General features: G+C 37.9%; 1 protein-coding gene across 1 annotated transcript; it reads right to left on the bottom strand.

Annotated features, from left to right (window-relative positions):
- Positions 1–17,478: 17,478 nt before the first annotated feature.
- LOC145989467 (putative aminopeptidase PLBD2) lies at positions 17,479–54,592 on the bottom strand. The gene is made up of 6 exons (XM_083124815.1): positions 54,374–54,592; positions 43,173–43,419; positions 31,669–31,769; positions 30,667–30,837; positions 27,341–27,569; positions 17,479–18,361 (listed from the first exon to the last, which is right to left on the bottom strand). The coding sequence occupies exons 1-6, from the start codon at positions 54,571–54,573 to the stop codon at positions 17,573–17,575; spliced, it is 1,737 nt and encodes a 578-aa protein (XP_082980941.1). The 5' UTR covers positions 54,574–54,592; the 3' UTR covers positions 17,479–17,572.
- Between the last annotated feature and the right edge of the window lie 17,497 nt (positions 54,593–72,089).

Below are 72,089 nucleotides of genomic sequence, written 5' to 3' on the forward strand. Positions count from 1 at the left end.
CTTATGCATCCCACTGTACGTTGTGAATTTATATATATATTGTATATACAGGGTTATTCAAAAATAATGGTACAAATGTAAAGTTAATTTATTTTTAAGTGATATACAAAATCAATTCTGGTGGGAAAGATGAAAGGAAGGTTGTAAATTTACCTGGGCAATTACAAATGTTGGATATGCGCAGCCTAGGACTTCCTCTTCGTCTTGTTCCATGACATTTTCAAATCGTAAACCGCTTTGGCAACGTGCATTCCGCAGGAAAGTGAGATAAAGCCTTCTTCGGTTTCCCCCCTTTGATTGTATTATTTTTTATTGGTAAAAAACATTTGGCAGACGACAAACAAATATGAATCCCTTGATTAATGAATTATTTCTTCGATTACAGTGTCATTAATGTTTCATGTTAATTTTCATAGAGGAGAATTTTCTATGCTCCTTACATTATGGAGTAAAAGTTCCTTAATGACTGTGACACAAAACCAACCATTTAAGGCACTCTTTTACCATTTTATTTGAGGGAGATTCTTGGCAGGGATTAAAAACAAATTATTCTGCCGGAAATAAACATTTTTGTGGGGGAGGGAATCCCCGGCACCCCCCGTTAATTCGCACACTGGGCCTATTATAGAAATCGTAAAATTCAATAGACATTCTCTTCACATGACCAATTCCTATTGAATTTTAAAGCTGATATCATGTGTAAACTACAAGCTTGAGTGATGCATAGAATAATCTTTATTCTGTTATTATCTGTGAATCAGATGTTGGGAGAGTTAATTTTTGTGTACAATAAGGATCTTTGCTGTTATTGTTGTCCTTGTTTATGTGGGATATGTCCTTCTTGCATTAACACTCCAATTCTATTCAATATTCAAATTCAATATTTTTGTGCTTCGCTGAAACATGGTTCTCAGAGTCTACTTCGGACCAACTTCCTTGTCTTAAATCACATTGTAATCGTTATGTATACATGGACCATGGTCCATGTGCATTTGTTAGAATTGAAGTGTTAATGCAAGAAGGACATATCCCACATAAAAAAGGACAACAATAACAGCAAAGATCCTTATTGTACACAAAAATTAACTCTTTCAACATCTGATTCAAAGATAATAACAGAATAAAGATTATTCTATGTTTCGCACAAGCAGGGCGGCGTCAGGGGGGCGCGAGGGGGTCCTTGCGCACCCCTTCATTTTCTTCCGCACCCCTTCACCACCCCCTATCCAAGACCTATATTCTCCCGAAGACATTACCTCTTACAGTGTCATATTATGCCATGTCGTTGTCATATCGAGGGCCGAATGTTAGGTACTGAAGTGAGACTGTTGTTATTATTTACAACATTTTCTTGTGCTGTTGGCAGTTTATAAAGATCAGCGCCCCTTCTCTTTATTTCTTCAGAATTGTTTCTTCTTGTGTTTCAAGTAGTCTGTGCTTTTCGATAAATATATGTAGCTCAGTGTCAGTTGTTGTTGCACTGTCGATACACGGTTTTGTTGTCCGCGTACTTGTTTTTCCTCTTTTTTTGAAGTCGCATTGGGGATAGTGTTGCCCACGAGACGAGACTTTGGCCTGTCTCGTCTCGTGGAAATGCTGTGAAATGCTGTCTCGTCTCGAAAATATTCGTTTGTCAAAGGGACACATGATCAATCTCGTCTCGTCTCGAATTTTTAAAAGCCTTTCCCGTCTCGTCCCGTGGGCAACACTAATTGGGGAAATAAAATCATTTGCTTTCGAGTATCATCAGGTCGTTCTCGGGCAATTATTTAATGCGAGCGAGTTGTATCGTGACGGCCGTTTCCTTGTTAATTCGTTCTATTTGTTCTAGTAAATGTACAATTTCAGACTTTTTCAACGACTGGTACGAAGATGCCAATAATTCGCGAAGAAATGTTGTGGTTAGTTGTTGGGAAGAGTGCGGCAGTTAGCGTTTTGTCCTGACACCACAACATCTGGCCAGACGGAAAGGAGGCTATGTAATATTATGTATAACGAACGCAACGGAACATTTTCAGAAAAGTGAAGCAGTCCAAAAAAAGTGAATTGATAATTACATGAAAGTGACTACATAATTTTGTATTTATTGTGTTATTTTGCCTTTCTTTTACCCAACGCACACAAACTGAACATTCAACAGTTGTTGTCACCTATACAACGAATTTGACATTGATTAATAACTAAATATTGTACCTCAATTGGTTGTGCCTTGTAATCAAGGGATCCCGGGTTCAATAACCAGTGGAGGCACATAGTGGTTCGGATCCCACTTTAAACTGTAGGTCCAGTCTCGATTAGCCGGTGTGCATAAAGTGGACTTAAAACAATGGATGTCAATCTAAAAGTGTACATTTCAGTCACGGCCATTTATGTTAATTGTTATAAGAGCGTTACAGAAACATGGTAACTTCAAACTGAAGGATTTTTTTTAGATAGAGTGAGCAACACTATTAGGGGGAAAATATACTTCGACCCCTCTCCTTGCCTTGCTTGCTTCTCCATGGTAAAAATCCTCCAGTCGTCCACATATGTCATTCGCCTCCCTTGAACAAACTGTACTTTTCAAATTACCAAACGCCATTGTTGTGCTAAAATCAGGCAAAAATGAAGCAAGTCCCTAGTATTCTTCAGTTTCATTGCCATATTATCATAGATTATACAGATTATAGACTATACATAAAGTTGATAGACATTTGATTTGGGGACTAAAACATGCATGCATATTTCATGTTTTCTTTATTTTCAACGTCGCACCCCCTAAATTTCATTCCGCATCCCGTCAGCACCCTCATAATGATTAATCCTGGCGCCGCCGCTGCGCACAAACTTTGCTCATGATATCAGCTTAGGGTTGTCAGATTTGTAAAATAAAAAAACGAGACATATAGACATGGATATAGTTAAATTTGTTTTTATAACATTTTTAAACATTACAAAATCAATTGCAGTTTAAAGCATTGTTAATACCGAATTTCTAACATTTTGACAAAATATATTAATATTTGAGTGAACACTTGGCGTCCTTTAAGAGGACCCTTGTTTAGAATAATCACTGCTATAAGAACACTTTCTTTTTGGCATGACGAAATAAAAGAAAACTTTTTACATCACCTAAGCCCTGAATATTATCCACTCCACTCTGATTCCATTGTCCAAGAAAAGAAACAAGTGAGAGCTGTAGTAGATCCAGAACTGCCTTTGCCAGTCGTAAGTCGCTTCTTATTCGACAATAGACAATGAGCAGTTCTATGCCAATGTTAATATCAGGATTGAGTGGTAAATTGTAATTGGTATCCAATTAGGTTAGTTAAAAATTGTTATTAATTTGAATTCCTTTTTTCTCTAGCTAAATACGGGACAAATGGGAGTCCAGAGAACATTTTCCGGTACACCGGGACATTTCTTTAAAAAAGGGAACAATCCCGTAGAGGAAAAGGTCTAAATATGGGCCCCCCTTTTTATTTTGTCATTTTTGGAGGAAAAAAAAATAATATATCAAGCACCTGCCTTTAAAATGCATATCTATGAAATACGTATATACTTAAATGTAATAGCATGCTAAAGTATAGAAGGTCTCAATTTTTTTTTAAAAAAAAAGCAATTTCCAAAAAATGGTAAAATGATGTATTTCAAAATTGAGGTCTAAATATGGGCTACTAGTGGCAATATCACAAAAAGCAATTAAAATTTAAAAAAACAGTCATTTATCGCTAAAACATTATAAAATTCATATTTATGAATCATCTGTTGTTTTGAAAATAACGCGGAATGGGAAAAATCGAAATTAAGAAAAACATCCAAATATTTGTTGAAAATGTGAGCTCAGCATTAGATCTTATGTCATAGCCCATATTTAGACCATCACGCTATTTTTCTTCTTAAATTTATTTTCGCTCTCTGTGGTATATATTTCACAAACAAATCAGGCATTATAAAAACCCACATTTGTTTTATGTACCGCTAATATCATAACCTATACAAAGCAGATGAGAATTCAGAAAACGCTGAGTTAAAACATACCTGCAAAAAGTTTTCGGAGCTCGCAAATCTATAACAGCGTCCAAGGCCGAAACTAACCATCACTTCCTCTTGCGAAATGGCGCCGCAACCTTTGTCCTTGACATAACCAGTTCCCATAGCCCCTGCCAGGCTTCAGCACCGGGGAGCGCTGATAACGCCAAAACCCATATTTAAACCTTCGCCCATATTTAGACCTTCTCCTCTATATACAGGACGTCTTGGCAATCCTATATCAGCTTTAAAATTCAATAGGAATTGGTCATGTGAAGAGAATGGCTATTAAATTTTACGATTTCTATAGTAGGCCCAGTGTGCGAATTAAAGGGGGGATGCCGGAAATCCCCCTCCCCCAAACAAATGTTTATCAACGGCATAAGAATTTGTTTTTAATCGCTGTCAAGGATGTTTTATCCCCCTCAAAGAAAATGGAATTGAAAGTATAGGAGTATGTAATTTCTTAACTATGGAACAAACGCCATTTTAAATTCATTCGGGGACAGTTATTTAACCTTTAAAACAATTGTATATAGCTACTTCTCGTCTGACTACTTTTAAATAGCCCATTGTTTACTTGTTCGTATTGTCGTCGGGTGCCGAGGATTTAGAAAAAGCTCCCAGACTAGCGTCTTTGCTCTCTCCCCATTGTTAAATAAACTATGAAAACCTGAAGCAAAGGCAAGCAGAGTTAATTTCGTCAGCTTTTTTAGCTGGAGGTTGGAGAGAGATTCTCGCGGCACACCGTCATTGAGTTGAACGGGCAATAGAAATTTGTCAAATTTTTTTCAGTATTACTAGTTGAATATAACTGTTTTTGTGTACGAATTCGGGTTTTCTTATAATGTAAATATACTAAGTGAATGGCTTATTGCAGAAAGGGACCTGAGTCACTTTTGCACAATTCTGAGAAAAACAAGAAAAATCAAATTTTCAGCATAATGAATAGTTAATTTTGCAACCCTCAATGCTCCCCCCTGCAGTATGCTGCTAGAGACAGTGGAGATGAAAAAGTTGTGACTCCGGTACATTTCTGCAATAAAAGTGAAAACTGTGTGAAATAAGACGAGAAATTTCCTACAAACGCCCGTTTGTCGTTGCCACATACGCTAGGTTAGGTTAGGTTATGTTATATATGCCACAGGAAATTATAGATTCATCAATAAATGACAGTGTACTGCACTTTCTGGACTTTATTTTCGGTGTTTGAAGTACAATAATGTACGAGCTCATACATGCATGTGTTCCTCTATATCTGGGTCTGTTTCATTGGCGTGTGGAGTGGGCCACTGAAGAATATCTTCATAAAATCCTTTGACGTCGTCTGTTACACACGACAAGGCAGTTCAAATGTCCTTCAATTTAGTAAGCTTGATCGGCATATGTGCAACTGGGAACGTACGTGGGGTAGGAATTACAATTCTTGCACCTTTGGACAGATAGAAGGTGTGAGACGTCAAACCTTGACAGTACCCTTATGTTCAACACAGTATTCAAAGTAATGATACTTGGAAATCTGAAAATACTGCCTATTCTTGTAGGAACACATGGTAGTTTTCACAAATGCCACATTTTTTTGTAGACATGAGGCCACCACGTTGCGAAACCAATAATGTTACTGGTGTCAATAAGTTTGACAGTATTTTTACCGCCCCTAGCTGCATTACAGATTAGCGTACACAGTTCGTAAAACGTAGAGGTAAAGGTGGTATTATGAGCCATTCATATATTATGAGCCCCCCCAATATCTGTTCATGTAGTGGCCTCAACCTGGCGGCGACGATTTTAACTGCTAATTTAGTAACGCCAGAGAGTTATCGTTCAGTTGCAGCTGATAGTTTATGAGTAAACGTGTTCTTTTTGTTTTCTTGATCTGAAAAACTTTGAAAGGTAAGTGTTTTGCTTTTAATTGCAGTACTTATTCATTTAAATTCATCCTAATGCATTATTGCATTGGATAAAGCATGTTTAAAAGATTGTTTTTGTGTAGATACTATGTAATTTTGCAAGTAACAAAGATTCGTTATGCATGTTCCAATTCCAATATGGCAAGGGTTGTAAAATGAGCCCCCATCGATCTTGGTATATGAGCCCCCAAACTTTAAGGGGCTCATATTATATACACTACAGGAGTGGTTTCAACTTTGTCTTTTCAGATGTCACGAAAAGTGCTAGGTCCAAAAAACAAGACCAAAGGAAAAAAACTGGAATACTGAAGATATGGTTAAGGTGATGAAGACTGTGAGAAACAAAGATATGGGATTGAAAATGGCATCAAAAATGTTTCTTGTTCCAAGACCTACTCTTCAAAGGCTTGTTCGAGTTGACAAACCACCGGAAGAAGCCGCTTTAACAAAATTAGGGAGAAAACCTATAATGGGTGAGGAGCTGGAAACAGAGTTAGTCGAGTATTTACGTATCGTGGAAAGTAAATTCTATGGCCTTACCAGACAAGATGTTCGCAGGGTAGCTTACCAACTGTGTGAAAGAAATGGAATTAATCACCTATTCACAGAAGAGGGGTTAGCTGGTAGAGTTTGGTTCGACCACTTCATGAATCGTCATAACAGTGTTTTATCTCTTTTGAAACCTGCTGCGACATCGCTTTCAAAAGCAAATGGCTTTAACAAAAAGGCAGTCGACAATTTCTTTGATATCCTGGAAGTCGAGTACGCCAAACACAACTACCCGGCAGACAGAGTATTTAATGTCGTTCAAAGCAAAATCCTTCGAATCATTGGGTTGGGTTGAGAGAAAAAGACAAGAGGGAGTTCTAAGTTCTGCTGAACGGGGGTCTCTCGTGACAGTAGTCTGCTGCATGAGTGCAGGGGGAACTTTTGTACCTCCTATCTTCATTTTTCTTAGGAAAAATATGTCTGAGCTTCTCATGAAAGGCGCTCCACCTGGGGCAATTGGTGGATGTCACCCGTCCGGATGGATACAAGCAAACATTTTCACAGACTGACTAACGCACTTTATTGACAAAATTAAACCCTAAAAAAATTTCCCTGTGCTCCTTATTCTAGATGGCTACAACTCCCACACCAAAAACATTGACATTGTGAATCTTGCTCGAGAAAATGGCATATCCATTGTAAGTTTACCCCCATACACATCGCATAAACTGCAGCCTCTTAACTGCGCTTTGAAACATCACTACAGTGAAAACATACGCAAGTGAGAGACCAGTTGGACCCTATGATATTGCCGAACTATTGGGAAAGGCTTATTTGACTTGCCAGACCGGATCCATTGCTGTGATTGGGATTCAGGTTACAGGATTATATCCATGTAACCAGAATGTTTTTTTCTGCTGTGGATTTTGCACCTTCCTCTCAAGAGGCACTGGATTTGGAAACCCTGCAAAAAGGCAAAGGGAAAATACCTAAATCCTCCAACAATGCAGTAAGAGGACAAAACACAGGTACTGAAACTCCACAAGAAGATGGTCAAAATGCATCTGGGACGACAATTGTAGAATCAAACCGCGCTGGAACTGCAAATTTACCAGTTTTGGAGAATGTGCAAGTAACAAGATTGCAACCAGCTGCTACAGATTTGGCATGGGCAGTTCCGGTCTGTGTAAAGATAAGGAGAAGAAGATTCCCGGACACACTGTGTCTCCAAAAGATATCTGGCCTGTTCCCGATCCAAAGAGGAAAGTGACTAACAAAGGTCCTAAACCCTCCAAGGCAGCTTTGATTACATCGTCTCCGTGCAAAGATGCTCTGTTGGCTCCTGGAGAAAAAGAAAGAAGTCAGATTCAGCTGAAAGGAAAATAAAACTGAAGGATAAAAAGCAAAAAGATGATCAACAGCCTACTGAAAAAAACACAAACTAAAATAAAGCATGCAGTGAAACCGAAGCTTCATAAAGATTCAGATGAGGAATTCTGTGAATCAGATATCGATTCTGGGGAAAATGTCTTAGAAACACCAATCGGAGTGGAAAGTCCCGGTGATGAAGAAGCAGTTTGTCTGTTCTGCGAGGGTCTATTTTCGGCAGATGACCGAGAAGAACTGTAGGTGAAATGTCTCATCTGTGAAATGTGGGCACACAACGACTGCGCTGGATGCGAGAAGGATATTTACATTTGCTACTTTTGTAAATATACATTACAAAGAATCAAAATAAAACTTTTCAAATGGTTTCTTAATGACCCTTTCAATTCATTTTTAATTACCCTTACAATTGGTTTTGTAATGATCTTGTTATGAACTCTTTTATGGCATTTCCCATCATAATATCTTTTTTAAGGTTTTGTAATGAATAAAATGTTGTTTGTATGATTTAATTTGTCATACACTTTTCTAAACCAGTTACTCTATTATTTTTTTCCTAGGGGCTCATATTACCAGCACAAAACTTTTTTTCCACAAATTGACTTGTTTTGTATTTTATTTTTTTCATATCCTTAAAGTTGCTCAAATTGGTTTATATTTTAACAGTAGTTGTATGAAATGTTGTAGTTAAAGTTAGCATAAGTATCTGAACAAAAAAGTTAAAAATCAAATTTTAAAAAATACAAAACAAAATGGGGGCTCATAATACCACCTTTACCTCTATAAATACGGCTAAGTTTGTTGCAGAAAAGGACCCGAGTCAGTAACTCAGGTACCTTTCTGCATTAAAGTACACTTTTCATTGTGCATTTTCTTGGCTATAGTCTCGTGTGACTGACATCCATTCTTCACTAAAAGATGTGTCTGTAACTAGGAAAATCAAAAATACCATTAACTCCGAAACCTCAAAAATGTGACTCAGGTCCCTTTCTGCAATAAGCCATTCAAGTGTTTATAAATTACGTGTAAATGTTATCATAAGATTTAATGTCCATGGTTAGAACCACCGTTCTAAGGTACTGAGAACTGCAAGGCAATCGTTTTTCACCAACTGGTAACATAACCAAATTTTCACACAAAAAACTGGCCCCTCCCCCCTCAATGAAATCACAAATATACCACCGAGTGGGGAAGCAAAGAAGATTAATTCGCACACTGAGTAGGCCTATTGTTCAGTCTAGGAAATATGTAACCACATTATTATTAAATGTTTCCTTGATGTCTCTTGAATTCAATGGTGGTGTTGATTTTCCGTTCGATTTACGTGTGTGGAAGTATTTGATTTATGTAAGGCCCGTTATTGAGTTCTACAGGAGCCTCAAAAACCCCATCTTCGCCACTGTTTCTGCTAGTGTGCTAACTTTATTGTCGGAAAATTAACGTTGTCTAATCAAGATGTCTCGAATTCGATTTTCAATGGCGGCATGTTACAATTTTCAATAGATCCAGTACCGATTAGCCTCTTTGTGTTCAGCTCTGGCAGTTTGGAAAATGATATTATTGAAGGATTTTCTCTCACGTTGCTCGATTTTTTTGTTTGTTCGTTGGGTTATAATGGTGCAATCACTTTCATAATATATAGTCATCGCATCGGGGGAAGGCACGTGAACTTTTACCCCCCGCTAAATTCGTGATAGTATGTGCTAAGCTTCAACCAAAAATATACTTATACAAAATTTCAAGTATATTTATTATTGTTCGATAAAAAAAATAACATAAAAAATTAATACACGAAGTTTCATCATTGAAATGCTTCTCCTTCATTTATAATATATAAATCACAAGAATGATGTTTAGCTATATAAAATTCTGGTTCTATATAAAGAAAAGTGCAATGTTCTGTAAAATTAAATGTTGACTAGTGCAGCCTACGTTTTTCAAAGTGCAGCAACAATGCAAGAAATAAAAATTCAGTATATATAGCTAATGGTGAAACATGAAATCACAGTGGAAAATATTTGGACAATAAAATAAACGTGTTCCTTTTATATTATGTTCATGTTTTTCTCTAGTTATTGCCAATAATAATAACAACGTGATACTAACTTATATATGAAAGTACAAAAATATTAAAAAATATTGGACACGCGTTTCTCCTCAAAGGAAAATGTTTAATTTGTGCTCTGTATATAGGGCCATTCCATGTGTTTTTGAGACATAGCCTTGCATTGTTCACTGCACACGCATAACTTCATTCAATATTAACACTACACATAAAAAGATTGTGCATGTGCAAATAATAATAGCCACTAAAATTTGATTGTCTGTTATTTTGATTCCCACAACAGAATATTAAATATTATTTTACTAGCGTAACACAAAAACGACATAGTTTTTTCAGTTCCATGCATATTACAAAAATTCTATGACATATTATAAAGAAATAAAAACAATCTTTACACAAATTATTTTTTACATATGTATGTTGTTTACATTGGGCTCATTATGTTTTGTTTATTTCAACTAACATATTTTTCAAAATTTACTAAAGTTGTTACTGACCCTAAACTTTCTGGATGGCAAGGGGAAATCCACTTTAGTATTATAGTATATACTACGTTTACAGTGGAACCACAAACATAAATACCTGCGCAGACCAGCGACTCCTGTTCACCGTACTCCCGCGAGGAGGGGAGGGGGATAGTGGACCATGCTTTCTTATGGCCCGAGCTGAACGGAAGAAGAGAAAGCTGCGCGGGGACTTTTAGTCCAAGGTTTTTTTCCTTGTGGTCGCTCTATATCAATACAATTTAACATTTTTTTAGGAACTTTCTGCAACATTCCCATGTAAACATTCCCATTTTTTGGATTTCTGACAACCTCTCTTCTCTTCCAACTGCTTATTATTTTTATTATTTGGTAGAAAATAGTAAGTCCTGACCTAGTTCGTTCACCTTTTGCTCTACTTTTCGAGTTTATTTGAGTTCTTGACTACTTTTTTGAATCAACTTTAGGCACAGAAGGGTAATTTGGGCTGGACCTACAGTTTAAAGTGGGATCCGAACCACTATATGCCTCCACTGAGCATCGAACCCGGGATCCATTTGATTAGAATGTGAAGACGTTACCACTGTGCCATTGGGGTTGTGCTCTCTGCTTTTCGAGTTAACTCATTCTTTTTTCGCTTATTATGTTTGAATAATATTAACTGATACACACACATCCTGTGCAAGATTGTACCTTTTCCAAAACATTTATTTTCAGCCGCATGATGTGTTATGATCATGCTCTCTACACCAAAAGGAAGATCATCTCTCCAAGTTTATTCTCAGCATACCTTTGCGGCGGAATATTCACACGGAAGTCCAAGGGAAATTCTCTATGTGTTTCAGTCAGTGCCTGCACAAGTTGCACCCTGTAAGCCTTAAGTTGCAAACGCTTATAAAGAACAACCAATAGTAGTGTAAATTGATTGTTTCTACGCAATACTTTGTAGGTATCCTCTTTTATCCTCTTTTTTTATCAATTGAATATCAGTTTTTGACATATTTTGACAATTTTTTGTCGATGTTTTAGCGTTTAGCGATGTTTTAGTACAATTTTCAATTTTTCCCACCTCATACTTGTTTACAAAGATCACGATATGGAAACATTAACGTTCCGAAATGAGAGGTGCGAACATTAGGTTTACATAGGTAACGATATACCGTGCGTTCATTTCGATCTGCAGCCGAGAGATCGGGAGAAGCGTGGCGGGCGGCGCTGACGGAGATGCCGACATTTGCGGCCTGTAATGCCCGCTTATCTTTATAGACATATGCAGACATTTATATAAATATTGCAAAACGATCACTAACCTGTGTTATAACACGCAAAAGTTCTTCTGTAATTCATCCAAGTTCTGCTCTTATATACACAAATAAATACGCTTTAGAAACGATGTTAAGAGCCACAGATAATAAAACATTTTAATCATAGTTTTGACAGTAACGTCCTGCTTAAGTTTATATCCTTGAAAGAGTTTTGTGCCGATGGGGATCGTTTGGAGGTTTTGAATGTGCAACACTGTATCAAGATTACGCTGTAGAAGAAACCGTTAAAAGTCAATAGTGTTCGTGAGCTTCCTTGCAATCCGAAATCTCCGAGCTCGAGTTTTTTGTTCCTTCGCGACTAGATGAAGACAGAGTTGTAAATATAGTGGCGAGCAATGTAAACCAAGAGCGTGTTAATTTCGTATTGTGCGCAAGAGTGTTATTCTTGGTTACTTGCAGTTACTTGTTTGTGTTATTGTAGTGTGTATGTGTGACGTGTCAGTGAGACGATTGGAATGCCAGCCGCAAGATTCACGTTAGAACAAAGATTTTTTTATGTATGAAACGTACCTACGTGAAAACAAACTCGTGTCGAGACGTGTGTAGGTAATTTGTACAGAAATTCCCATGCGTTTCAACTCCACACAGAGATACGTTTAGACATCTTGTCCTTAAATTACGAGAAACTGTATCGTTAAATTTTAAAACACCTAAGCAAAAACGACGGATTCTAACCGAAGCAAAACTCGATGATATTGGTGCAGCGTTAGAACGTTCTCCAAACAAACCTCTACGCCGTGTTTCACAAGAGGTGGGCGTGTCAAAATCATCGGCACATACAGTCACTAAGCTACTAAAATTAAAGCCATACTCTTATAACACAGGTTAGTGCTCGTTTTGCAATATTTATATAAATGTCTGCATATGTCCATAAAAATAAGCGGGCATTTCAGGCCGCAAATGTCGGCATCTCCGTCAGTGCCGCCCGCCACGCTTCTCCCGATCTCTCGGCTGCAGATCGAAATGGACGCACGGTAGAAAAAACATGAGGAAAAGCAGCAACATTTTAGATTTACAAAGCTCACCATATAGAAACATGGACGACACATGTTTTTAGAAAGTTACATTACTAGAGCGTGCGTACTTGAAAGTACGTTTTTGACACTCACTTTTCAGAGCCTTTTTTCCGCTCTTTTAGTTCGTCACTGCAATGAAACAGCCGCGAAACGTAAAAAGAAAGTGAGTGTTAGGTCGTAGTAGATTACACTGAGGGCCCATTGGCAGACGATCTCTGCCTTACAGGAAAACATCGTAAGGGGGAGACAGCCTTATAGGAAAATGTCGTAAGTCATTTCAAAAGTAGGTCAAAGGACTGTTCCAGAACGTTGGGTTTCACGTCGGGGTTTAGTGCGTCGGTCGAGTCTCGGTGTCCTCTGTCCTCCCATACCAAAATAAACATAGGTCGTCATGGAACCAATTTTTTTCATCAATCGAAAATTTTCCAAGTCCTGCGTTAAATTGCAAATATCTCGAAAATGGTAAGAGTTATCGAAAAAATATATCGAAAAGCACCCCCATCCGGTATCGTTAGATACCCCCTGTCGATTTTGGAGGTGTAGAATACGTGTACCAAGTTTTGGTGGTCCTGGGGTCAAGGGGTAAGAAGTTAACCCACCCTCCAAAACTTTGATCACTCGTAACTTTTGAACGAATAGTCGTAGAAAGGTCGGGTTTAGTGCGTTGGTCGAGTCTCGGTGTCCTCTGTCCACCCATACCAAAATAAACATAGGTCGTCATGGAACCAAAAATTTTCCGAAAATTTTTTCCAAGTCCTGCGTTAAATTGCAAATATCTCGAATTTTTGACAAACAGAGGTCGACATGACCAAAGATGATTACCTAAAACTTTACGAAGCGTACTCCGCTTACAAGCGCGTGACCGAGGGAAGCGTGGACATGTACTACACGCCCAGCGAATTCAAAACACAAAGGCCGATGTTCGTCATCAATACCACAAAAAGGAAGCAGGTGGTGGTCAACGATCGCACCAACATCAAGATCGTTTGCGAGTTCCACGACGCGCTGCCCGAGGACACCGTGTGCAGCGTCATCCTGGTCGCAGAGAAGTCCTTCGCGTACGACGTGAAGAACGAGAGGGTCACGGAGCAGTTTTAAAAAAAATCGTAAAAAAAAATTGCCGCATACTAAAAAAAAAATCAACACATTTTTTAGGTTATATAAAATATGTGAAAAACTTTAAAATACTGAAATATTAAAACAAACACGGAGTCCAATGTAAGTTAGTTCGGTGCGCAAATAAAAAAAATGATAGGTTAAGTTACATCACTGAAAAAAAAATCGTAAGATAGGTTAAGTTATATCACGATCTTACGTGATATACCTACAAGTGTGAGGTGGGAAAAATTGAAAATTGTACTAAAACATCGCTAAACGCTAAAACATCGACAAAAAATTGTCAAAATGTGTCAAAAACTGATATTCAATTGATAAAAAAAGAGGATACCTACAAAGTGTTATTTTGAAACAATAAGTAAGAAAAAAGGATAGGTTAAGTTATATCACGTAAGATCGTGATATACCTACAAGTATGAGGTGGGAAAAATTGAAAATTGTACTAAAACATCGCTAAACGCTAAAACATCGACAAAAAATTGTCAAAATATGTCAAAAACTGATATTCAATTGATAAAAAAAGAGGATAAAAGAGGATACCTACAAAGTATTGCGTAGAAACAATCACTTTACACTACTACCAATACTGTAGAGATGGAGCATTTCCACCACACGGGCCTCTCCGATGGCGCAGTGGTAGCATCCTCGCCTTGTAATAGGGGTCCCGGGTTCGATACCCGGTGGAGGCTCATAGTGGTTCGGATCCCACTTTAAACTGTATGTCCAGTCCCGATTAGCCTTACTGTGCATAAAGTGGACTTAAAACACCAATTCAATCAATCATTTCCACCACACGACTCGCTTTTTGAACCGAGTCCTGGTACTACGCTGGAAGGCTTGCCGAACACTATCCGCTGCCTTCATAATACGTACATGAGGAGTGGCCAATGCTTTTCCCTTTGCTCAGTTAACCTTTATACAGGCATTGCGCATACCAATGCTAAATGGAGTGCTTGTTTAGGTGGATCAAACCAAAACTGACGCCGAAAACTGCATTGAATTGTGATCACAGTCTTTGTTTTTGCATATTCTACAACATACTAGTTTGCACAAACAGTTCACATGCGTAAGGTGTGTAGTTCAAGTGAAACTTCTGCAGTCTAGTTGCAATCATTGCTTGTTATATTTCTGTCCGCACACTGGTTGCTTAGAACGAAAGAGAAGAAATAGATGCAATCTTTTCCGGACATCCTGTATATTCAATTCCTTACAAATATGCTTTTTTTCCTTGTATATAATATCCTCGCAGTAGTTGATTTCAGTGGCATCTTGCTCCTCAGCTACAAAATAAGATGAATATACCTTTAAGAACAGTAATACGAATTGAAGCATTCTCGATGTAGCGTTACTAACGTAACAGTGTTAGTCAGTGACGCTAGTATCTGCTGCTTTAGTATATAAATTCATGTAAAATTTATATTGCTTGGTTGGTATATATCTTTAGAACATGTATTGGCAAAATCTGTTCAGAGCTAAGAGTTTGAACATAATAACAATATCTGTTACTGACGTACCAACAAAAGTGGCCACGTTTAAAGGGAAAGTTAAGCATGATGTATCCGCAATGTCTAAATTTTCCGAACATAGCCTTTGTTTTTCAAGAAGTGATACTTATTTTTAGTCTGTGATATAAATGAAGCCTCTAAAACTATTACTAAAACAACCTGCAATAATGATGATTAGTAATACGCTCACAGTACCTCAAAGAAGACTGGGTCACATGGGAGGAAGTAGGTCAAGTAAGTATCTGAACTGAAAATCTAAGACATTATAGATGTATGACATGTTAAGTATTTCCCAGAAAATTCATTTTAGTTTTTTAAGTCTAATGTCATTCTTCCCGTGGAATTGCCCTGTAATAAACGGTCATTTTATTTTCTCTTATAGTCCATATCTTTCGAATCTACATTTATGCAATTTTGATGTAACTTAATGGTAATTTACACTGTGGAATTTGTTTCAGAATTCGAATAAACAAGCATGTGCGAATTCACACTCTTATGTGCGTTATTAAAATAGTTTTATTTACCAAAACGTTTCAGGATTTAAATGAGCTGAAATGTGTGCCTGGAAAACATAGGATTTGTATGATCTGAAGAAAGTATTTCTAGAAAAACTGAATTTGTATGAAGTGAAACGAATATTTTTATAAAACACAGGATTTGTTTGAGCTGAAACATAAATGGTTCTAGTAACACAGGATTCTTTATTAGTTGAGAAAAAGGATTTGTATGAGCTGATTCAATACTTTTTTAAATACAACATATCCATGGGCTGATATATTTGCTCAATCAAATAGTTTTCTAGAAACTCAAGATTTGTTTGAATAGAAACTAATATAGTTCTTTGGAATCAGGATTTGTATGAGCTGAAACATGGATTTATGTGAGCTGAAAAATGTTTCTAGGAACCCAGGATTTGTATGAGTTGATGAAAGATGTCTTTCTAGAGCGCAACGGATTTGTGAGATTATAAAATATATATTTCTAGAAACACTGGATTTGCATGAGGAATGCCTACGTTGTTAGGTTAGGTCTGTTAGCATAAATACACTGCAAATTTATTATTTATGCTAAGAGAACTAAACCTAGCTAGCTTAAACTAATAACGTAGGCATTTAGCCTAAAAACAAAAGCAATCTCTGCTGAAGTCAGAACGCAAGGTTGCAGAAGTGTTGTGCGATAACGATAAGGGAGACCCTTGCAACAAGGATGCCTGCTTTCTTCTCCCTTGATCTTCGATTGCTCTGGCACGACTTATCGATAAATCTTTACTGTTCATTTTAACGTTACTGGAGTAGTCAGCCATCTTAGATGTAGATTTTTTAGTGCCCTGTAGCATTTTTTCGCACTTTTGTCAATGCATTGACCTTTTACCATTACTGCTAAGTAGCCTACTTATCTATGTCTGAAAGTACGATCGAGATTGATCCAACAATTTAGAAAACATAGACAGGGTGCGAAAGCATTTAAGACTGGTGTGGGGAGAAAGATCTACAAACCCCCGCCCCACAAACATACATATAAATTGTACGATATACATATTAACAAATCTACATCAATACGCACAATAAAAGTAAAACAATAATGCAAAACATATTAAAAGTAAAAATAAATTACTAAATTAAAAATATATTATTATTATTAATCACCAAAAAATAAATAATTTTGTTAAAATATATCAGATATTAATATTATAAAGTAGCAAACTACGTCCTTTACTAACTGGTTAAAAATGTTAATAAATTATGAAATAGTTGAAGTGGTTTTATTATGTGTAAGTTTTTATTAAGTTTTTGCTATATGTTAATATAAATCAATTACATTTCATAGTTATTATTGTTTTGCATTCTCGTTTTACTTTTATTGTGCATATTGATGATGTAGATTTGTTAATGATCTCTTGAGAGAGCAAAAGCATTGAACACTCACAACTACACTAATTTGTATATGTATTCGATATTATTCTTAGTACAGTATATTTGAAATTAAAAGTAATTGTTTATCTTTTGTTTGTTGTAACAAAAACTATCCCCCTGAAAATTTTTGGTGGGGGGGATTTTTGAGGCCAAGATTGTTGGTGGTGGGGAATCTCCCCGTCCCCCATGATTTCGCACCCTGAACATAGATGTTGTGACTAACATCTTGATTACACTCACAATATTGACGACACGTGAAGTGAATAATGTCAAATTTTAATGATCAATTCAACGTTATATTCTACACATTATTAGGAACATTTCTTTATGCTTTTCGTGAAATAAAAATCAACTTCAACATTGTATAGCCTGTGGATACACATCGTTGTGGGAAATATTAGACCAGATCCAATAGAAATCGAAAGGTTCGAAATCCCAAACATCAGGTTGGCCAACATGCGAATCGGGAAAACCGGAAGTGCTCCATTGAAAAACTGGTTGATCATCATGCGTCGGACCGGCAACGCACCACAACCGTTGAGAAGTGAACATGCTGTAATTGGTGACCTTCAAATCAATCGCTCCCAGCGATTTGTGACCGAGAGAAGGCAACATGTAAGTTCCGTTGGCCGGGTTGAGATCATTTCGAGCGGATATTGCGTACATGGCGTTTTGAATGGGTGTGCACGACAAGCATGCAGACAATGGATCTTGCATATACTTGTTGTATCGCATCAAGCGTACCATCGACTCAAAATCCACAACGGTGTCGTGATCACGGCGAAATATTCTAGCTCGGGGTGCATTTTCGTGAGAGAAAAGATCACCGTAACGATCTACCATGCTCTGCGTGTCGCTAATGTCAAATATATCTTCATAGTACGGCACATTGTAGCTCGCCCAGTAGCTTGCATTTCGGAGAACCCGAGTTTGATCGCCGCTGTGGGTAGTTCCTGGCATCTGCTCCAGTACCCAAAGTAGACCATCTTCGAGAGTGGGTTGGTTGGGAACGAACAGATTGTAGTTAACAATCATCCACTCATTGTTGTAAGTTCCTCCATTGTAGCGCGCAAAGTAGTTGCTCCACGTGCAACCAGAAGTTGATAATCTATTCGCAGCCATAACTCGAGGACCTTCAAGAATCTAGGAAAGAGGGAAAAAATCGTATTAACAATGGTAGCAGATCGAAAGCAACAAGTGAAGTAACTTACTTGAAGTATGTGAAATCATGTTTGATCTCCGTACAGTATGTTGGGAATGACAGTTTAATTGGAGAGATTTATTGAAAAATACACTCTTTCTTTAAGAGGATGTCATTGGGTGGCATTTACTCTTTCTTCTCCGACATTAATAGCTTACATAGGGAATTTTCAGATTTACTTGCAGCAGAACAACCTCAAACACACACACACACACACACAGAGAGAGAGAGAGAGAGACAAAGACAGAGGTAGTGTCCGTAAAGTGCAAGACCGTACTTGTGGCGAGCTAGAGAATAGTCTTGCAGTGCGGTCTTGAAGTCGTGGACTGGAAGTGAAAGTCTTTCGAATTACACTTCGACTGCAGCGCCAAAATACAATCAGTAGATGAAACTGAGGACTCGCTGTTTTTCCCACGTTTTAAACACTTGTTTTTCACCATAGAAATCACATAGCATTTTCAAATGTTGTGATACATACATTTTCACACATTAGAAGAACTTCAACCAACAACTTGCTGGCTTATAACGTATACTGGGTACCCGGAAATTCCCCTTACAAATCCCTAGGACTAGTAGAGGGGACTGAGCAGACAATATTTGGAATAGGAGCCCATGTCCGGAAACGTACCGTGCTACAACCATGACAATGTGTCGGATGTGCCTGTGTTGGTATGCAACCGGGCAGGCAGTACATAACGTCAGAAGATCACTTGATGGCACGTGACGGCTACCCTGCCGCGGTATCCTGCCTGGAGCCCCATTCACGTGCCTGTGCGTCTCCGATGAACATGGTTGAGTACACGTTTGCAGAATACACGGACATGATCCTTGTGTATGGCGCAGTGGAAGGGAATGGAAGAGCAGCTCGTCGGATGTATCAAGAGCGGTATCCACAACGTGCGACTCCATCGCATACCCTTTTTGCCAGCATTACGCAACGGCTCCGAGAACGAGGTACCTTCACCGCCGACAGGAAGGACTGTGGTGCTCCGAAGAGACGCCGCACGACCGAATTGGAAGAGGCTGTACTGAACCACATTGAACAGGATCCGTCAACAAGTACGCGAACAATTGCGCGTGCAATGGTTGTTTCTCGCAGCATCGTGTGGGAGGTTCTGCATGAGCAACAACTACATCCTTACCACCACCAAAGGGTACAGGCTTTGAGACCAGCCGATTTTGTGCCACGTGTTAACTTCTGCACGTGGTTTCTGCACCGCTGCATCGACGAGCCCCAGTTTCCACGTCGAGTTCTGTTCACAGATGAATGTAAATTCACTAGGGAGTGTGTTCTCAATTCTCGAAACAGCCATGTCTGGGCAGACGAAAACCCTCATGCGACGCATGTCCGGGGATTTCAGCACAGATTTGCTATCCATGTGTGGGCAGGTATTCTGGACGGTCATGTGATCGGGCCGTACCTTCTTCCAGCCAGGCTAACGGGTGCCGCGTACTTGATCTTTCTACAGGAAGTATTGGCCCTGTTCTAGGATTCTGTGCCATTCAACGTCAGTCAGGAACTGTGGTTTCAGCACGATGGCGCACCGCCTCACTTTATACGTGATGTTCGGAGACATCTTAACCGAAGATTCGGGCAAAGATAGATAGGCCGAGGTGATCCAACCGCGTGGTCTTCACTATCGCCGGATTTAACGCCATTGGACTATTTCTTGTTGGATCGTATGAAGAGTATGGTGGACGAGACTCCTATAGAGACAGAGGACGAACTGCTGGCATGAGTTATGGTCGCTGCACAAGAGATTGACGGGACACTAGGTGTGATGGAGCGAGTTTACCGAAACATGATTCGTCGGTACAATTTGTGCAACGATGTTGGTGGTCGTCACATCGAGACACTGTTGTAGTTCAGCAGTGCCATATGCGACACATCCAGTGCAGAAGACAGAAACAAATTGTTGCGTTCCACTGTAGACACAGGTGTTATTGTGATCAATGAATAGTACGTCTCTTTTTTGTTCCCTTGGCATTGTTACCAAATAAATTTGTTTGTATTATGGACTGAGTCACACGTCATTCACTTCTGTACCTTACGTAACACCTCATTTGACATGGTTGTAATAAATTATTACACTTTAGGTCATGAGGTGGTCTTCTGACGTCATGTACTGCCTACCCGGTTGCATACCAACACAAGCACATCCGACACATTGTCATGGTTGTAATACGGAAACGGTACTTTTTTTCTGACATTGGTTCCTATTCCAAATATTGTCTACTCAGTCTCCTGTACTAGCCCTAGGGGTTTGTAAGGGGAATTTCCCGAGCACCCTGTATTTAACCTGTGTTGCGTGGCTTTCTACCTCCGCGATTTCAAACAAATGAACGACGACCAAGTCTGCAACGATCTGTGCCCCGAGATGTGGTCTCGATTGCTTGCGTACTTGGCGCTTTCGAACTGTACTGCGTGACGTCACTTCCGTCAACACCATACTTCAAGTCTGTACTTTGTAACTTTCGGACACAGCCAGAGACAGAGAACATGGAAGGAGACAGTCAGGGTCGCCTTTAGGTGGGCATAATGCGTATATTGTATGCCCCAGGCATAAAATATACGCAGGGCTTATGACAAAAGTATTTCAGATGTTGCCCCTCCCTGCCGGCTCTCGAGACAATGACACAAAGGAAAAAAAACATAAAAAATAAGACAGAAAAAAAGTATGAAAGTATGAAAGAAAAATAGAAGCCACTAGTGCGACGTTCATTATATATTTATTACAAAATTGGCTGCTCAATATCTATCAAAGTGGCAATTTTTAATCACATTCAAAATGTTGTTTATCACAGTTCTCCCTTGTTTTGACTTCTCATTGAATTTTGACACTGTAGTGAATTGACATTTTTATAGAAAATTATATTTTCACTTAAAAATTGCATTCTATAATTAAACGAAAAGTGCATGTTAGCTATTTTTAATTGAAAAAATTGAAAAGGATTTTTTGTTTAGGATGTGATTTCAATAATGATGCTGATATTAGATATTCTAAGTGTGTCAGAACAATCCATGAAGTCAAAAAAAATCAAATTAGTTGCTTAATAAGCAATAGCGTCCTATAATCTCGTAATAAATGGCACAAAAACCATTATTTTTGTTTGGTGATGGGTCCCCACCCTCTCTGTTCGTCATTCTCGTGTAGGCTAGACTAGAGGTCACAAATTAGCACGAGTTAAGGCTTTCAAAAGATAATTCAGCGAATATATGAGGAACATTCAGGAGCGCCGAAACGCGGGAGGGGGCAGGGTCCCTCCAGTTTTCGTTTGGGCCCCCCTTATAAGGGGCCCAATTTAGAACTTTCAACATTATTTGTATAAGTGTGTGTGTATGGGCGTGAAGATATTGATAAAATCCAAATTAAAAATAACATTAATAAACTACAATAAAGGGTTTTGGCAATACGTATAAACAGAATGTGATAAATTCTCAATCAAAAGTTACATAAAAAGTGTCAAAATATAATGCATTTTTTGTCCAGCTAATAAATGTTCGATATTTGTGTATTCAGAGATAGTGAAATTATTTTACAAAGGGTTAATCCAAGTGTGCTTATTTCTAGTTTTTAATATTGACAAAAACTGGCGCCCCCTTCCGCTTCGCAAACGGAAAGAAATACATATTTATGCTATTTAGCTTTGGTCCCCCCTCCCCAAATATCGGAAGAAATCGGCGCCTATGGGAACATTTATTGCATAAAAGGGTATAAAGTGAAGTTAATATGTTAATAACAAGCCTTAGGAAGATATCTGACAAATTTGATCTCATTTTGAATATTTTTCAATATTTTGGTTAAGTTGCCTCTACTGGTGGCCAGTTTTCAGATTAGTGAATGTGACGGTAGGATACGTCGGATTCATGAGGACTTTAATTATGTTTAATGAACTGGTATTTTTGCCACTATTTTGTCTAATTTCCCTGTAATAACTTCCGCAGTGTAAGCTTTGGCTAAAACAATGGGTGTGGTTAAAAAATATATAAATACGCGTACAATAAAAGTTAAATTTATCATTTCTACTAATACTATATTTCCATTACTAAGCTAATTGTAATGAGTGTTTAACTAAATATCATAAATGTTATGAAACATAAATAAGGTGTGATAAAGTCTTGGAAATAAGTAGTTTATTTTTAGTTACAAAATCTTAGTGATAAGTAGGTTTATGATACTTATACGTACACTGCTCCACTATCTGAGGCAGTGTTGACCTACTTCTGAATTAGCTAAGGTATGTTACGTTATGTAACACGGCAACAGTTTTTCATATGTCATGCCTTTATTCAGTTAGCATATCACTTTAATAGAAGAATCTCCTGCTTGCTTTTATCATTTACACTCATTTTCAAGTGTCTGTTTCATGCAACAATGAAGAGTGATTTTCCACCGTGCAGATACGTCGCTTACGAAATTCCTCAGGAAAGTATTTTTATGGGACACGGTCACAAATGTTTTGAACTCTAAAGAAATCTCAGACAGAAATGTTAAGAAGCTTTTTATTTTGTTTTTAAAGCAAACATTCAAGACAAACTTTCTATGGCGCATGCAGTAACACCCAAGGTGATATTTATACAGTTGGGTCATTTTCGTATCTGAAAAACTGGGAATTCAAAAGGGCGCCTACAGGATTTTTTCTCAAGGAAGGGCAGAGTCACAGAAACTTTTACTATTATTATTATTATAGCTATTATTACTGCTATTATTGTTTTTATTTTTGTTGTTCTTGTTATTATTATTAATAGGCCTATTATTATTACATTACTATTAATACTACTACCACTTATGGTTTTTTTAATGACATACTTTTGTAATTTCCATATTCTGTATATCTATATACAATTTGCATAACTGTATACTTAACATTAATTCATGTAGGACAAAAAGCGTTTTTTTGTAGTTAGATAAATCAGTGTAAAATAAACTGTAAGCTTAAATGTAACCCTATATCAAATAATAATAATAGTTGCTGTAACTTACGGCCTGTAAGTCACAGCAAAAATACTTTTTGTTATAAAATATCTCTACAATTTGAGGACTAAAAGTGGTAAACGTTGTAAGTGCCAAAAGCGAAAGTGTTGGGAAAGCGCATCGTTCCGCACATCAGCCCGTAAGAACGTTCACACTAGTGACCTCTTTACACGCCCTTTGAACTACTTAGATGCCTACCAGCCACATTTCACGTTTACCACATTATAAAGCATGGCACGATTCACAGTTTAACGTGGAAAACGGTGTTTGAATTATTGTGGCACTTACAGCGTTTACCAATTTTAGTCTTCACCATTCGAATTACTCGTACATTAACACTTTCCACAAACTCCTGGGGGGCACATGGGCTAAATGACATTCCTGCGATATTCACTGTCCTTGAAATCTAACACAAAGGCCCATTCCTACCAAAGGGGCTACCTTCCTCTGCAGTCCTATCGAGGTAACATAGGGCGCAGATTTTGCAGCATGGTAGTAGACGACGGAGCTTACAAGCTTGTTTGATCTATCCTCCATGATCTTCGTTATGTTTTTTATTATGTTTACGATGCCGGTTAAAATACTCTACCAATATAAAAAAAACAGAATCTCCTCATACCCGATTCCATGTTCACATGATTGGAGGGACCCTTCTTGAAGCATTAAAAATCAAGAGGTTGCGAATTTACGGCATTGCCGTCTCACTAATTTATTCTATTTTCATAATATCCCCACAATATCACTTTGTCTCTTTTAAATTCTCCGTCTTCAATTATTGACTTATTCTTTTGTAATGTACGTTGGAGGTACAGTGAAATTACCAGGGCAAATTCTCTCTCGTGTTCGTTCACTATGCAATGCGAAGTTTCAAGAGTGAGACAAAACGCCAAAGAAGTAGTTGACAACACTTGCACCAGCATCAGTACAATTACACTCCTTAGAATGTAAGGGAAAATGAATGAAAATATTAATGGTCAACTTGCCTGGAGCCCTGGAAATATTTATGCACCCCGGTGTTTTCAAGATTGGTCTGGAGTGCATTTTTTCCAATGAAGGTTTAAAAGGTTAAGGGAATGCAAATTAAGGATGGTTAATAACCAATGGTGAAAAGCAAGGTGGGTTGATTTAAATCAGGTTGATTTAAATTGCTAATTAAATCAGATTGTTTTTTAAATCACTCATTTAAATCACCTTAAATAAATAATTTATAGAATAATGTACGTACATAATGATTTTAATAAAGTGCACTAATCTTGTAATCATTTAATGGTGTTCATTAGGCTCTTAGATTGAAAAGTAAAGGAAACAAAATATATGTACTGATGGTGTGAAGCTCATACGAAAGGAAATGTGATATGTAAACTGTAACCACACTTACATTTTCTTGATTTAAAATTCAATAATTTTTGTTGGCAAACATTTTATGTAGAAAAATATACAAAATACTAATCATGCTAAACAGTAAATAGTGTCATTATCATTAAATTGTAAATAAACATGGCAGCTGATATTTCACAACTATCATTTAAAAAATGCCAAATTCAGCTACAAAGACTATAAAAAATATTTTAAGTTACAATTATAGTGTACATCCAGAATGTTTTATTTTCACTGCAAGAAAAGTTACTGAAATTATTATAGTTTCCTTAACGCGCTCAACAAGCATTTCCATAGAAGGTTCATATGTACAATATCAGAAACAGAAAAGTCTACGTTTACGTATAATTTTTTTATTTTCTTTAATCAAACTGTTGAAATATTTTGCAGGGTCGTTTACTAGAAAAAGCCTTTCTATAAAAAACATATATGTACGGTGCCAAAAACCATACAAGTAATAAGCGCGGTTTTAAAAAATATAAAAAAATCGATTTAAATTTAAAAAAAACATCAAGAATGTTGGTTTTTTAAAATAAAAAGCATGATTTTTGACCACTCTGGTGAAAAGTATTAAAATCATAATGCCAATCTTCGAAAACTTACCTATCTCAACATGACGTTATCTACAAAATTCACCTTCGGAAACATTTGCAAGTAATCACTATCAGAATAGCCGACCTTTGGAGTTCGTTTGATTTGTTGTTGCAGAAAGGATCGGCAAAAATCGTTGGAGCAGCGCTAACTAATTTATATGAGCTGCAATAAAACTTAATTTATTTAAAATGTGAGACTACGCGATACACGGTTGAGGATAGTGAGCTAAAACTTGGTTTTAAGTGGGTCTGGTGTGGGGCACATAGAGCTTCCACCAAACGCTAAAACTAATTGCTAAGAGGCCCTCCTAACCTAACCACGTATGCATTCAGGCCCGTAGCCAGGCAGGGGCCAGTGGGAGGCTGAGCCCCCCCCCCCTGGAACTGCCGTCAGACGCCCCTGGCATTGCCGTCAGCAGCAAATTTTGTATAATTTGTTTGCAGTGACGAATAAAAATGTGGACAGCAATTATTATTTTGCTCACAACTTTGGTGAAGTATAAATTCACAGAACGTGAACAGCAGCTATTACATTCGTTCATCTTATCTATAAGAAGTCTAAATAGCGGTAAGTATTTAGAAGATTCTCTTCTCTAGAAAGTTCCTTCATTGGGGAGCTTCTTTATCTGTACCTGTTGCGAGCTCCCGTTTAGACAGAAATCATGCATCTGCGCCAAAGTTCAACGGCTTCAAAGTTTTGGGAACGAAGCGGAATTTTATTGCTTTGGCTGGGGGTGGAATGTACGGTAGGCACTATGATTGAATATTGCGCATTTTTCTTGTGTGCTATATATATATCTGTATCATCAAAAGTAGTATGGAGTGTGAAGTAAGGGATGATGTCAGTAGAAGTCAATTAACACATCAAGAGATGTTTTAGAAGATGTAGAGAAATGTAGTATTTGAAAGATATTTCTAAATTTTATATAACTTAATGACCCCCCCCCCACACACACACATATTTACCTTCATTTAATACTGTTAAAACTTCTTACAAATGGACTTGATTTACAAAGCCCGCCCCCTGATAACTCGTGAGCTTCCCCCCGGAGATCAAATATAGCGACGGGCCCGTATGTATTATTAGACCTAAGTGGAATTGTAGGTTAGGAATTGTTAGGTAAGGAGGGCCAAGTTTAGAGATTTTAGCAATTAGTTTTAGCGTTTGGTGGACGTTGGATGTGCCCCGCACCAGATCCGTTTTAAATAGCCTACTTTATGCTGAGATAAGCTTGTCGGAAAAGATGTGCATATGCTAAACTTTGCCCTTCCCCAGGAAAAAGAACTCGGGAGATTTTGATTACAGGGCTTTAGCAGGCCATTCCCGCTAGGATAGTGAATAATGCTTGTAATTAACGGCTCTGGAGCCATTTCCAGTTGAAGCACAATGTAGGGTTATTCGGAAATTGTAGGCCCAGCCCTGATTATGCTACCTGAGCATAAAGTGGATTTAAAACGAACAAAACAAACTAAAAGCTTCAGTGTTAGGTCCGATTTAGACGAAACCATTTTCCTTAAAATTTTTCTTAACATTTATGCCATGACCATAAAGCTACCGTATAAACCGAGAAAGCTTAAGGCATTTCATATGCCATGGCATTTTTCATGGCATTTCTCAAGGATAGAGCCCGTCCTATTTCCGCAGCATAACCAATCAAAAGTGACCTCTCGGTCACGGCCGCAGATGTATATCTATATATTATACAATGTAATCGCCAAACCTAACTGAAATGTTACATGATGTGTTTCCGTGCAAATTACTGTCTGCTGCAAGATTTTTGGAAGCATTTACATAGCATTTACGCTAGCAAAAATGTTAAAGGAAACACTTTCGTCTAAAGCAGGTTGGCCTAAGTCACTGCTCTCTCGGGAAGCAAACAATTGACCTTGAACCGTCCACTTAACGTTCTTCAATTAATCAATTGTATACATCTTAATGTACATAGAGTTTATACATCGTGACTGAATATCTTACCTGGGTCTCGGGATTCACATTCTTCCACAGTTCCTCATTGTTGTTGTCAATTGTTGTTTCCGTAACAAAGAGTCCGCTAGAGATGACGTAGAAGTCGTCCAAAGAGTGCAAGTACCCCGGATAAGAGGTGAATGTTAACACCTGGCCAGGGACAAGAGGACTGCTAGGATCTGCTGTCTCGTGGTATTTGAAGTTGTATCTCTTCTGGATACGAAGCATGTACTTGTAGCTGCAAGCAAAACACCGACATGGAAGATCAGATGATGAGACCGTGGCAATAAATGTTAATCTCAGTCTATAAGTTAACATCTATAATTTGAAAGGTAAATGTGAAAGTTGCAAGCGTTTCCAGTTTTGAACAAATCAGTCGTAATGACGTGGAACAACGGTGCACAATAACTGGGAAAATTAGTTCATGATTTCCATTATTATACGTTGTATTGCTATTTGGTTACAGTACAATAAGAGGTTCAGTTCAGTCAATAATGAAATTTCTTGATATTTTTCCTTAATACCTTCAAAGTGAGGGCATGCTGTCAACCAATAATTGTTTGCATATTTTATTAACTAACCAGTACGCACTCGTCTTGAATGTGTAAGAATCTCCTCAAATAGGGCTGTCTGTAAAGATCTTCATTTGAGCAGCTAATTCCTTCGTTGTAAGTGGCATCACTCAGTAACTCGATACCAACCTCTGTGCCAGGGGTTCCGGTTCGAATCCCGGCCTGAGAATGGGTGTTCTTTGTGAGTGTCCCTTCACCAAATCACCATATCATCTCATTCCATTCACGCGATTAGCCCAAAGTGGCAGAAGAGCGAAGTAAAATAAACCAAATAAATCAATCGATCAATCAGTAGCTCCATGAGAAAGGAATTGCATAGATGCAGAAAGAACAGAAGGAAAAAGTGTGCTCACTCGAGGTAGTTTGGTGGTTCCGCCGCAAGGTGGCACTAGTGAAGCAATTTGCTAACCCATTCAATTAGCGTAGCTCCGTAACGTATCACGAGTGGTAAATTATGACACAAACAATATTCAATTGCTTTTAACATTTAAAATACATTTTGACTAATGTTTGAAATGATTGATTGATTGATTGATTGATTGATAGATAGATAGATAGATAGATAGATAGATAGATAGATAGATAGATAGATAGATAGATAGATAGATAGATAGATAGATAGATAGATAATTTATGAAATAACGTTATTTGTTCAACGTTTTCGAAAGATTACGAGCTGACTGTGGAAACGAAAAGCAACGGGAATAGCTAGGAATTATTTTGTGCGGAAAGAATATCTCTTTCATACAGCCTTAGTTTTAGGATAATGCCTCTGAAGTGCTCAGTACATTAACCGATTCCTGAAGACTAAACGACGATGTTTTTCTATGCTAATCAGGCAATTAAAAAATCAGTCTACATTGCATTTGTCAAAGTTTTTCTTTGATTTCCCATTCAATAAGCAGTGCAAAGAGAATTGATAAGTGTTTTATTACATATCCCGTCCAATGATACAACTGACCTTATGTCAGTTGTAGCATAATTAACAATGGATTTATCTACAACGGGCAAGACCTCACTTTCTCAACATTGATAGAGCATTCCGTAGGAGCTACAAATTAACCTTTAATGAATGTTTACGTGCTGGATTTGAGTTTCTTGTTGTCCTGCTCGTGGATTGATATTTTAACTAGGATATCTGTAGAAGTGGAATTTTGGCATGCTTAAATGGCAACAGACTGTATCTAGTGAAAATTAAAAGGTATAGACATAATACAATGGCGTGATTTGCAATTTTTCCCCTGGGAATCCGGAGTTTCGTCCCCCAAATCAACTAGTGTTGGGCGATATACCGTCGAGACGATATATCGCGATATTGAAAAAATATCGTCCAGGCGATAGATATCAACTTGACGATATTCGTCACGATATTTGGCGATATATATCGTGTTGGCGATATATCGTCACGATATTTGGTTTTATATATATATCGTGTTAGCGATATATAGTCACGATATTTTAGCAATATATATCGTGTCAGCGATATATCGTCACGATATTTGGCGACATATATCGTGGAGACGATGTATCCCCGATATCACGATACGGAAAAAATAACGTATCGTATCGTCTGTGCCGATATTTTCTTGACGATATTTCGCGATATCAAATTTCCGATATCGTCCATCCCTAAAATCAACGAATCTGTACAATTGAAAATAGCCATTGAAATGAATTTCCTCAATAAATTTCTCTTCATCAAATACCACAATTCCATACCTCTTGTTATGGCTCGTTTCATTTTTGTTAACAGTCGCTAATAACATTTAGAGCAGGCACGTAGTCAGGAGGAGGGCTGGGTGGGTTGAAGCCTCTTCCCCCCAGCATTTTACAATTGTTATGTTGGAATTAGTGTGTAGTTGTAATTAATTTTACTTAGCAGGATTAATCATCATCTATAATGAGTTGTAATGTACTGAGAAATTCATCTTCGTGGCTTCTATTCTCTCGCTTTTTTCTTTTTTCGCCTTTAGATAGCGGCTGCTGATATGTGATGACCCCCCCCCCCCTTTTCTGAAATAAAATTCTGTTTACTAACCTGATTTAGGGTATGTGATTTTAGGCCGTATGTACGTACACTTCGGTCCTTTACAGATACTCTTTGATGGACGTTGCTTGTTTGCAACTCTGGAGATATTAATTTTTAAATAATAGATTCGCTAAAATAAACTGGTCACTATATCTCATTCCTTTGGAGGACTTTGCCTGACATTTTTAAGCATACAAACAAACATTAGGATGAATAAAAGTTTATTTTGGAGGGATTCAAGTTGATCAATTCTTATGTGCAAATAAGAAACTCCAATGACCAATCAGAATTTCTGAGGAATCGGTTGAAAACCTATTACCATCTTCTGCATTGCGTTGAGGTATTTATTTTTATATCCTTTGCATTGACATGTCATTGATTTAACTTCCTTTTGTAATAAATTAATACTCGATCTGTCTGAGGAAAGATTTATTTTATATCGTTCCAATTTACGATTTAATATAATTCAGTCTTGGTTTAGGTTCCATGATGAAACGTCTACCCTTTGTCTTTCCACCATTTAACCCGATTTTAAAACCCGGTGCAAAACACGACGGCATCTTTATTTCTCATAAAGACATCTTCCGCTCTTTTGTAATGACTGCAGACAACAAAAAGTTGTTACGACACAAACTCCATTAGTTCACTGGTCCACCACCTACAATGGAAAAAGTTGAGCCCACTATTCTTTACGGTATATTAGCTTTGTTAGATGGAAGTAAAAGAATACTTACTCTATCCACGAATTGTGAGACACGTAGAGATCAGCGTTGCCAGGTAAGACCTTAATCAGCACACTGCATGGCGCATATCCTTTGCCGTACATCCCTCTTTGTTCAGAGTCCTCCTTAGTACCATTGAAAATCCGCTCAAAATCAAAAAGGTCTCCAACAATATTGAACCATCTAATGAGAATAGTGAGAAGGTAACGTAATATTACCTTTTTGCAAGTAAATGAGTCGTCAAACTTTTTAATCTATATAGGTTAAGGTTCACCGTTTTACGTGTTTATAAAATTAATAAGTTTAACAGTTAACCTGTCAGAAAAATAATTCAATTCATAAGTACTTCGTTCATAAGTCAATTCATTTATAGTTTACTTTGTTGTAAATCCAACTGACTAACAGTTATTTTGTTAAAAAATAACCGAGTTTATAAGTTACTCTGTGACAATTTGACTGCATCATTCAATTTGTTTAATTCGCTTCTAGTTGATCTTCTGAAGAAGTAACCACTTGCGGTAATTTACTGAAAAAGTAACTGAATCAGAATTTCACTTAAGTTTTCAGCTAAATAACTGAATTAACTTTTCCAAGAAAGTAACTTTGTGTAACAGATGGAAAGATTTTCACTATTGATAACGTTACTTCTATTGCAAAAAGTCACTCTGTTACAGTTACACCTACTTAGTTTTAAAAGTAACTAGCTACAGTAAAATTCCTAAAAAAGTAATTGTCACTTCCAAACACAGCTCTTTAATAGCTAGAGCTGGAAAGACGATGGAGTTTTTACTACACCGGGATTAAACGGTGTCTTGGTTGAAACAAATTCAATGCGAGGTCCAATTTCATGACATGTGCTTAAGCAATGATATAAGATTCTCTCTAGTCTGCCACCAGCAAATAATTAGGCAAGACTTCCTATTTAATTTACCACAACAAAAGACGATCAATTTCAGTCATTCCGCCGCTCTCAATGATTCACAAAATTAATAAATATCATGATATTAATCTTACAGGAAATCTTGTTCCCCGATGTCCAACGTATGATTGTTTTCCAGGGCACCCTGACGCCAACCTTCTGCCAATCCATCCAGTTGCGAGTAAAATAAGGATATCTAGAACAAACAAGAAAGAACATTTACAAGACAATGAAGTCTTCCATATGCGTGTTCGCAAGGCAGAAGTATATGGTATCATGCTGAAACAAGACTGTGTACCATCACCAAGGATGATACAGTCCAGGGCCGGACTGGGACTGCCAAGAGGGCGGTGGCAATTTTCCTTAAGAGGGCGCCCCAAGAAATCGTTGAGTAATGGCCTATTATTACAGTAAAATCTGAAAGAAAGACATATTACAATAGAGAACAGAGGCGCAACCACAATTTTTTTGGTCTCGGGGGGAAGGGTGCAGCACCATGATAAACGTGCTAATAATAATGATGATAATAATAATAATAATAATAATAATGATGATGATAATAATAATAATAATAATAATAATAATAATAAAATACATTATCATCATCGTGATTCACGCAAGAAGGGGGTACAAGTCGGTGCTAATGCAATAGTGTCGGAACAAACTATTTGAAATATATTTTCAAGATGTTCAATTTTACATTAGCTAATAATCGAAAACTGTATTTTTTAAGACAGAAAATGCATGACGAATTTAATCCCTTTTCTACATGACATGTATATATTGCAAGCGAAGCGAGCAAGAAATTTTTTAGATTTACTTTCTTGCAAACTGAAAACAATATTAAATTAATAGGGCTAAAATAATAGGAGCAATGGGATTCTCTTTTACATTTTTCTTTTTCATTTAGATCGTTCAGCTCACAGATCCAACTCTCGCCGCCCCTTAGCTACGGCTCTGAACTTGAGACTATAAGAAAAGCAGATATTGCAAGCGAAGCGAGCAAGAAAATTTTACGAAATGTATTTTTTTATTTGAACAAAATTTGAAATCGGCGGGAGGCAATTGCCCCTCTTTGCCCCCTTTCAGATGCCCTTGGCCGTCTTGAAGAAAAATGAAAGAAATATGGCAAAACTATTTCATCTTGAGTATCATATTGACCTGCTACTCTTAGATTCTGCTATAGTTTTGCTTTTGTTCTACTTCGATGTTTGACCCCCCTTGCCCCCTCTAGAATTGATTTCCACCAAAGGTTGGAAGACATTGTCCCCAGCACGCCTTTGGTTGCGCCACTGATAGAGAAGGTATTTTTAAAATAAAAAAAGTATGAAACGCGTATTTGAATTATAACATTTAAACATGAAGGCCACTATAGTAATTTACATACTGTAGTACAGAATAATATCGTACTATATTTACATGTTGATATTGCTTTTTGTGAATTGTCAGTTTATATACTGTTAATGTATTATGCAGTAGGCCTGTAGTAACTTCAATTAATTAAAATTTTTAGCAACGCACTAGGTGGAGGCACATAGTGGTCCGGATTCCACTTTAAACTATAGGCTCAGTTCCGATTAGCTTTTCTGTGCATATAGTGGACTTAAAAATAAACTCAAACTAACAAACAAATAGCCACGCTTATGTAATCAGAAATAAGGTTTTGGTGCTATCATCAAAGGAGAATCTCCCGGTTTGGGGGCCCCGGTCAGTCGCTCGGCCCTTAATCCGCTCCTGTGGAAGTCCAGTAGGACACAAAAAAGAACATGTAGGCCTATATTTACCACTGATATATCTGTTAGCATTGATTGATTGATCTGGTGTTTTAAGTCCACGTTATGCACAGTAAAGCTAATCGGGACTGGACCTACAGTTTAAAGTGGGATCCGAACCACTATGTGCCACCACCGGGTATCGAACCCGGGACCCCTTGATTACAAGGCAACGACGCTACCACTGCGGAGCAATTGTGAGCAGTAGAAAAAAAAGGCACCGAATTTGTGTGTTCGGAGGGCTCCGAGACGAGAGGGCGCACCGCGATTTTGGTCGGTGTCCCGGTGGGCCAGCCCGGCGCTGATACAGTCTTGTCTCCAGTGGCGTAGCATGGACATTTCGGGTGGAAACGCCAAGTCCGAAGGAAGGGTCGGCCCTTTCTTGCTTAATAATTTACTTATGGTATTAGTCGCCACAGTTGCCTGAAGTCAGCTGGGTTTTCAATAAAACATTATTCATGCATGTTTTAGCTAGAAAATTAGATTCCTCACTATGCCGCAAATGTTTTGAACTCTGGTGTTTTATACCCTTTTTTATACCTTTCTGCATGACGCAAGCCATTAAAAACCTACCTGAATCACAAGCGCCTCTGCACAACAGTAGACGTCATTGTTGTGGATGATCCAACTACTGATTGATTTGGTTTATTTTACTTCGCTTTTCTACCACTTTTGGTTAATTACTTATATGAATATGAGTGATGATGTTGATGAAGGGACACTGACAAAGAACACTCGTGCTCACGCCGGGATTCGAACCAGGGACCTCTGTCGTCTTGGCGCACTGTGCAAAACACTCTGACACGGAGGTGGGTGGATGATCCAAATATCGTACACTCTACTGACGTAACAGTGCCGATTAGTAATTCAGACCACTGTTTATTACATCTTGAGAATGCTGATAAACATTTTAAAATAATTTTGTCCAGAGACAATTCGATGTTAAGAGTTTTCAAATGAATGCTAAACATTTCCATTGACACAATATTAAGCAGTTAGATAATAACGACAAAATAATAATAATAAAAAAAATAATAGTTTTGCGGGTTAAGTGGTAAAGCAGCTACAGCCTGAACTTCGACCACGATGACTTCACCAACTTATTTGACAAAAACTGTGTTGATATTTTAGTTTCTAATGCACATCGCAGTTCGTGCGATAAATTATACAATGCAGTGATCATTAAGAAGCGGTATATTTGAGATTGGTAAAGTTACGTCAGTCAATATTGCGTATTGTAGCATCACATAACACGAGTTGCATGAGCGCGAAGAACCAGGTAGGAATTCAACCGCTGTCGTCTGCTTCAGAAGGCAGGAAGGATCACATGAACCAATCACGGTAGACCTCTGCTGCAGCTCCGTACGCTGGCGTACGAGAGAGCATTTACGCGCGTGCTGTAGACATCGAAGCTTTCCCTCCAGAACGGCAGCAAGGAATATAGAGTCTTTTACGCCGAACCTGCTCGGCGTCTGGCCGGGAAAGGCATTGAAAAGAGATGCTTGAACGAGTGTTGAGAGTGGAGCGTTGCAAGCGGATCGCGAAAAATAGCTATTATAATGCCATGAAGGTCAAACATACATGGAAATAGTCAAGTTTTACTTTATATTCACAGCATTTACGCATTTTTGAAATTTTAAATCTGGGAACGCCGGGCGTACAGGCGTACTATAACGCTACGCCACTGCTTGTCTCGTGAATGAGAAAGCCTATCTCGTTCTCGTTCTCGTCTCGATGAGGAAGTTTCTTTTCGAGGTGATAAACGCAGTAGTTTTATACATGTGATGTTTTTTCCACGAGTTCTTTCTAGAGCTCCATGTATAATGACGATACAAGTCGAAAGATTATTAATACCTTAGTTGGAAGGTGCTGGTGAACCATTTAAATCAGGTGAAAATACACCTGATTTAAAATTGGACTTAATAATAAACTCAAACTAAATTCTTAGATTAACTTTTTTGCAAACTGAAAATAATATTAAATGTAAATGTAAGAAGTTGTCACGTTTCCGGTCTTTATCACTAAATATACTTACTATAACTACTTTTCTGAGAACACAAGACGTTGCAGCCTACTGTGAGGTCATCTCAGACGTGGGAAGCACTCAATGTTTTTTTATAAACAATATCTTAATCTTACAGAGTCAGGATTCCATAAAAGTTCTGCTGATCTTAATTTCACACAACTGCATTCACAAATAAAATCTTGTTCGAGTTAAAGTATATTATTAATCTTGAAAATATTGCTTGAGTACACTAACTAAATCATTCATTTTAAATTAACTTACATCAACTCAACAACTCAACAAAGTTTTATTGGACTTACAGCTTAACATATGGCTGTCCATGCCCAGCATACATTATAAGTATAAGATACATTTTTAATATACATTTTACACACAAAGTTTAAAAACGCATTTAAATACAATTTTATATAACTACATTAACTCATTCAGTAGCAAAAATATATTAGAATTTTATATCAGTTTTCTCAAGTATAACATATAAAATTCTAACATCTGGAGCATACAACATTGAAGTCATATTAATGGGAAAAGCAACATTAATTTTTGACAATGGTTCGTATAAAGTCTTCCTTTTCTCTGAGTGAATTGGACATTCCAAAATAATATGATGACCATCACCCCTTAAATCACCACAGTCACAATTCGTAGATTTTAAAACGTGTATTTTAAATAAATGATGATATGTAATCGCGTAATTACTTCTTAATCTATTTATTAAAACAATTGGAATTTTTTGATCCTTTACAATCATAAAACCAAGGTTTTTCGTAGTGTAATCAACGTAAGGACGATAGCTTTTACCAATACCTTCTAATGAATTATTACACCATAATTTCCATTCTTCAAAAATTTTCTTCTTAACCCTTGGCAAAAGATCTGTGTAATGTAATGGTAACTGGATTGTTTCATTCATCTGAGCAGCTTGTTTTGCATATCTGTCTGCTTGTTCATTACCGTAAACATTAATGTGTGATTTTACCCTCACATAATGACTATTTTTCCATTGCTAATTAAGCTATTAGTTGCACGAATACAATTGATGACATATGGTGATATTTTAAATATTTTTTATAATTACATTGTATTGCTTGTAAAACACTTTGCGAATCAACTAGTATTAGAAATTTCTGTTCAGGAACTGTTCCACTATAAACCAAAGCTTGATATGCCGCATATATTTCAGCTGTAAATATGGATGTCTCCACTGGTAACCTAAACATTTTTGATATATTTCTTTCAGTATCATAAAGAGCTGCTCCTACTTCAGTGTTAGACCCATCTGTATACAGGGTGATTGGTAATTCGACCTGTTCCTGGAAAGGAGTAATACTAGAGCACATTTGCAACAAATTTGACCCTATGCACCGGGGGTCGGAAATCAATGGGTTTCGAGTTATTGCAGTTTGTAGATCTTCGTGAAATATTCCGACTTGCGACCAAAAAACTAATAATTGTGAAAAAACTACTACACCATGGACACTTAATTGACACGTTGCTAACAGCTGACGAATGAGTGACTACTGGGGAAAAAAATCATGCCCATGATTCCCATACCCACAGAAAGAAACAGTCATTGGTGCACACGTCATGAAGAAATTTGGAAATTATCGTTTAAATCGAAGAGGATTACTCAAAAAATTGGTAACACACTTAGCGTAAAAATTACGGAAAAAACTTCCTCGTTTCATAAGCTCTCCAAAAATATACAAATATTGTCAACTGGCACACGGGTTGGGGGAAAAATCTGAATAAAAAGCGGAGAAGGCGCGTTGTAGACCTCTTTGTAAAGTGAAAAGAAGTTGTCGGTTGTGAGAAATGAAGGAACGAAAATGAGTAAAATAGTAATGTTATTTACCATCCTCATGATTCCAGGTTGTCAGAATTAACTGTTACAAAAACTACAAATCCTGTTAAAATTGCCTCCCCCGGTTACGTATGCAAGCACTCAGCCTGCAGCGTACTTCAGACACAGTCACTCGCGTTGACACTCAAGTCTATGTATTGGGCGGCTGTCACAATTCTCTCTCTCTCAACTCTTCTTGGGAATCCACTGGTGGACTGTAGACTATAACTCTTTCATGTGACCCCAAATGTAAAAGTCGCATGCTATTGAGGAGGGAGATCCTGTCAGAAGGAAGGATTTTTGTCGATTTTTACTACATACCGACACTGAAGACCCCATCACCTGACAAGAATTCTGTGGACGGACGAATCCAAATTCGACCGCGATGGTACTACGAATTTTCATAATGCGCATTTTTGGGCCCCTAAGGGTCATAACCCAAGAAAATCTAAAGAGAAGGCTCACCAGAGAAAATTCTCACTAAATGTGTGGATGGGAATCATCCACAATCATGTGATCGGGTCATTCTTTCTGCCACAAAACCTAAACGGCATTATTTACGAAAACTTCCTATGGGAAGAATTGACGACGCTGCTGGAGGATGTGCCGCTCGCCACGGGAAGGGGTATGATTTACCAACATATGGCTGCTCAGCCCACTATTTCCGGGGTGTGCGACAGTGGCTGGATTACAATTATCCCATGCGATGGATTGGTCGGGGCGGCCAGAAATCCTGGCCGGCGAGGTGTCCGGATTTTACACCATGCGACTATTGCATTTGTGGTCACATGTAGAGTTAGTCTACAGTACACCAGTGGATTCCCAACAAGAGTTGAGAGAGAGAATTGAGACATAAGAGACAGGGTGTCAACGCCAGTGACTGTGTCTGAAGTATGCCGCAGGCCACGTGTTTGCATACGTAACCGGGGGAGGCAATTTTAACAGGATTTGTAGTTTTTGTAACAGTTAATTCTGACAACCTGGAATAATGAGAATGGTAAATAACATTATTATTTCACTCATTTTCGTTCCTTCATTTCTCACAACCGACAACTTCTTTTCACTTTACAAAGAGGTCTACAACGCGCCTTCTCCGCTTTTTATTCAGATTTTTCCCCCAACCCGTGTGCCAGTTGACAATATTTGTATATTTTTGGAGAGCTTATGAAACGAGGAAGTTTTTTCCGTAATTTTTACGCTAAGTGTGTTACCAATTTTTTGAGTAATCCTCTTCGATTTAAACGATAATTTCCAAATTTCTTCATGACGTGTGCACCAATGACTGTTTCTTTCTGTGGGTATGGGAATCATGGGCATGATTTTTTCCCCCAGTAGTCACTCATTCGTCAGCTGTTAGCAACGTGTCAATTAAGTGTCCATGGTGTAGTAGTTTTTTCACAATTATTAGTTTTTTGGTCGCAAGTCGGAATATTTCACGAAGATCTACAAACTGCAATAACTCGAAACCCATTGATTTCCGACCCCCGGTGCATAGGGTCAAATTTGTTGCAAATGTGCTCTAGTATTACCCCTTTCCAGGAATAGGTCGAATTACCAATCACCCTGTATATGCGATAAAACTCTTCCCAAGATTCTCTAAACTCAGCTGAATGATTATATTTAGGGATATATATACAGGGTGTATATAAACATGTGTCAGAAACTTAAGGGATTTATTCGTGACATAAAAACATTACAAAAAGTTCATATGAACATGGGTCCGCAAATCCTTCGTTAGGGAGGTATGAAAGGAATTCCCTGTAGTGACTCTTGGTTGTGTAATGTACCTCAAATGTGCATTTGTACTGACATTCGTGTGTACATTTGGGCATGGCATTGGTTTTTATTTTTTTGCTTGATTGTCGTTTGATCTGTTTTACAGTAAATTTCATCACAACACATCACAACGATGTATTCAGTGTCTGAAATGACGGATATGCACTACATGTACGGCCTAGCAGATGGGAATGCGGACGTGGCCCGTCAACTTTATGCTGAACGTTACCCTGGGAGGTAGTTAGCTTGTGCACGAACGTTTGTACGACTACACAAGCGCTTGCGAGAGACAGGCACATTTGAGAAGAGAGTTGCAGATGGTGGGAGACCACGCGATGTACGAACGCCTGAACTTGAAGAACTGGTTCTTCAGACTGTGGATGAAACTCCATCAACCAGTACAAGGAGAATTGCGAGAAGGGAAGGCGTTAATCATATGAAGATCTGGAACATTCTGCATGAAAATCTTCAGTACCCGTATCGCCTTCAACGGGTGCAAGGATTAAATGACATATTCAACCAGGAATAAATTTCTGTCAACGCATGCTAGGGCAGTGTGCTGTGTTTCTGCAGTTCTTAGCATGTACCTTATTCAATGATGAGGCTGGCTTTTCACGTGATGGAATCTTCAATTATCATAACAATCACATCTGGGCTTATGAAAACCCTCATGCAGTGTGACAAGACAAACATCAACAGAGGTTCAGCCTCAATGTGTGGGGTGGAATCATTCATGATCATCTCATTGGCCCCTACTTCTTTCCGCAACGTCGGTCTGGACAAACGTATCTACAGTTTCTTAGACATGAGTTGCTGCATTTACTTGATGGTGTACCTCTAGACGTCATCCAACGAATGTGGTTTATGCACGATGGTGCTCCACCACATTTTACATGGATAATTCGCCAGTTTCTCGATAACCAGTTTCCGAACAGACGGATTGGTCGCGGGGGATCCATTGCATGGCCTGCCCGATCGCCAGATATAAACCCAATGATCTTTTTCCTTTTAAAATCCTTGGCGTATTCAACTCCCGTACCCAATTTCGATGTTCTGAGGGAGCGTATCCAACATAGATTTGACCAAATAAGGAACACACCAGGAGTTTTCCACAACGTACGGCAAAGTATGGAACGCAGGCTCAGGGGATGCATGGAAGCAGGAGGTGGTCACTTCGAGCAATTTTTGTAAATGGCAATGTGTTTGGTAAATGTATCATTTTTGTGCCATGAATATTAAATCCTTTCATACATGTAAATGTGTTTGGTCAATGTGTCATTTTTGTGCCATGAATATTATTTCCTTTCATATCTCCCTAATAAAGGATTTTCGAACCCATGTCCATATGAACTTTTTGTTATGTTTTGATGTCAAGAATAAATCCCTAAAGATTCTGACGCATGTTTTTATACACCCTGTATATATATTGAATTGGTTATGAGGGAAATTCTAACGAGTACACTGGCAATGTTCTTGCTATGAGTACTTGACTACATTCATGATGGTATTTACTAAATAGTTGTACCCAAAGCGTAGCTGATTTGTCATTGGTTATTCCTGAATCATGCAGCTCTAAAAGATTTAATAAAACATCATTAAAAGGATGCCATGGTGAATGTTGAATTTTAATTAACATTTTTATTGCGATTAACTTTATCCTGACAGAAACCGAACATTCTACTGACTCCATATATAGTGACACTTCCAATGCCATTCAATTCCAAGACACACTTGGCACTCTTAAAGGGTGGGGGTGGGAAGGGGATGACATGTAAAAATAATAAAAAACGACCGATATTAGTATGGAATCCATAGTTTTCGGTGTCGCTAACATGAATAGTGACACTCCCAATGCCGTTCAGTTCCAAGACACCCCTGGCATCCCTGAGGGTGGGGGTGGGAAGAGGGTGACATGTAAAACGACCGATATTAGTGTGGAATCCATAGTTTTAGGGGTCGCTAAGATGAGTAGTGACACTCCCAATGCCGTTCAATTTATTTATTCTTGCTCTTGGAGGTGCAACTAAAAATGCTTTTCAAAAATTGTTGTTAAATTTATATTATAATGAATTTGTAAAAGATATTAATTGATAATTTGTATATTGTACTTATATTTAAATACCTGTAAATAAAATTAGTTACATTTTACGCTATAATTAGAATTCATTTAACACCCGGGCAACGCTAGGTAATCAGCTAGTAATTTTATAAAACATAAGCATGCTGGTAGGATGTGCTCCCCATTTGGTATTCGCCATAGCTTTAAATAAATGAAATATTTTCTCGGATCTATTTGTCATCATATTTATTTGATACTGCCATGATAATGAAGCATCAAAGTATACACCAAGATATTTTACTTGTGAAACAATTGAAATTTGTAATCTCTTAGGAATAATGTTGAAAAAATTTTGTAGACCCTTATACTTAAATACTACTATTTTGGACTTTTCTAAAGATATTGATATTTTTCTGCTTTAACCATTGGTTAAATTCTATTAATTTATATTCAAATATTGAAAAATCTTTTAAGTGATTGTTTGAGTCAAAATATATACATACATCATCAGCATATTGTATAAACTGAATTGGGGAATCTATTATTGTTTTAATATTTGATAAATAAACATTAAATAATAATGGGCTCAGAGGACTTCCCTGTGGTAGTCCTTGTCCAACATATTTTGGACCTACCACTTCTGAACGAAAATGAAAATAAAGTTGTCTTTTAGATAACAATTTCCATGTCAAAATGAGAATACGATGTGGCACCTTTAGTAATTGTAGTTGTCTCAATAGAATAGTAATATCTACATTGTCATATGCACTTTGAATATCAATAAAGGCTGAAAGTACTGATTGGTTTCTTTTAATAACGCTATAAATATGAGAAGATAATGTTACTAATGCATCCTGGGTTCCATAACCTTTACGAAATCCCATTTGGCTGGGAGAAAATACCTTTTGACCTTAAATACACCACTCTAATCTTTTAGTAAAAGCTTCTCGAAATTTTTGCCAATACGGAACTAAGAGCTATTGGGCGATATGACTGACCCAACGAAGTGTTTTTTCCTGGTTTTAGAATTGGCATAATAATTTGAGAGGTCCATGCAACGGGAATTTTACCCGATAGGAATATTTTATTGAAAATTTTACATAACATGCTTAGTGCATTCTGTGGAAGATTTCGTACCAAAGAATACGTAATTCCATCAATGCCAGGAGCAGAATCTTTAGACCCTTGAAGAATTTCATGAATTTCATTAACAATGATAGAGGATGTGAACCCCATTGAGTATTTTGATGTAGATGAGAACGTGTAGAATATATTAGGAGGTTCGCAGGCTGATGTAAAGGGTGTAGGAATTACTTTATTAATAAAATCTGTTTTCCATTCAGTGGACAAAAGTAAAGTCCGAATTACATGTGCTTTTCTAAGTGATCTGAACTTGCGCCATATAACGTCTAATTTTATGATAGGGTTTATTTCTTAGCAATATTTTTGCAATGGAAATCTCTTAGCCTTTATACATATGAATGGCTTATTGCAGAAAGGGACCTGAGTCACATTTTTGAGGTATCGGAGTTAATTTTTTCATCTCCACTGTGTCTAGCAGCATACTGCAGGGGGGTGCATTGAGGGTTGCAAAATTAACTATTCATTATGTTGAATATTTGAGCCAACAACGGCACATTTCTTTCTTACACTATTAATATTATACGATTTTTCATTGTTTTTCTCAGAATTGTGCAAAAGTGACTCAGGTTCCTTTCTGCAATAAGCCATTCATATATACTTTTTCTAGATTTCGCAGTAACTCATTTTAGATTTATCAAAGTTGCAGGTGAAAGAGCACTTACAAATTGTTTCAGTGCTTGTATTCGCTTCCTTTTTTCTTGAAAACAAAAACTTACATCAGCCATCAAAATCAATAATTCACATCACCTAGCAACCAGAACTGAAATCTTAAGGATAGTCAATAACCACTGGAACAGATTACAAATTTGCGTCAAACAAATTATGAGGTCATACTATGACATACTTTTTACATTTAGCATATTAAACATTGTATTTTGTAAGTTATGTGGGGGCGTAACAAAGTAAGGATATGTTAAACACTCAGTATAATCTAGAATGTATACGGACATTTTTTTAAATCTGATGAAACATCGACTTACTTGATGCCAGAAAGGATCTGTTGTCCCATATTTGGAAGATTTGTTCCTCACTGCTTCAGTATTTATGTCCAGGTAATTTGTCAGTCTGTCACAAAAATCTTGTCGTTCATCACAAGTATTGTTGAGCGTGTTGATCCAGTGCCAGTACATCAGCTGCCACGTCAGCTTTCCCTCCAAAAGTCCTGCAGCATACGCCTGTTTGTCGTCTGGGTAGGTGGCGTTAGTTTCCACTTCCAAGACAGCCCAGCTGAAAGAATCACGTTCATAAAGTTGTGCGATGCAATCTATTTTGTTTTGAACGGCAGAGGTGTCGCTACAGAGTGGACGACAAACCCAAATAACCAGAAATTTTCAGTAGGAATGCAAGAATCACACAAAATTCGCGGCCGCACACACATAGTAATAACAGAGAGAGAGAGAGAGAAACAGAGAAAGAAAGAGATAAAATAGAGAGAAGGGGAAACAGGAAGGAAATAGAGGCAAGCAGAGGAAGACACACAGTAACAGAGGAAGAAAGAAAGAGATAGAAGAGAAAGAAGAGGAAACAGGAACGAAAAGAGAGAAATTCAGAGGAAGAAACACAGTAACAGAGGAAGAAAGAAAGAGATATAAGAAAAAACAGGAACGAAAAGAAAACCAATCAGAGAAAACAGAAACGAAAGGAGAAGCAAGCAGAGGAAGAAACAGATTAACAGAGAAAGAAAGAATGAGGTAGAAGAGAGAGAGGATGAAACAGGAAGGAAAGATATACAAGCAGAGGAAGAAACAGAGTAAAAGAGGAAGAAAGAAGGAGATAGAAGAGAAAGAAGAAGAAACAGGAACGAAAAGAGAGACAATCAGAGAAAGAAACACAGTAACGAGGAACAAAGACAGAGATAGAAGAGAAAACAGGAACGAAACGAGAAGCAAGCAGAGGAAGAAACAGATTAAAAGAGGAAGAATGAGGTAGAAGAGAAAGAGGAGGAAACGATAACGAAACAAGAGACAAACAGAGGAAGAATTAAAGAGAGAGAAAAGAGAAGAGAGAGAGGGGGAAACACAGAAAGAAACGGAGAGATACAAGCAGAGCAAGAAAGACAGAAACAGAGGAAGAAAGAAAGTTAAAGAGAGAGAGAAAAAAAGGGGAAACAGGAAGAAGAAGGAGAAGCAAAGAAAGAAAGAAAGAAAGAGAGAAAGAGAGAGAGAAAGAGAGAGAGAGAGAGAGAAATATGGATAGAAAGAAGGAGAGAGAAAACAAATAAATAGTTTTATTCTTTATGGAAAAACTGTGGCGTTTCTATGAGTCACTATGCGTGGGATTTGTAGTTTATAGTTGCGAATTCATCCTAACAATCTCTCTGGCCCCCGATGGCGCAGTGGTAGCGTCGTCGCCTTGTAATCAAGGGATCCAGGGTTCGATACCCGGGGGTGGCACATAGTGATTTGGATCCCAGTTTAAACTATATTTCCAGTCCCGATTAGCCTTACTGTGCATGAAGTGGACTTAAAACACGAATTCAACAACAACAATCTCTGGAAATCCCATTTTTGTACAAAACTTCAGTCGACTTTTGTTTGCTACTTTGTCGAATTATTCATGCTTTCCATAGTTCGATGTCTTCTATGATTTTTTTAGGCAGAATCCCTATTTATGGCGCTTATAGTGAACCTGGTAGAATCTAGCCTATCAGTAATCATTGTTTTATTAAATGAAAAAAAAGAAATTTCCTAGGCTACTTCCTCCAATCGTATATATATATATATATATAGAGAGAGAGAGAGAGAGAGGTAAAGGTGGTATTATAAGCCCCCATTTTGTTTTGTATTTTTTAAAATTTGATTTTTAACTTTTTTTTCAGATTCTTATGATAACTTTAACTACAACATTTCATAAAACTATTGTTAAAATATAAACCAATTTGAGCAACTTTAGGGATATGAAAAAAAAAAATACAAAATAAGTCAATTTGTGGAAAAAAAGTTTTGTGCTGGTAATATGAGCCCCTAGGAAAAAATAATATAATAACTGGTTTAGAAAAGTGTATGATAAATTAAATCATACAAAGAACATTTTATTCATTATAAAACCTTTAAAAAGATATTATGATGTGAAATACCATAAAAGAGTTCATAAGAAGATCATTGAAAAAATCATTACAAAACCAATTGTAAGGGTAATTAAAAATGAATTGAAAGGGTCATTAAGAAACCACTTGAAAAGTTTTATTTTGTTTCTTTGTAATGTATATTTACAAAAGTCGCAAATGTAAATATCCTTCTCGCATCCAACGCAGTCGTTGTGTGCCCACATTTCACAGATGAGACATTGCATCTACATTTCTCCTCGGTCATCTGCCGAAAATAGACCCTCGCAGAACAGACAAACTGCTTCTTCATCACTGCGACTTTCTACTCCGATTGGTGTTTCTAAGACATTTTTCCCAGAACCGATATCTGATTCACAGGATTCCTCATCTGAATCTTGATGAAGCTTCAGTTTCACTGCATGCTTTTTTTTAGTTTGTGTTTGAAGAGTAGGTCTTGGAACAAGAAACATTTTTCATGCCTTTTTCAATCCCATATTTTGTTTCTTAGTCTTGATCGCCTTAACCATATCTTCAGTATTCCAGTTTTTTCTTTTGGTCTTGTTTTTTGGACCTAGCACTTTTCGTGACATCTGAAAAGACAAAGTTGAAACCACTCCTGTAGTGTATATAATATGAGCCCCTTAAAGTTTGGGGGCTCATATACCAAGCACGATGGGGGCTCATTTTACAACCCTTGCCATATTGGAATTGGAACATGCATAACGAATCTTTGTTACTTGCAAAATTACATAGTATCTACACAAAAACAATATTTTAAACATGCTTTATCCAATGCAATAATGCACTAGGATGAATTTAAATGAATAAGTACTGCAATTAAAAGCAAAACACTTACCTTTCAAAGTTTTTCAGATCGAGAAAACAAAAAGAACACGTTCACTCATAAACTATCAGCTGCAACTGAACGAGAACTCTCTGGCGGCAAAAGGCGTTACTAAATTAGCAGTTCAAATCATCGCCACCAGGCTGAGGCCACTCCATGAACAGATATTGGGGGGGGGGCTCATAATACATGAATGGCTCATAATACCACCTTTACCTATATATATATATATATATATATATATATATATATATATATATATATATATATATATATAAACACACACATACAAGGTGTACAACTTTGCTTCCGCCGTTTTTCCCCCAAAATATGACGCTGTAATGAAAAACATTGCTTACCCAGGCATTATTCAAAGTATTGTCCATCGCTGGCCACTACTTTCTCCCATCTTTCGGGCAGCGTACGAATGCCGCATCTAAAAAAATGTTCATCTTTGGAGGCGATCCACGAATCGATCCACTTTTTGACTTCTTCATAAGATCGGAAGTGTTGGTCAGCCAGTTCATGAGCCATTGATCTAAACAGGTGATAATCAGAGGGAGCGATGTCTGGAGAATAAGGCGGTTGGGGTAGGACGTCCCATCTTAATGTTTCCAAGTACGTTTTCACCACTTTGGCAACGTTGGGTCGTGCGTTGTCATGCTGAATCATACCCATGGCTTTCAGACGTTTTGAAATGGCTTGCTGTGTCACTCCCAATGATCGTGCCAATTCTTCTTGAGTTTGACGCGAGTCTTCACTCAGCAATGTCTCCAATTCTGCATCTTCGAAAAATTTCTGTCTTCCACCACTATGCCGGTCTTCGACGTTAAAGTCACCGTTCTTGAAGCGTTGAAACCACTCACGACAGGTTCTCTCACTTATAGCGTCCTCACCATACGTAGTGGAGAGCATTCGATGAGCCTCAGCCGCAGTTTTCTTCATATTGAAACAAAAAAGTAGAACCTCCCGCAAATGGCGAGAATTTGGCTCGTACACTGACATTTTCAATCGCGAACAACTTCACGATGCACACACCACTCGACTAATGTTTGAATGGGGTTATCTTGACAGAGGTCCAAGCTAACTGCGTGACGTCTGCGATCTGCTTTTTTCGACCGCTATTTCCTGTTGTTGCCACCTGTCGGAAAACGGCGGAAGCAAAGTTGTACACCTTGTATATATCCACATATTCAATGGTCTTTATTCAATGGTCTTTATTCTTGGGCGAGGTTCAGCAAATGCTGATCTTATAGAAAAACTGCATCGTTCCAATGAGTCACTGTGTGCGGGATTTTAAACCGCGAAAACTGTCAGCCCAATCAAAAATAATTGTTAACCCAATCCAGCCCATTCGTCGGTTTCTTCAGCCCATCGATTTGGGCGGCTGGCGTCGAGTTGACCCCAGTTTTTTTTAAACGGAATGTCTTGAAAACGGTGTTAGCCCAATCAGAAATAATTGTTAGCCAATTTTGCCCATTATGTGTAGATTCTCGCAAAATATTGTTTTTGTCGAGCACATTAACTTTGGGGGCCAATTTGGGCATGAGGCTGAGCCCAACTGGAAATTTAACACCCTTGTGAACATCTTCAAAAATTCTATTGTGACGCCCGTACGTCTTGTAGTCCTCGGAAAAACCAGGAGTTTTATTCAAATTCCCAGCTGTTCTTCCACTAACCCAAATATTTAGAAAAGTGTGCAAAAATAACAAGAATACGTGTCCTGCGGCATATTCTGAAAATTTGACCGGGTTTATCGCAACAATTCCTATTTATTGTATTTATTTATTATAAATAATTCCATTTCTATATTTTTCATAAAATCTTCCTTTTTACCTAAAATGATACCTACAATTTCCCTGCAAAGCGTGACACAGAAAGCAGGAAGAAACAAGCAGTGTTCTCCCTTCAACGCTGTTTGCAGCGCTAGCTTCGGTTCCCTCGCCCTCCCCACGTATAACAACTGTCCTGGCAAGGAAATTAATGACAAAAAGATAAAGAATTGAATAGGTGAATAACAAAAAAATGAGTTATATCCAATTGATGAAAACTAAAGTTGCTGATTAATATTTATGCATATTATCATTAGTAGTAGAGTGCATAAAACTTTGGAACTGTCCTTCAAAGCCATATGAGGCCAATTCCTTGCCTCCCAATAAGTTCGACGAAAATAAATAAGCAACAAATGCTTTAATTTTAGTACTTGGTAAGTTTTTCGGAGGAAGTCCGGACCCCCTGGACTCCCCTCCCCATAAATACGTCCTTGCCTACTTGCCTATAACCAACACTTCTCAGATATATTTTCCTCTAGTCTGAAATACAGGTGTTCCATATAATCTCAATATAAACAGTATTACAATTAATACACAAATATAATATACATATTTCGTATTATTTTAACAGCAATGAACAGAACATGTTGAAGGTTAAGACCAATAATTATGTCAGGTAAGTTAGTGTATCCTTTCATTTCCGATGTGCCACTGGTTTAACGTTTACTATATTGAATAAACTTGATGTGATCAATATGAAACTATTACCTTACGTATCAAAATGACAATTTTTTATCATATCCAATAACATTCTCAATCATAATTTTCTTTTGTTTCTTTTCAGTAAATTTTTACGGTTAGTGAATTTACATTATTTCATATAGGTGTGTTTAACCTACGTCACAAACTGTTGCATTGTGGCTTCGAGCAGCCATGATTGAGGCCAATTCTTGTAAACATAACGGAATTCAAGCGGGCGGGCGGGAGACACTAACAGACATTCGTGATTTGAAACAAACGTCAGTTGATGCAGATGTAATGAACGCTACCAAGTGCGCCCGCAGGGATATTTTAAAACAAAAAAATGTTGTTTTCTGTGACTTACAGGCTGTAAGTTACAGTAATTATTATATTAGATATTATTATTATTATGTACTATTTATTATTATTATGTACTTACTCTTTAACGCTGAATCCGATGAAAAGAAAACTTAGCATTCAAGAAATGTGGTTAATTTTGAAGTAGGGTTACATTTAAGCTTACAGTCTATTTTACTTTATAAAATTTACTATAAAAGAACTTTATGTCAGTATACAGCTATGCAAATTGTACTTATAGATATACAGAACATGGAAACAAATGCATGTAATTTTTTTAAAAAAATGTAAGTAGTAATAGTAATAATAGTAATAAAAAAATAATAGTAACAATAAAAGCAGTAATTATAGCAATACTTGTTTCTATGACCCTGTATAACAATGAGAAAATCTTCAAGTTTTGTTTTCATGCACAAGACTTTTGTAAACACGGTTATTGTGGCGCTGGTGTAGTGTTAAAGAAAATGGTGACTTTCACAGGTGCAGAAAAAGCAGGCTGTGTCTTAAAGTTCCCAGACCTTACACCAGGCCCGTACCCAGGATTTTTTTTAGGGTGGGGGGGAAGCTCGAAACCTTACTTATATATAATATATAAATCATGAAATATATGTCATTATTAAATATTTAATTAATTTATTTATTCAGATATATATATTATATTTATAAACATTTATAAAGTTGCAAATTAATTCCTTTAACGACTTGTTCAAAATGTCAAGAAATTAGAAGATAGGTGAAATGTTTTTAATAAGTGTTAGGTATTATTTAATTAATGCTTTTTATTAAAAATGATAATTAAATTTTCATACTTTTATTGTGTTATGTTTCTATAATGGTGTAAATCTATTAATGTCTCTCGAAAGGAAATATTTCCTTATCAGAGTTGTAGCTAGAGATTTCAGCACCCAGAAAGAGAATGATTTTTGCATCCCCTGCACCGAATTTGCACCTTCCTACCTAGATGTACCTGGCATACTTAGACATTGTAGAAATTTTATGTACTTACTCTTTAACGCTGAATCCGATGAAAAGAAAACTTAGCATTCAAGAAATGTGGTTAATAAAAGAACAGTCGCTTGTGCATCCCACACCATCTTCATTGAAGCAGTGTGTGTTATTCTTCACATCTGCAAAATCGATTTCAAATTAAAGATAACTAGGTGCAGGGACAAAAAATGAGAAACTTTAAGAAGACATTAGTTTACTATTAAATTAACGTGTAAGTGCTATGTTTTATTTCCGACGAAAAGAGGTGAGAAATGGAGGAGAAATAACAGGTCGGTCTAATTTCTATGTTCCAGAGGCCTAGGGTGACAATGAAAACCACCTTCGCAGCTACGGCTCTATTTCTCCCTAGTCCAATTTGATATAATTTTAAAATCTTATCTATGACTGTAGAAGTACGTTTTTACCCCATGCTGTTACCAGCCTATAGAGAGAGAGAGAGAGAGAGAGAACAAGAGATGTATGCAACATTCACACACAGGCTTAAATTATTCTTTATTATTCCTTCTTTGTATGTGTTTATGATGTTATTCTTAGTAAAGTAAGTCCAAACTAATTGCTTATCTTTAATTTTAAAACTCAAACTTTTACCCTCGGAAAATTTTAATGGGAAGGTGGGAGATCCCCCTTCCGCCATGGGAATTCGTACCCTGAATGTGACCACCAACGCTATGGAATTATCCTTCTTTATAATGAGAACAGGTCTGAATGTGAATTAACCACTAAAAAAATGTCATTTTCTCATCAAGACTGCAGTTCGAAAAAAGTCAAAACAGGAAGTAAATATGGTGAACTGTCCCGACCAAATTGGAACATTTAATAGCTTCGCAAAAATGGTTTTAAAACTAAAGTTACTAAATATAGTAGACTGCAGACTTCTGGAGACTGCCTCTCTCCAGAGACAACCCATTCATTTATACAAAAAGAAAAATCTAAATTCTTGCAAAATCTTAAAAATTATCCATGTTATTTTTGTAGGTTTGCATCAAAATATTTCATGGCTCGAGGGGGGGGGGGCATGACACTCTTACCCCCCCTTCCCCCAGTCCTGGGTACGGGCCTTACACCTCTAGACTTCTGCATTTAGGGCTTTGTGAGAGACGAAGGGGATGTGCTACCTGTGCCGCACAATGTGCAACAGCTAAAGGAGAGAATAAGAAACGCCCTTACTTTGGTCGTCAAAGAGTTCTTGGGAAAAGTGTGGCATGAACTATAATTTCGATGGGATGTATGTCGCATAACTGGTGGAAGAAACATTGAACATTTGTAGCCATTTGTAGACAATCGTAGAAACTTGAAGTGTTACTGATTGATACGTAACAAATATCATTGTTGTATTCCATATAGTTTAGTCGATCTTAAAGTTGTTTACTCCATAACAGTGGCGTAGCAAGGGGAAGGCGAAGTAGGCGATCGTCCGGGGCCTCGCGTCTCATAGGGTTGATACAAAAATTGTAATAAATAGAGGTGAGGGAAAATATGGAAAAGGCTATTTTTTGTGGCAATAAAATTAAAACCATCTGTTTCTACCTGGTTCTAAATTCTACTTAAACGTTATAATTTCAATGAATGCGTTAAATCAGGTAGGCGAGCCCTTAACCAACGGGGAGCCGAAAGAAGGAAAAATTATCGTCGAATGTATCTGTGAAATATTTACGCAAAAATTCACGATAACCTGCTTGGACATTTTTGCCCATTTAATATTTTCTTGAATAAAAAGCACTTTGTCTTGTCTTTTCTTCTTTCTCTTCACCATGCACTCCCGATTTTGATAAGTTAACAATAAAGCACCTCTAACTGCCAGGAAGCAAGTGTGAGGCATTTAAATGCTTGCGTTGTTTCCTCCCTTCTTACAGCAGGGAAGATCCGAAAATATAGAACAAAGGGAAGATCCGAAATGCTGTTGGATTGATTGAGTTAGGTTATTGTACGTCGATTTTCTGACACTTTTGGCTAATCGCGACGATGAGGATGATTGATGATATGATGAAACATAACGGAACACTCATGTACAGCTCAGGATTCGAACCCGGGACCCATGGTATCGTAGCTCGCTGTGCTAACCACTCCGTCACGGTGGTCGGTGAAATGTTGTTGGAGTATTAGATGTGACCGCAAATATTATGGTAGTATTGCAGCTACTGCTAAAATGAAAATAAAATAGTAATGAACAATTTGCCTACTATTATCTTTGCTATTGGATGTGGAATTGTAGAGTTGCAATGTTATGGTCCAAAGTAACAGGAAAAAATCAACTCGCCGATAACCCCATTTCCTTCCCATCCGACAATCAGTAGCATAGTCGCTTGAAGACAAAGGTTGTCATATGGCGTACAACTTGGTGATTATTGTTTACATTCAATTCTCAGAAGTATTCTAATTGTACTGAGTTTTGCAAATTAACATTGATTTTATTTTTTTATATAAATTATTATACCAGCACCATTGAACAGCCATGATAATTCTATGATTAGAACATAATATGTTTATAAATTAAATGATACGTATTAGCAATGATTATTAAAAGGAAGAACATGTCTGAATGTGAGTTAACAGAAGAAATAGGGCTGCAGCTTGAAAAATGTCAGGACAGGGATTAAAAAGAATGGACTGTCCCGACTGAATCGCGATGTCTTGTAGACTTGCATCAATGGTTATAAATATTTTATAATTTTAGGCAAAATGCCTATTCGTTTCCGACGTTGGTAGACAAAAATTGAACACAAAAGTACACCGATCCGAAGGTTTTTAACATTCTGAACAATACTTTACGTTGCCTTTTGTCACCTTACGCTGCCTTTTTCAAACATTTTTGCCTTGTTTTGCCTCTTTTGTCATTCCGGCAAGGCATTTTTTAAAATTATATTTCTCTTCTATTTGATTTCGTTTTTCAATAACCCTTGTTATTCAAATTATTATTTGTAAATACATTTTTAAAGATTTAAGAAGAATTTAAGTCCTTTTCTTCAATTTTTAATTCCTCTTCTTCAATTCTCACTGCCTCTTTCTGAAACTTGACTGCCCTTTTTTCGACATACACTGCCTTTTTTTTTAATTTTTCGTTGCCTTTTTGCCTGCCATTTTTAATACTTTCCAGTGCCTGAACATCCATGCTCTAGTTATAAAACAAAAGATACTCAATGTTGCAGACTTCTGGAATCTGCCTCTCTCCCCAAACAACCCAATGATATCTGAAAGAACGAAATCGAAATTCTTGCAATGTTCCTTTCGTATGTCTTAATATCTTCACATTATAATACTTCAGTTGGAGGAGAGGGACATACATGGTCCTCTTCTGTGTACGGGCCTGTCCCCCAGATTCAGATTTCAGCTCCCGGAAAACAGAGGACATTTTTAGAGTGAGTGAAATTATTAAATATAATTTTCGCCAGTAATTTATTATTTTTGTTTAATTATGATAAATTGCTGACGTATCCCTGAAGATTTTGTATCGATTCACATTGAGATTTCAAATTTAAAGAACGGATGGGTCCTCGTATTCTAACCTCGCCCAGGGCCTCGCGATATGTTGCTACGCCACTGCTCTATAATGATACACCCTGTATATGTCACTGGGCCTGCCTCGAGCAAGCTTTGTTCGTTTCAAATTACAAAACATGTAGTTGTTGTGGTCAAAGCAAGCAAATGTGAAGCAAACCATTGGTAGTTTTTAGTTCCATTGGTAACGTAAAGATTTAGTCACCTTCAATGGAGTTAAAACTGACTTTCAAGGAGCGATTTACGAAGTGCTTCCTAGAGTAATGTTATTTGTCAAAGGGGTGGGGAGCTGCTATTACCGTTAACTCTAAATTTATGACAATTTATTCATAGTTTTCACCATCTAGATCCTGCGGCATCACCCGTCTCATGGTCGTACAAAATCGAAAATAAAGGATTCCCTGATAACAATATTATGCCAATTTCACGTCAACACGACGCTATAAAAATATTGCTGGGGGTGGGGGTGACGCAGCTAATATAACAATATCACGGCACGTACAAAATGTATAATCATGGCAAAAGTTGGTCTATGTGGGCCGGAACCAGTGATGGTATCATAGTGAGGCACGGGGCGGGCGCCCAAGTTCACAGGCAAACGAGTGCCCGAAAGAGCCAGATCTGGCTCTAAGTGAGCTAAGTTGGCAACACTGACTCGAAGGAAAAGCCAGGCGGAGACTGTCCCGCATGCCCTTAATAAAACAAAAGGAAACCAATATTTTCTCATTAACCACGATATTTAGTGTAAAATTATTCAATAAATTTCTAATTTCAACACAGTAACTAATCTTAACAATTCCATTTAAATTTTTTAATTGTAAAGTAATTATTACGAATCATTTAATTGATCGACCTGCCATCTAACGGAGGATTCTAAACGAGAGACTTGGATTAATTTAGAGATTTCTAAAATCTTACCCTGTTTCGTTGATTGCGTTGTTGAAGCGAGCCCAAGCGACATCATTTACAGCAGGTATGTCATCATCTGTTAAAACGCGGACTTGAAATCCGCCATTTTCGGTCCAAACAACTGCAGCTGATACAGTCTTCTCCAGCGATATCCCCGATAAAGCAGGCGAAGTCAAACACAGCAAACCGAAGAGCAACGCAAAGTTCATGGTGAAGCACTGGAATCTTTGTAGCGACTGCGTCAGAACACCGTGCGAATGCAAGATATGATTATTAGAGTCAAAAGGTCGTAGTGTTCGCATACTACACGAACTGCAAGTTAAGAAAAGGAGGGAAATTACTTTAATCATTGTGTTTGTAGTACTCAAAATTTCGAGCTACAAGTTATGTGTGTCCTTAAGCCAGTGGCGTACCGGCCGCCCCCGCTATGTTCTCTCTGCATACTCCTGAAACTTTATGTAATCCCAGAAATTCAACAGATAGTATCGCTTATTTTGAAAAATGTATTTACGAAACATAAATCTGGTTCCCAGTAACATACCATGTGACGACGTCTGCGATAATAAGCAGTGACGTATTGTCTCAGCCAGATGGGCCCGGGCAACTTGACATATGGGTCTCCTCTGAAGTGCAGAATTAACTTACTTGCTCACAGATGGCAATGGATAGGAAAATTCTCTCATCTCCCACACACACTCTCACAAACTCTTCGAGTACTGATGATCTATTAACAAAATGATTCTTGTTTCATGAAAAAGTATTTAAGAAATATCAGCGGTATATCGAAAACAAATGGCATTTTTAAAATTATGAATAATAATATTGAAGCCCATACTAAGACCAAAATTAAATGCCGTGCCCGTGCGACAACAACCTTTTTTGGGGGGGAGGGGGAGAGGAGTCCAGTCCATTAAATCCATTCCATTGAGTGACAAATAAAATAATTTTTTGCCTTGGTGAGCATATTCAGTTTTTCATATCATGGAAGTGAATAAAGTCCCATCGCCGCTTTATTATCTATCTCTCAAGACTGGAGTCCGCTACTATTTCCTCGTAGCAGATTGCAATTGACCTTATGATGTTAGGTCACCATCGACAATCTAGAGGTTCGTTCAACCCTCATAATAAGTTTGCTTGAGTATATTTTAACTCAATATTGGTATTAGAAACGTAATGGGAGCGACTCTTACGTTGAATCTTGGACTGGCGCAGCCAGGGGATGGCTTTTGGGGCATCCACCTAAAAGTAAAAAAAATGAGTGTTTACTGTCCTTTAAACAATTTTCCCAAACAGTACTTTGGAAATATATGTGTATTATTTTTTCCAAAAAAACTTTCTAACAAAAAATTCAAAGGATCACGAACAAAATATTTAGCTGTGTGAAGCCTCCCCCTCCTCCAAAAAGGAATCCTGGCTGTTTCGCTGCGTTGAAGTACGAGAAATTTATTTCTATTTTTTTCTTTCAGATATTTATCAGAGATTCAGACCACGCTGATTTAGTTTCGAGAAACTACTAGTCTGATATATAGCCTAAGTCGGTGACAAAAATGGGAGGGCAGAGTATTTTGTGGTAAAGGTTAATTAATTTTACAACGGGGGGGGGGGGGGGAGTTAGCTAACTATTGTGCGTCCGTTCCACTCTGGCATCATCTCGATATTTTTTTTTTTCACTAAAGGGGCCCCCAATATTTTACTTGCAGGGGAGGGACAGAGAACTGAACTACGCCACTGCCTTCAGCCAATGAAATATTTGTGGGGAACGTGTCAGAACATCGTACGAAATACTTGACGTGATTATCAGAATTGAAAGGTTACAGTGTTCGCAATGTTTTGCAGAAAAGTGCTAAATGAACTGCAAGCCAAAAATTACAAAAGAGACAGATAATACGCACTTTATTCATTCATGCTACTTGTACTTAAAATTCGAACTATAGCTTATGTAAATGCGACCTACAGCCAGTGCCAGGTGTCTGTCTCGTCTAATGACCGGACCACATGCAATGTTTTGCTTGAGCAGTTGAAGCTGTGGACCAGAAAACCAAAACAGTACATATTTTTAACTGTGCCGAGACGGAAAACGAGAGTAAAAATAATTAACCCAAGAGCAAAATATTTCTACATTGTTTTCTACAGACTGAGTAACCAAGTATTAGCAATATATGGACACCAGTATCCCAGCGATACTAGTGCTAAAACACTCTTTACGGAGTTAAACAATAATCACTTTATTTATTGTAATACAACGTTGACAGACCTTCGGTAGTATTCACGCGACCTTATGGTGGAATTCATTGAACTCTACTTGAGATTTCTATACTTGTTGCTAGCAAAATCAAAGGGCATTTTCCCACGTTGAAGATGCAGAAAGCTATTAATGTTGATTATTAAGCTAGACAATTGTTTTTAAAAATAATATCAACAAATCTGTAATCCCACCTTAACTTAATATTTCACTACACGAAGCCATATTTTGACATTTCTGTCCTGATGTTGTTTTGTTCGATCCTTTTGTAAAAATCGAGACGAGAACCAAACTCTCGGTCTCGTTCTGGACTTGATATACAGCGTGTCTACAAAAACATTCCGTGATTGTAAACGACCACATCGTTTTACTTACGTATATTACGAAATTTATACCGATACCATTCGAAAGGACAGCTCAAAGAATTTTAGCGAATGTGTAATTGTTGGCGTTAACTACAACAATAGATGAATAATAATAGAATTCAAAAGTAGCAGAAAAACACATTTTTGGATGTAAGAGAAAATTAAAGAAATGGACAATTTGCACGGCAATACTCACGGATCCCACTGTACAAGGCTGTATGAATGAGTGTTGCAAACAAACTTCAAATAATAATAATAAGAAACGTTATGGTGGACAACAGAGAACACACCAAAAGATCTTTCGATTGTAAATGTGTTATTGTACATGGCATTGTTGTTAGAAGCAAATTGTGTTACCGTTGATCTTTACTTGATGTTTAGGTTTGTACAGTGGGATCCATGAGTATTACCGTGCAAATTGTCCATTTCTTTAATTTTCTCTTACATCCTAAACTGTGTTTTTCTGCTACTTTTGGCTAATTTTGCATTCTATTATTGTAGTTAACGCCAACAATTACACATCCGCTAAAATTCTTTGAGCTGTTCTTTCGAATGGCATCGGTATAAATTTCGTAATATACGTAAGTAAAACGATGTGGTCGTTTACAATCACGGAATGTTTTTGTGGACATGCTGTATTTTAAAAAATATATTTTACTAAGCGACATCTTCAGACCGTTACTAAGCGGATATCCACCTTATCCTTTGTAGATAAGCCATGTTAAAAAGACAAATTAGTCGTTGCAATTGTGAGTCTGTGTTGAGAGATTGTGTACATTTACGAGAATATTACGTTCTTCGAAAGTTCGTATAGGGTCGAAAAAGAAAGGGGGTTTGAAACAAACACTCCATTGATGTTTCACTCAATGCCTTATATAAGTTATGTAGCTTCTATATATTTCGAGACTCGAGAGGTGATCGAGAACGAGACAGGCATTTACAACTTCAGACGAGACCGAGATTGTCAAGATTTGTCTTGTCTCGTCTCGGTATGGTCAAATCGATTCGAACGCCAGTTCGGTATCTTTGACATAGCTCGAGAGGAAGTCGACCTGACGCGTATCTGGTTTCGAGCCAGCGCTTGTTTTTCTGAGATGCGCTCTTGTCACGTTTACCTGCAGTGTTTGACATTAAACACGAACTGCGACTACGTTACACTCCCAAGATCTCCATATTGTATAAAAAATATTAAAAAATAGCACAACACAACGTAGCATAACCTCACGTTATGAAATTTCTAAAGAAACTGAATCGGCAACATCTCATTTACTCCACGTGCGCTTGGCAAGTACTGTCACTTTCTAAAACGGACTCTGTTGGTGGGAAAGATATGCTGTGCTCCATGGAAGGTAAAGGGTTCCCGTGTGCTTAGCACCACGCCATGAAGCCCCACACTTTCTCGACGCTGGGTGGGCGCCGGGGCCGCTTCCAACGCTAGAAAGGTTCCCGGATTTGAACCGGCCGAGGATCGAACCCGGGACCTTTAGCATGGTAGTCAGACGCGTTACAGACTTTTTTTTTTTTTAAAGGAATACCGCTATTCGGCAGTATCCCCCGTGATTCACACATTTTCACAATCTTTCACACATGTCAAGTTTCACTGTATTCACATTGGTTCTCATTATTCGGACAAACACAAACATCCAAGCCCAAGCGGGATTCGAACCCGGGACCCCTAGCGTTGCAGCGCGATGAGATAACCACTCGGCCACAGGGTCCGGCACCGACTGAGCCACCGCGTCCATGCAGTGTGAAATCATTGGGGACTGGTGAGGGGAGGAAGGAGATCTTAATTTTATGAATTATAATGATGTACATATTATTTTTTACACACACAATTAAATAATTAAATATTTAAGTATGTTTATTTTTAAATATATATATAAAGGAATTCATTTGTTACTTTTTTATATATCAGATATTTATAAAGCAGCAAAGTAATTCTTTTACCAACTGGTCAAAAATGTCCATAATTACATAATAATTGAAGTGGTGTTATTAAGTATGAGGTTTTGTTTACTTTTTCTTTTTATTAATAAATAAATAAATTTCATATTTTTATCTGGCTTGCATTCTCGTTTTTCTTGCCATTAGCCAAAAGTGGCAGAAAAGCGAAGTAAAATAAATCAAACAAATCAATCATTTTACTTCTTTTGTGCGAATATATTGTTGTTGGTGTAGAACTGTTACTTGAAAGGGAGGGAGGGAGAGAGAGAGAGAGAGAGAGAGAGAGACTAAGTTGTTGACGTTTCTTTGTTTGCTTTATCGTTACAGATGACGTAACACAGCATATACATGCATAGCTGTATATAGACTCACGCACACATACTAGCCTTACTCTATTCTAGAGGAGCCTAAATTTTCGTACCAAGCCTTGCCGATCCAGGCAACTTTTTTAGTAGGTCGAGGGGTATTTTACTCAATAACCTATCATCAAAATCCCACCGGCCTGGTCCGGTCCTGCCACAAGTTCTGGATCGAACTGGATTTAAAAACAAAAAATTCAAGGTCAAGTGAACTCATAGACCTTAACTTACAAAACAAGAGTTGCGTAAAGTTTTTCCAGATTAACCTATCTGAGCATAAACTTGCGTCAAAACAAACCAACTTTGTACCCTTTTACCACTGAGCTGGAAACTTGAAGTAAAAAAAAATGCCAAGCTGGGTGTATCTAGGATGGCCACAGTCCAGATAGCAAGAAAACTTTCTGCAAGCTGTTAATGACAAGCTGTGAGCTTGCTGCCAACTATCTACACTAGTGTCCATAATCAAAGCAACAAACAGAAATCCTTTCCTCGTGTGATTTTTTTTGTTGATAAATTTGCCAAGTTTAAACTGTTGCTATGGTGATTTTTATGTTGATAAATCCTGGCAGGGGTGCTAACAGGGGGGTTTTATGGAGCAGGTTGCGCCATCAAGAATTTTTGGGGTGGGGATTTTTTCCCTTCAAATAATATAAAATTCAACATTTATATCTTTTCCAAAATATATGTAAAAATTTTACACCTTAAGATGAAGAAATGTGTTTAGGGCATTATCGAAAGGGGGGGGGGGGGGTATCGAACTCCTATATACTAGGCCTTAATTGACACGTGGGTTCTGAGGGGGATTCTGAATTAAACTTTGGGGGGACAGTATCAAACTCTAGATCTTATATTATGGCGAGTATTTTAGTTAGAGGGGGATTGAGCATTAAATTGAAGGGGATATACAATTCTTGTGTATTACTATTGTCTTAGACTGTTGCGAGAATTCTGGTGTGGAGACTGAGAATTAATTTTTTGGAGAGGCAATATCTACTCTTCAATATTAACAGTAAGTCTAAAATTGGCATGGAAATTTTGGTGGTAGGATGGAGTATGAAATTTAAAGGGGAGATAGAAAGCTCTTGATAAAGTGTTAAATCTTACATTGTCAAGGGATTTCTGTAGTGGAGAGAGAGTTCGAACATTACATTTTGGAGACTGTATTTAGCGATAAGGCATCCACACGTTTTCGACCCCGAATATGGCAATGGAAAAGCTGGAAAAGGAAAAGACTAAATATCTCGGGATCTTAAGAAAGTATTGACACCCCATTAAATTAATATCCTTCAAAGCCTGCAAAGAAATGGATGTAAAAGTTTTCTTGCTCGCTTCGCTCGCAGTAATTTGTTGCTACGATGTGTGTTTGGTGCTTTAATGAGATGAATATGAAGTTTTTATGCTAAAGGTGCATTACAAGACAAGCGATATTCTCGATTGATTGATTTGGTGTTTTAAGTCCACTTTATGCACTCGAAGGCTAATCGGGACCGAACCTACAGTTTAAAGTGGGATCCACGCGATATTCTCGATTATGATGAACGATTTTAGGGGTGGTCTTGAGTGATGGCACCCCTGTTTAGGGAGGAGAGGCAGATCGATTATAATGTTCAGTAAAGCTAAGGAAAAAGTTACTTTCGATAGACACGCTGTCGTAATTAAATATTTTGTGGGGATTACGATATGGTTTAAGGGCTCGAATGATATGATTTGGGGGGAAACGCATGACATGATTTTGGGGGGGGATGTGCCATTGGCCTTAGGGGGGATGGGCACCCCTGAATCCTGGCACATTAAGGTTAGTTTATTTTGTATCTTAAACCAGTTGTCTAGGACATCATAAATATTACTATCACCTGATCTTATTATGTGGTCAAATGGACACACGGGAAAGAATTTCCGTTTGTTGCTTTAATTTTGGACATTATTATAGTTACCATGAGTCGAAGTTGCAGCAAACTTGCCAATGCAAGCCTACATCAACAACTAACTGTAACTTTCGGCAAAAACTCACTTGCCGAGTGGAACTTACATCGAACTTGCATCAAGCTTGCCACATCAAACTTGCTTTGACAAACTATAATCACGCTATCATAAGCTTGCTACAAGCTTACGTGCTATGTGGGAGAGTGTATTTTTCTGTCATCATTCAATCTACTGTAGTTCTCTGTTTCCTTTTTTCGCATGTCTATGTTTTTCCAATCATGCTTCTTAGTTTGGAAAGCAATCTCCAGATTGGCTAGCGAGCTGTGCGGTTTCAGCTTTGATGTACACGGTTAGAACAGTGGCGGATACAGAAATTACTGTTGGGAGATCGAATTGCAGAGTCTGGTACAGAACCGAACCTACAATTGCACTGTTTTGTATTAATAATACATGGTTATTTTAGCAGGAGACAGCTATGCTTTACGGATTAGCTTTTTAAAGGGATCCAGACTCCAGAGTGAAATAGATGGTTGTTTTAGTATATTTTAGGTAGTCTACTCAGATTGGTCCGTCGAAAGAAACAATTGCGTTGTAGATTATGAATATGTATGGGTTTATAAGAGACATAGGGAGTTTGAATGTGTTCGAACCTATTGCTACCAATTTATTTATTACAGACTCAGGTTTAGATTCCACAATTCTGGACCTAGAATTCGTCTCTGTGAACATCCTTGTGGTTGTTGATTTTGAGGCTGTGAAGTTAGGACATCTGGTATGCTTTCCTGTCGGTGAAATAGCTTCCATAATTCTGTCGAGTGTTCCTGGGCAATACCTATATGTCTCATTAAGATCCTGAAAAGATGCGGCTTGGTTGGTACAGGTAGATGTCAGTTCAAAGCCTCACAACGCCGTCAACGTCTCTACCATCTGTGAGGGCCTCTTTTTTCCAGTTGAAAGAGAGACGCAAAGCCATTTGTACCTTACAGCCTTGCGCCGGAGAACCAACTGCAATCGACTTGATATATCGCATACAAATACACTCGATATAAATGTCGATTGCATCTGTGTATGACAAGATCCCGCTTTCATGTCCACAGCGATCTCTTGTAATACACCATTCTTCCATTTGAGTCTGCAAATACTGACATGGTTAAATCTAATAAAAATTGCACAAAGCACTTGAAATACCAATTACTCAACCTAACCTACAAGCTCAAGGAATTACTTCGCAGACCCAAAAGGTTAGTAGTGGTCTTAAATTACATACCTACTATTTACATACCTACACACACACACACTGGCTACCAAGACTTACTTCATTACATAGCTACATTTTCCTGAAGTACCATGGAAGATCTCAGGGATTACTGCTATTACTGTAATTGTACCGTGGTAATCTGGCCAAGTTCACTCCAGCATAACAACAGTGGATGCTGAGCCACCGTAGGACCTTCCCGACCCAGCAATATTCCAGAGCTGACGAACTCGTACAGCTCGGAAAACCTCATGTACTATCGCACCATAGTATAGGGCCACCAACGCATAGGCAGGCCCGTTGTCCTAGGTGGAACTTCCACGAGGTCTCCTACCAAACGATAGGGGAAAACCTTATCGGGAGAGGTCCTACAGTTTTACTTGCCATCCAAATAACAGGAATCCATGAGGTATAGGGTGGAAACTTAACGTGTATAGGGCTTATAATTTGCCTTCGTTAGCAAAGTGTGTTTAATATGGAAACAAGGCATAATCGTGTTATAGCAAGAATCCAAGTTACTTCAGAAAAATCTTGTGTGCTATATTTTGTTAGCACAAAATATAACACACAGGATATAACTAGTAGATAAAATAGCAGATATAGAGAATAAGTAGCATTCATTCTGCAATCTAAACTATCAATCTGCATACAGCAGCGGTGATGGGATTCTATGAGTTCACTAGGCGCCATCTAACTGAAATCTGGTTGGCAGGTTTTGGCACTCTAAGACCTGTTGGCCGCATGGTTGTTCTATTTTACAAACAGCTTTCAACATATATAGCATTAATAAGGCTACCGGTTCAAATGATGTCCTGGGAATGGGTAGCTATTCTTTGTGACTGTCCCATCATCTTCATCTTCGAGAATAGCCAAAAGTTGCAGAAAAGTGAAGAAAAATAAGCCAAATCAATGTAGCATTAATAACATAACCACGCCGGTTCGGTGACGGAGTGTGTTAAGTGGCCGACTTTCGATCTTGCCACAGGAGTTCCCGGGTTCTAATCTCGATCTGTGCATGGGTGTCCTTTCTTTAATTCAATCAAATCATCACTCATCCGCATCGTCGCTATTAGCCAGAAATTACAGAAAAGCGACTGGAAAATAATAAAATTCAAAAACTTACGTACTATCCTGCAGATGTCAGCATCTCTCCACTTTGAATGGAAATCCAGCATGAAGAACTTTTACTTTAAGTAAAAGTACAATGTAATTCTTATGCGTGCCTGGTCATCAGTTTTTGGATGTAGTTTCATAGCTACTGTAACGAGCATCAACAATGAACAATAATGTTGCATGTTAAGCACTGTTGTCTTGTTTTGTGTTAGGTCACGTTCACTTACAAAATAATCTAGAACGTAAAAGAAGTTTTGAATTCAAAGAAAGTAAATATTGAAACTGAACGTCAAGTTAGTAAATCTCTTTATTTTAATATAGCTATTTTGACAGGTGTCCCGACAGAACGTACCAGCGACAAAACGTAACACCTTGGTTTTCGTACAACTCACATAAACACCTACCTTCAAGATATTTACTCCGCGACAGAACGTACCACTTCAAGGAAAATGCTTGAACTTAAAATCAAAAGAGAATAAAGTGGTTAGTAGCCCGTCGAGTGATCACGTTTGTGGAATCCCGAATGATGCTCAGTTAGATGTGAAGAAGCGTATGCAAGAGGCGAAGAAAAGGGTTCGAGAGGAAGACACGCCAATTACCAAGATTAGAACGATACTCTAGGCAACATACACGACAAAGGTTAGGTTAGGTTAGGCTAGGTTAGGTTAGAACTGACATAACTAAAACGAAAATCGAAAAATAGACGAAAAGATAAAACAAAAATAAAAAATGTGGACGACAGCTTAACCACATCTGATTTTAAACACTCCAAAAGAGCTATATATTCATTATATAGTAATTTTGCCAGTCCAAAGCGTGGATAAAGTGCGATGGAACTCAGCAATACCATCAAGTGGTACATTTTGTCGCATCGCAAATATTTTTAGACTCATTAGAAGACCCTTCGAAGGTAGCCGGTCAGGTGGTAGGTACGTTTTGTCCGTGGTACGTTCGGTCGCGTATTAATTTTGACATCGTTGCTCTTTACCTGTATCAGTTCATTTTGAACATCAGAACGTGCAAAATTATTGTGAATCTCATTTTGTTGTATCTTACGTCATAAAAGATTTTGTGGTAATTGGTCATATTTCGAAAGAAATTTCACCAAATACGTGAAGTTTCCTTAATTTTCTGTTGTTTCTGCTGTGTATAATGTTTCTCGATGTTCTCCAACCGCTATGTTATGAGAAGTCAAGAATTGTGTTTATGCTTATCAACCTTTGTAAGATAACGTTTAATTGTTGTTGTTTGGCTTCCTGAATATTCTAAAATCCGATGGCTACCACCCGGTTTATTAAAAATACTAAATAGTTGACGTATTCAATCAAAGTGTAGAATTTATAACCGGTTAAAATGTTGTAGTTTTATCGGCCACAAAAATTAGCCCTTTCCATCTATCTTTCTCACTTCTATTTAGCCTATTATATTTAATAATAATAATAATAATAAGCCCATCGGACGCGAGACTCCGGGCGCACGCTCACTTCGCCCACCCATTGCTACGCCTCTGTTGTTATCATAATTATTCCCATTGTCATGCTAAACTGTCAGGTATGAGAAGTAAAAAGAAAGAAACGCATTTTGTAGACTCGCTCTGATCCAAATTTAAACTGTAGATCCAGTTCCGATTAGCCTATCATGAGCATAAAGTGGATTTCTGAGCCTGTTAAACGTGGTGATAAAATAACAGAACGAACGAGTCTTGAATATTATTAGGCATGATAATATATCCAAACCATGGCAGTTGGGAGGGGCGATCGCCCCTATCGCCCTCCCCGTGGATCCGTGCCTGTTAGAAGCGTGTCCAGGGAGAAGTAATACAGAGCCTCTCTAAAGTCGCGCAACCCAAACTTTGATCGCCTGTAACATGAAAACCGTAAGAGGCATTTACACAGAATTTTCTGCATTATAAAGCCTCATCCATTTGAGATATTTTTAATGCTTAACATTATCAGTTTATTCCAGACAGAAAATGAGATAAATTGATAACTGGCGAAAGTCAAGCGTTAATTTTTTCCAGAAATGCACTTTTCCGTGAGAAAAATATATATATAATTAATTATCGAAAGGTCACAATTAGACTGATGCCACGTTAATCTGTCATTTGCGCCCAATATGGGTCATGTGCAGCATTTGCTGGCTTACGCAGGATTTTTTTTTTCGGGAGGGGCTGGAATTTTAAAGGTGTATAGTATAGACTTGCTTTCTAGGGGGGAGAAAAGTTAATATTTTTTAAACTTTTCATTCTCAAAAATGGCAATCGGGGGCATTTTAAATGGGATTGCATTTACCAATTTGGTAATGTTGATTTTCTTAAAATTTCGGAGGGGGCTGCTGCCCCATCAGCCCCTCTGCGTACACCAGTTGGGACAGGTGATTATATGGATTAAGTTAAAAAGTGCCATTTTAGGGGCATATCACACTAGCTGGTAACACTAGCAGATCGAAATTTTGTCAACAAACGGAGGCAATACCTTTAAAAAATCTTTACTATTGATTAATTATTAAATCGGGACATTTAATGTCCAAACTGTAGTTTCAAAAAAGGCAAGCATATGGATTAAAAATAATGTAGCAGGTTTTTGCATATGTAGATCCAAACGTGCGCGTAGAATATAGTTCCACTGAGACGGGTTCTATTCCGACACAACTGCATACTTGCAAGAAAACAGTTATTTAATCTGTAAAGTACAGGCAAAATAATACATCCATTAGCAGGTATGGACTTGATCGGTTGCAATCAGTGTGCAGACGAACTTGGATCCGCAGATTCGCCAACTGGGATCTCTTTTGCGCTGAAGAATCGCTGAAGCTCAAGAGCGAGTCGAGCAAGACTGAATACGTTGCAGAGTGCGTGGAATACGTATAGTGGGTGTGGAGTTACGGCCCCACACTTTCTTGATCACGACCGAAGGTGGGTGTGATGTGATCAGCACAACACACCTTACCGCCTTTACCCCCCAGAGTTTCCTCCAGGTACCCACTTTCGTACGACGCTGGGTGGACGCCGGAGCCGCTTGAACAGGTGGAAAAATCCTAAGCCACCATATTAGTCCATATGTTTAGTCACATACCGCGCACTCACCATATGTATACCAGTGGCGTAGCGTTATAGTACGCCCATACGCCCGGCGTTCCCTGATTTAAAATTTCAAAAATACGTAAAAGCTGTAAATATAAATTAAATCTTGACTAATTTCATATATGTTTGACCTTCATGGCATTTTTCGCGATCCGCTTGCAACGCTCCACTAACAACACTCGTTCTAGCATTTTTTTTCAATGCCTTTCCTGGCCGGACGCCGGGCAGGTTCGGCGTAAAGAACCCTATATGCCTTGCTGTCTTTCTGGAAGGAAAGCTTGGATCTCTACAGCACGCGCGTAAATGCTCTCTCTTACGCCAGCGTACGGAGCAGAGGTCTACCGTGATTGGTTCATGTGGCCCTTCCTGCCTTCTGAAGCGGACGACAGCGGTAGAATTCCTACCCGGTTCTTTGCGCTCATGCCACTCGTGCTATGTGATGCTACAATACGCAATATTGACTGACGTAACTTCACCAAACTCAAATATACCATTTCTTAATGACCATTGCATTGTATAATTTATCGCAAGTAGATGTAGCGGGCGGGTTCACGGCCCTCTATTGAGGCTCGGTGAGGCTCGCCTTAATGGACTTGTCTCGTAAGGCAATGAGCCTCATTTGATGGCAGTGTTGCCAGCTGCTTACTCGAAAAAATCACCAAGAGTTTTTTTTGGGTCTAACGTAGCCTCAAGCAAGGAGCTGGCAATCTTGCTTGAGGCTCGCCTTAATAGATTTTTCTCGTAAGGCATAAGCTTTATTTTCTCGCAGTGTTGCTAATATTTTACTCGAAAAAATCACCAAGGTTTTTTTTTGGGGGGGGGGTAAACCTAGCCTAAAACAAGGAGCTGGCAATCTTGCTTGAGGCTTGGGGTTACACAGTGCATAAAGTAAGGAGCTGGCAATCTTGCTTGAGGCTTGGGGTTACACAGTGCATAAAGCAATTTGCCAACCTACTGGTATTTTTGCTATAATTTTTTACAAAAAAAAAAGAGAGAAGAGAGAGAGGGAAGAGTTAAACAACCGACAACTACCAACACCCATCTACAGCTTTTTTTTGGTCTAACCTAACCTAAAGCAAGAAGCTGGCAATTTTACTTAAGACTTGGTTTACAGTGCATAAAGCACTGGTATTTTTGCCATGGCTTTTTACAAAAAAAAGAGAGGAGAGAGAGAGAGAAGAGTTAAACAACCGACAGCTGCCAACACCCACCCTAACCTACTCTAACCTAACCTACTCTAACCTAACCTAACCTAACCTAACCTAACCTAACCTACTCTAACCTAACCTAACCTAACATAACCTAACCTAACCTACTCTAACCTAACCTAACCTAACCTAACCTAACCTAACCTACTCTAACCTAACCTAACCTAAAGCAAGGAGCTGGCAACCTTGCTTGAGGCTTGCCTTACAGTGCACAAAGCAATTTGCCAACCTACTGGTATTTTTGCCATGGCTTTTTACAAAAAAAAGAGAGAGGAGAGAGAGAGAGAGAGAGGGGAGAGTTAAACAACCGACAGCCCACCTACAGTTTTTTTTGTCTAACCTAACCTAAAGCAAGAAGCTGGCAACTTTGCTTGAGGCTTGCGTTACAGTGCATAAAACAATTTTTTACCAACCTAACCTACATATACTAAACAAGAAGATAGGTTAGGTTAGGTTAGGTTAGGTTAGGTTAGGTTAGGTTAGGTTAGGTTAGGTTAGGCAACAAACATATATACTGCCGTAAAAGAGAGGGAGATATGGGTGGATGGTAATATAGTATGCGTGTGCGTGTGTGCGTATAATATGTAGCATTATTAACTAGAGTGTGTTGGCAATTTACTTGCAACTAAAAAAAATAGAGATGCCAATTTTGCTGTAAGATAAAGAGAGAGAGAGATTTATGGCTGGCAACAGTGGTGAGCGATGTCCTCTTATTGTAAATTTTTTCCAAGTTCCAAAAAAAAAAGAGAGAGAGGCCAATGTTTATATATTGTGATTTTTGTAAACCTCTCTTGGGGGGAATGATGTGCCACACGCGCACGCGCGTGCCTCTTATTATTTCCGTATTGTGACGCAAACCAAACAAATAACATGCTATTCATCATTAATTTAGCTGTGTTCTGTTTGGCGTCTATTTCGAGCAGTTTGCCCGGCGGTAAAGTCTTATTGTAACAATCGGAGGTGTATATTGGCTGCACTGCATTTTGTTTATTGCAAAAATAATCCACAGTGGGTTGGATATTACAAACAATACGAGTCCGAGTTTTGAAAGTGTAATGTCTGGCATCGAATACCCGGTGACTATTTCTGATACATCAAAATTCGAAATATGAGCACGAGATGCAGAAGGAAAAACGCTTAATCATCAACGTGTATTCCTATACGTTGGATAAACATGTCGTGCATCCCGTCAGGATAAGCGATGTCGACGATGATGATGCTCGTGTGATTAATCTTCTTCTAATTTCAAACGACAGTGTTCACTATTACTGTCTCAGGAATGTTATGCTTTTTTTTTCTATAAAAAAGATTTGTGTTGATTGTTTGGTTAAAAAGAATTTCCTAATTATTTGTTTTTTTTTGTCACAAGAATTGTTTGAATTTCAAACATTCCTAAGTGTTTGCTTAAAGATTGATGCATTAACTTGTTAAGAATGTCATATTAATAATACCGGCTCTATAGAAGGTCATATAAATGTGCTAATTGGTTGGTTAGGGGGGATTTTTTGATTAGTAAATTGAGGTTATAAATACGTACGTATAAAGGTTTTGCTAATATGGAATGCTAAAGCTTAGTACTTGGCTTTCTCAGAGATTCGAATTCTATTAGGTTAAACAGCATAGAAATTTCACAGCAAGAATTGGCGTATACAATGTATATATTTTGAGAGGGGGGTTATAGCTTTTTATGCTGTACGAATACTGGAAGCTTGACAGTGACAACCAACAGAGTAGGTAAACCTACATCCAGGAACTGGCAACACTAGTTTTCTGACAGTGAATTTGAAATAAAATATTAAACAAAATACATGAGTAAGCACTGTGATTACAAATAGTACCAGTGTTATGCCCCCCCAACTCCAACTGGACAACTGGGGAAAATAATTGTACAACAATTTGTACCTAATTGTACAACATATACACTGACATAAAAGAGAGAGCCTTCCCGTAACTTACTTCATGTACAATTTATATGATTTTACAACTGTGAAAAGAAAGCATATGTGTTCTGTATGCACACATTTATTCTTATTTTTCGAAGTTGAATGAAAACACATGTTTTTTACGCTCTCGTAATACTAACCTTGCTCCACTGATTTTAAATTGCTTCCATCCGCTTTTTTTTTTCTGTGTTATTTCCGCATGCACGCAACATTCGCTTTCAATAGACAGAAGGAGTGTTAGTATAGCAGGCTTCGAGTTTACAATTTATTAAATTAAACAATAATTTATGTAAGAATATACTTGTACTTACCGAACACAAAATAATAAAAGCACATGTGAATGTTTGCGTGTGTTCATGTTATATGACGACTGAGTAAAAAAATAATGTTGACCCCCAGAAAGATAAAGTACTCCACGTCGCCAAAAAAAATATCTCCTCTTGTCGATAAGTTGTCACGTTGTAATCAAAGGGTCCCGGGTTCGATACCTACTGGATTCCGATTCTATTTTAAACTGTATGCCCAGTCCTCCGATTAATCTATCTGTGCATAGAGTAAACTTAAAAAATCGGTTAATTATTGTTGCGATTAAGGATTAAAAAAAGAGGGGTGGGTGAAGTCAGATTCAAAAAGAATGCCACGTGATTATTTTGATTCAATAGCTTCGTCTAGTTTGCTGCATTTTTTGACTGCACTCACGCGTCTAGTTGGTTACACGATGCAACCTACCTTGTTGATTTTGGGTGTCATGTAGTGTATTTGGTGTCTGCACCACGTCTTAGAGAGGTGTAATATGTGGTGTGGTGTATGACCACGTGGTGAGTGGTTAACTAATCAAATGAATGTTTAAAGCAGCAGACAGGCATTTGTTGAATCTTCTGAACTTGAACACTGCTATTTGTCTACTCGATTGAATGGTATTTTTTTTTTCACCAGCCTGACACCGGGATACACCTGCACTGCAAAGAAGTGCAGCGTACTAGACGAGGATATTAAATTGCATACTGATCTATTGCATGCTAACCAAACCTCTTGGGAGGTGGGCCACGGGTCCTCCACATGTATGTATGTATGAAATGCGATTTGGGGGAGCTTAATTAATCTGCATGCATGCTTAATGTTTGATTTTTTTTGTTTCTAGTTCGACATGAGATACACACAATTTTATTTTTTGAAGTACAGTTAATATTACCTAGGTTAATCTGTGACATACAACTAGCGATCGACACGACCACCTGACACACAGACACAGAGAGAGTGAGCAAATTTAAAATGTGATCTATCGTGAATTAAACTAAGCTCCCTCACCCACCCACATATAGCCTTACAGCTGACTCAAAAGCAGAAATTGGTCATAGCGTGACAGGTCGATCTATCGTGAACTAAACTAACCTCCCCCACTCATACATACACACTATGTCTTACAATAAGTAAGGCTGCTATATCACATGTAAGAGCTGACGGTTGCCAACACACACAAGATCTATTGCAAACTTTATTAACCTACGACATAAGCCATGGACACACACACACCAAGCCTTCCAGATAGGCTATAAGCAACTCACCTCTTGCAATTGTATAACGGGGAAAAATTAACCTACAGCTAGCAACACTGTTTGAGCTGCTTTCGACGAGTAGTGTTACCAAACTTATTTTTTTGCAAATAGGCTCTACAGCTAGAGGCTTGAAACATATACCCTACCAGAGTATGCCAACTTACCTCATGTAAAAATATTACCTAGTACGGGTTAAGCTGTGACATACAACTAGCGAACGACACGACCACCTGACACACAGACAGAGAGAGTGTGATACAGCTTATACGCAGTTTTTCCTACACACGTACTGGGTTTAAAAGATAACTTGCAACAACCATTTCACTCATCTCCTATCATATAATAAAATTACCACAGGTTTTTGATACTTGCTGCCAGAACATGGTGGTTTTAGACTGGAAATTCAGCCCGATTATTCTATTTGTGCAAGAGAAAAATGATGATGCCTGCATTTGGAATATATAATTCTTCTTACGGTATTTTGCGTGCCCCCTCAGTAACCTTGCTTTCGATTCACGGAAGCTATGACGTGTATTTCCTGTTTCGCGAACATACGAGAACCTTTCACAATGTCGCATCAGATAATATATTGCAAGAGCGAGTTGGTTGTGTATATAAATCTAGTCTTGGGGAATGGACATGAATATAATGTCAAAATTATTGCATAACTTAAAAAGAATATTTATTGCACTGCGCTTTCTAGCAAAGGTAAAATGTGGAATGCCCCGGCCC

This window comes from Lepisma saccharinum, chromosome 6, assembly GCF_977018435.1.
Source record: "Lepisma saccharinum chromosome 6, izLepSacc3.1, whole genome shotgun sequence".
Classification (NCBI taxonomy): Eukaryota; Metazoa; Arthropoda; class Insecta; order Zygentoma; family Lepismatidae; genus Lepisma; species Lepisma saccharinum.

Bases quoted from the DNA above. Each gene is read 5' to 3' on its own strand.
- LOC145989467 (XM_083124815.1), bottom strand. From the start codon at position 54,573: ATGAACTTTGCGTTGCTCTTCGGTTTGCTGTGTTTGACTTCGCCTGCT. The intron at 31,770-43,172 runs GTAAGTCGATGT...TGTTTGTTCTAG, and splicing joins CAGATCCTTTCTGGCATCAA to ATATCCTTATTTTACTCGCA. The intron at 27,570-30,666 runs GTAAGTATTCTT...TTTTGCTTGCAG, and splicing joins TCTCACAATTCGTGGATAGA to CTACAAGTACATGCTTCGTA.